Source organism: Miniopterus natalensis, chromosome 9, assembly GCF_054644295.1.
Source record: "Miniopterus natalensis isolate mMinNat1 chromosome 9, mMinNat1.hap1, whole genome shotgun sequence".
In the NCBI taxonomy this organism is placed as follows: Eukaryota; Metazoa; Chordata; class Mammalia; order Chiroptera; family Miniopteridae; genus Miniopterus; species Miniopterus natalensis.
The window spans coordinates 45,317,846-45,389,934 of NC_142089.1; positions in this window are offsets into that span (position 1 = coordinate 45,317,846).

Here is a 72,089-nt window from a genome sequence, read left to right on the forward strand (position 1 = left end):
AAGTATTTTCTAAATGTACCACTTAGCTTTAATATTGAATCTACTAAGTAAATTGAAGTAGGTCAATGAAGTGAATTGTGCAAGTTACTGGCAGCCTGATTACCAGTTTATCATTTGAATGCTCATCATGCTGTATAGCTTTTCAACTGACCTGGTGACGCAGGGGAATGCATTAGTTAGGCTAAAGATGCTTTTCATAATTTCAATTTTATTTTCTATAAATTGGGTTAACAAAGAAACAGAATTTTCCCCCCACTAAACTTAATCATATACCAAAGAACCAATAAGAATAAATACATTCTCTTTACCTTATATTTGAAAGGTTAGCTATCTATCATAGATCCTTCTCTGTCCTTGAAGGCAGCACAAGATTCCATAATTTTATTTTGCTGGGCTTACCCCTGTTTTATCACTTCTGTAGCAATCAATGGGATGCAGTTTATAGCATGCTGTTCACACAAGCTGTGATATATATCTACCAGGAAAATATCCAACTTCTCTTAAGATTTCTCTCTCTCTTCTTAATAAGAGAAGTTCTTCCTTTCCTCATTTGCTTATTGCAGAAGACATCTCTTGACAACTCACTTGTTATACATGTCTAATTGTGAAATTTGACTTTGGTTCATGGTATAACAAAATGCAACATGCACTGTCACTTGTTTAGCATAATTTTAATTAATAATTATTACATGGAGAGCTCTGTGGTAAATATAAAAGAATGTGTGTATCCTATTTATTATAAATAATAATAAAATTTTCCAAAGATGAAATTGTTCCACCTTAGAGGTAGGTAGTTGTCCCTCACCAGAAGTGTCACACATTGGTTAGATGAATAATTTTCATAATCGTAGACAACTAAATTTTCTAGGTTATAACATGGAAGAAAAGAATCAATCACAGTGTGAGGCAGGATATTATACAGTTTAGAATTTAACCGTGGCTTCTGGGAGATAATCCCTAAGCCCTGGGAATGTCATGTCTGACAGGAGTGTTTTTTATATGCCCAGAAGCCTCAAATCATGCCAGATAGTCTAACAATGATATTTAAAGTAAAGAATGGTCAATATCTTGGTTTCTGGTGAATTTCCCATAAGTACAATACTCCATTGGCTACTTGGACTAATTTGATCAACAGAAGTTGGAACCAAATTTGTTAAATTTCCATTATAGATCATTTAATTAAGGTTACTAACCACAGTGCTCCAAGCTTCAGGATGAGGCTAACCTGTAGTACTTGAACATGCTTCCTAAGCTCCCAGACCCCAGCCCTCTTACCAGATTCAATCAACCATCAGGCTCTAACTTAGAAATTGAAGTGGGTTTTTCCTTAAGTGTGTGTCTTGACATTTCTAAGGTTTGTGTATTATCTTTTTTACTTGGCCTAAGGTATCAATTCAGGTACAGCAGAATGTATTAGCAACTGCACAAACTGCATTGGCCAGCAAGGAAGATTATCTAGGGCAAAGTCACCATCCAAAATAGCTCTAGCCAGTGATTCGACGCTGACTTAAATGTAGGACTGGGTGATTAAATTGATCACCTCAACTAAATCAGGGCTAAATTTCATAACACTTTTTCTAACTGGATGACCCCCATTGTATGGATAACTGAGTCTATGGTGTACATAAGTAATGAGTTACTTATCCCTATAGGAAGCTCCCCTAACTAATCAAGGACATACCTCTTAGTAAGTTTAAGGGGAGTGGCAACCACATTGTGGTTAAGAGTAAAATGGTAGAGAATCATCAACCCATAAGTCAGTTAAATTTAAGGTGCTTGCAAAAGTTTAGGAAAGCAAGGATGATTATTGCTAGATCTGAATATGGTATGCTGATATCTTCCACCCCATTCATCTTTTTTTAAACATATCTTTATTGATTTTAGAGAAAAGAAAGGAGGGGGAGAGAGAGAGATAGAAACATCAATGATGAGAGAGTCATTGATCGGCTGCCTAGCCCACAACCCGGGCATGTGCCCTGACCGGGAATCGAACCCTGATCTCCTGGATCCTAGGTCGATGCTCAACCTCTGAGCCTCGCCCAGCCGGGCCATCCCATTCATCTTTAAAGTAAATGGATTGTGATGTATGTCATAATTTTATGTTAATTGCCACTTTGCATGTTTCTGGAACTGGAATCAAATGGACAAAATGAAGAAAGTTTTTATATCTTCCATATAAATAATTAGAAAGAGCTCCTCTGAGTTTCTCTTCCACCAGGGAAGATGCAATGTTTATATTTTAAGTATTTATTATAATAGTGTGAAAACTCATCTTGTTTACTCCCACAGTGCCTGGGTTTGTGTTAGACACACATAAGTTTCATAAAAGTTTATTGAACATCAAAATGATTGAATAACTATAAAACTCAAATCAATTAAAAAGAAAAGGGAAGTTTAACTCCCCAAGGGAGGATTTTTTTTCTGAAACAAAATTGTACAGCCCAAGGGAAATATCCATTTTGGAGTTGAACTCAATGGCTGGAACTGCATGGGGTGTCGTGATAAATATGTTTCCTTAAGGTTGACTTTGTCTAACTGTTAGCAACTCACCAGGTGGCTGCAACTGTGGAAAAATATTTAGTTCTTTAAACATTTCAGTCAATGCAGTAGTTATTTAAACAGTGACAAATAGCAAACATTTCTCCATAGTTTATAGTCTTTTTTCTTAATAGGTTTTCCAGTGGGAGTGAGAGTTTCTATTTAGACATTTAGTCAATGTTATTTTTCTAATTATCCAATATGACTAATTTAAAATGTCTTAACTTTTAATCAAATTATATTTTCACCACAGCATGACTACTTGTTTAAATGCATAGTTTCATATTTCATAGTGTACTCAATTGTTCAAAAACAGCTTTCCTTTAGATTGTGAATTTAGCTTACATTATTGATCGCCTACCATATTCTGATCTAAACCTATACTGAAACATTATCTTCTAAAGTTATCCAATTATATACTATCAATACTTGCATAACATTAAAATGTTTGTGTTTAACAACCCTTTGGGACCTTAGCTTTCATCACCCTCCATCCAAAAATAAATAAATAAATAAATACATAAATAAATAAATCTTAGTCTACTTGTTAAAATTTACCCCATCTATAACATCCAATCAAATACCACTTCTCTATGGAGCTTAGTTGTTTCTTCTTATCAAAAAATTATTTTTCCTTTCTTGGAAAACTCATAATACTGTTGTTCATCTACATTTGAATATTTTACATTTTTCAACCTATTTTCATTTACTGATTTTTTTTATTCTTCTATCATTTATTTGATATTTATTTATTTAAAAAGTATTGAGTGCCTTCTATATGGCAAGTCCCATTTCTGAGCCTTGAAGAGGTCAATGTGAACATGAAGGGATCTCTGTCTCTAAGGAGTTTACCATCTGAGTTTTAGATTTAGTGTATTCCAACTATGCTAAAATAACTCTGGTCTTCCATTACCAGAATAAGACCAGCTTGACGGAAGAGCCTTAGTCATATTTATTCTTGGATAACTCTTTGCTCATCAGAGTGTGATCAACATAATTGCAATATCTATTTGATGAATGGATAATTTCCACAAATTCTTATCCTTTACCAAATACATTGTAATGAATTACCCCTTTTAACCCTCATTTAAACTGTGGAAGATATATGTTGTTAACTCTATGATAATGACCTTACTCAAGATTCAGTGCTCATTCATTTGTACTTCAAAGTATATACAAAATTTCCTGAGATTTCTTACATAGTGAAAACTGTAAAAATCTGTATTTCAGTGGTCAAGAAACTAGAAGCTGTTTAAGCCAAGTATTATGATTATTTTTCTCCCTAAATAGAAAATGTATGAATGCTAAGATAATTAAAATTATTTGGAAATAGGCATCAATGTCAAAAATCTGGGCATGTTCCAAGCATTTCTTTAAAAAAAATAAAGTTATGAAGATGGAAATGGAAGCTGCTGAGATAGATTTCCAATGCAATAAGCACTCAATAAGTGTATAATCACTCTTACAGTTATAAATATTTGACCTTGTAATTACCACACAACATATAAAGTAATAATAGTCTAACTTCTTTAACTATGTTTAAAATCTACAATGACTAAAGAACACATTCAGTGCAAAAAATAAGTAATTTAATCATTGGATTAGTTCACATATAGGAGTGTAATTACTGGCTTTTTAAAATTAAAGAATCTATATCATTCTATTACATAACTCATACCTTTTAAGACACTACACTCCCTTTATTACTTTTCTTGGTCCCTGGCATTTACTTCTCTACCTCCTGAGCCAACCCTTCAGCCTTCACATGACCATCGAACATTGAAGCTCCTCAGAGTTCTGTGCCAAGCCTCATCTTCTGACTTATTTTCCTACAAAGTAATCCTAGTGACTCTCATAACTTTGAACACAAGGTCATGTGTCCATAGGTTTCTGGCTCTAGCATTGGTTTATTTATTTATTTATTTATTTATTGAGCTTCAGTTTGCAGAATGTCTTAGGGATAAGTTAAAAATACAATTTCCAAACACTACTTTCCAAAGAATTCTCTATGGCCCATTCTAATAGATTCTCTAGGTGCATAAAGTCATACAGTGCCATGTAGGCTATTACGTGGCTTTGGTTTTCCCTTCAAGTGAAATGGTTAAAAACAGAGGACTGATATGATAGGGCTTATGTTTTGAACTACTCATTTTGGCTTCTTTGGTGAGAAGGAATATATATGTATGTGTGGGGGCAGGGAGAGGTAGGTTTAAGAAAAATGTAGAGACCAGTTAGTAGTCTAGCTATAATCCAGGAAAGAGCTGATAGTGTCACATAGACCAGGGTGATAGTAGTAAGTGGAGGTAAATAAAAAAAAAGAAAAGTTGAGATTCTATATATATCAGAGGTTGAATTGTTGATGTGAGTATTCCAAAAAGAAAGTGATCAAGGATGAATCTAATGTTCTTGGACTAAGTATCCATAAATTTGGAGTTGTCATTTACTGAGATGGGGAAGTTTGAAGAAGTATCTGTAGGGAGCAAAAATGAGGTTCTACTCTGGACTTTGAAAGTTTTAGGTGCCTATTAGATACTTAAGAAGGAGATATGTAGTAGGCAGTTGGATGCATGACTCTAACGTTAAAGGGAGATAGTCAAATTGGAGATACAGATTTGGGCATCATCAGATGGGTTTTAAAGCCGTGGGATTTAATGAAATACCTTTCAAGTGAGGGTAGACAGGGAATGTGAATCTGACTTCTTTGTGACTCAGCCCTTGACACCTCTCAGAACAAACTTAGATCAAACTACGCAAACACCACATAAGCCAGGGTAATTTTGACTGTCAGTGTTAACTTAACCTCTTTCACCCACTGAAAAATAAAACCTGGAGAAAACCAGATCATAGTTGAATAGTTGAGTGCACATTTGTCTCATTTATTGGACTAAAGACGCCTTGAAGTTGGAAATCATATATTATTTATTAACCTCTGCATCACCTATGACTATTTCTTAAAAATGATAAATGCCCAATAATTGTTGAGATAAACTGAGTTGTGAAATTTTCCTATAGAAAATGCAGTTAATACCCCCAGATCACCTTTGCAGGCCTGGCTCACCCATGCCTCAGCTGTTGCAGTGTTGGCTGCTAATGTTACAAAGCTGCATTCTTCTCTGGAGGTTTGTCCTTGGCTAATGGGAACTACCTTACAGGGCAATGCCTGGGTGATTATGTCCCACTCCCTCCCAAGGGCCACCAGTAGCCAATGACTGACTGATGGAGCCCATAACAGCCCAGCACCTTTTTCTCTCTAGTGTAATGTATGTGCCAGAGGTTTGGATCTGGGTTACATTTCTCCTAAAACCACATATTTGCATAATTTCTTCTCCTGCCCTCTTACTTGGGTTTCTCTTGAAAGCATTCCCTCAATGAATCCCTTGCAAAAGGATTTCTACAACAGGCCCTGTTTCTAAGTAACGAAGTATGATAATAGCCACAGATGGATCCCTGAAACATTTCTCCAATCTAAGCGTGTTTGTCTACATTTTCTAAATTAATTAACCTTTCTCGTTTTGGGAGTGGAATGGAGAAGGGTTTCTTCTGTATATTCTTAGGCTTGCATGTATAAATCAGTCATCATTTTTTCTCCCCACCAAAATTCCATGCTCTTTTCTTTTTTTTTTCAAGATAGGCAGCTACACTTAGTTGAATGTATAAACATGTATACTGTCTAAATTATACCAAGAATACTATATATAGAGTTCAGGAAATCTACATAATGATTTAACACCTCTGGTGGGTAGATAAAGATTTACTGTGCTGATATAATGCATATTTATTTTGATAGACAATATCAATATTCTATGCATCGGCACTATTATTTTATTTTTTTCTCTCAGTAAATCGTAGGTCATTATGCTCTGTCCACTGGTTCATCTGTTCACATTTATGTAAAATGTAGCATGTACCTCACTCTGCTTACATAGTCATAGAAAATATCAAGCCCAAGTATCTCTTTATGAGGAGGGAGTTAAGGAGGAAAAGAAAGTGCAAGAGAGAAAATTATCAAGGAAGGGCAAGGAAAAGGTATGGGGCGGGGGGGGGGGGTGGGGATCGGGAATGAAAGTTTCCTGGAAAGCTAATATCTGAGGAAACTGAGGCATGACCTCTAACTGGTAGAGTATAAGAAACTTCTGTTCTTGACCCAGGGAATCCCTCTTTGGTCAGGACAATGATAAGAACTAGAATATCTACACTGGCAATGCTCATCTACATATCCCAAGATTAAAAAAAACTAAGAGCTGACATTGTGAAAAGGCAGAGTGAAGATGGTGACTTAGTGAGGATGGAATGTAAATGTTTTCATATTGTTAAAGGTTAGATGTAAAGAAAGACCTGACCGGCAAGTCTAACAGTGTTAATAATTTTGCAGAGACAGCTTGTCTGGCTCTGCCCCTTGTGTGGCATTCATTGTGCTGTGTCTGGTTGAAGCAAGCAGAGCTTTTTTATTAGTATTTTTTTAAGTCTCTGTACTGCTAATGTAAAGGTAAACCTATTTTTACCTTCGCAGATGTATCTATTGATATTCAATAACACACAGCTCACCTTTCAGTACAACTAAAGATATTACTCCTCTCAGGATTGTTGGTTTTCTTTTTTGTCCCATCTACACTGAACGACTAAATCATCACAATAATCTTAGGTCATTTTAATGATGGTGTAAATTTATTAACACTTTCCCATTCAGGTGGGAGAACTTTAAGTGAAGTTCTCAAATCTCTGGAAAGAAACACTTCGGTTTGTTCGTGGACCAGCCTGTCACACCCCACAGTCGCCTGCCCGTTATTTATTCTCTCTGTCCAAAGATACAGTCACAAACTTGTCTCTCCATTGCTCTGTATATTGGTGCTCTGAAGATGGCATGCTGAGAGAAACTGCCCTTTCCTAAAGTAAATGTTAGAAGTTTCAGGAAAAGGTCGCAGGTCCTAAGAAATCTCAGCTTCTCTAATAAGGTAGGTAAGACATGTGAAGAGAAGGTCACCAGCGGCCCCCTGGGAATGATGTGTTTCCTCACAAAGAATTAATGGTTTCCACTGGGATTCTTTACCTTCTTTTAACACTTATGCCTCAGTCAGGTTTCCAAAAAATATAACATATGGCATACTCCATGAAAACACCCAGTATTATTTCTGTAAAGACTTCTGTCCTAGAAACTCTTGCAGGAATCTTAGATGACAACTTAGGAGGAAACCTGGAGGTCGTTGCCCTCCCTTATTTCTAGAGCTGACCTAAATTGTGAGATCCCACCAGTTTTTAAGTTTTTCAAAACTACAGGTGCTACTGAATCTTCTCAATTCTGTAAGAGAAACAGATTAAAGGAATGACTGTGGAGCATATATGTACCTGAGGTTAAGTTTTCACCTCCTCAGGTTCTTTTGATTTTCAATTTCACTAAATGAGTATCCATGGAGGCAGAAGACAAGAACATGTGACCAAGGTCATAGGAAGGGGGGTTGCTGCTCAATAGTCTTCACTAATATTTATTGAGCTGCTACAGTGTTTCGGGCACTGTGCCAAACACTGTCCTCACCTGTTCTGATGTAGAGGGCATTATTATCCTCTCTTACATGATGTGAAGGCTAAGACCCAGAGAGAATGAATAACAGGACCACAAGCACACAGTAAGTAGCAGAGCTGACTTTGAATCCAGAAAGCCTGGTTCCAGAGCCTTTGGGCTCAACTGCTAATCTGAGATAAAAGTTGTTACTCCTCTAATACAGGAGACATTTCTTTCAAGTCTTTATATTTTATCTTCAAAATTCATGCATGCAAACTTTGAATGTGACATCTTTTAATGTTTTGATTAAAAAACTTTATTCCATACCCAACTTTTTTTTTTAATAGAGAAGATGCTGTTGCATTTTTTTTATCTTCCAAAATGTTGCTAAATTGAAGAATGTGGATACTGCATATCAATTTTTCTGATTATTGTACATACAAACATATAAATTTGATGGGGAAAATGAAAAAGCCAGCTGGTAAAAGAACAAATGAATAAATGTATATATCTGGTGGTCTTCTCTGCTCCTTTGGTTTAATTTTTGCAAAGGTAGAAAGGGTAGAATGTAAAAGAGACCAGTATCTTTTCTTTCATAATTCTGTGTATCAATCAAGGTCACAGAAGGAGATAGATGGCACACTCAAAAGGAGTAATTTGAGAAGAGCTTAATAAAGGTACCATTTACATGAGTATGTTCATAATCACAAAGTAGGGTTACTGAAGAAGCCTGATGACATAACAGTGGGGCACCAAGTGAGAAAGATTACAGACCTGTAGACAGAGATGAGAGATCCATATGGCATTTTCTAAGGGATTCAAACTACTCATAGTGTATCTGTAAGGAGCAGGTTTACTCAGCCCTCTTCCTTCCTCTCATCTCCAGCCAGTGCTCCTGCGTGGTCAAGTACAATAGAATCCAGAGAGACAACAAGGAAGGTCATTGGGACAGTCCCTCCTGGGCACAGAGCAGGTCAGAAAAAGCTGGAGAGTAGATCGGAAGGCCAAAAAGAAGTTCAGCAACAAAACCTAGTTTCCAGTTGAGTCTCCAATCTACTTCTGTTAAGTAACCTTCAAATTCACAGGAAAAGATCATTATGAGCTCAGGCTAAGTGGTCATTCACCCAGCTCCAGGCCCTTCTACTGAAGTCAATCACTCTGCCTCTGTGTTAGAGGCAGCCACTGTGTATCTTCTAAGCTTGACAGCCCCTATCAGTTTATTTTCAAATGCCCCTTACCACCACCCCACTGCTACTTTCTCCTTACTACACAGCCTTTTAGAGTCAGGGAAGACGTGTGGTTTCACTGCCTTTTCCGATAATCTAGAATTTTTTTTATCATTGTAGCCTTAACTCCTCAGCCTATTTTATCGTCCCATCAGTATGTGGTTTCTCCAAGGAGATGGATTAGCCTCCCAATAGATCCAAACTTTAAACTCTAGTCACTAGACTGAAAGTTCCGTGAGGAAAGGATTCATATCAGAACATATGTTTGCAAGTTTAACCTTTTCTCTCAGTAAGAAGTCACTAAATCTTTTTGAAATAAAAATGAATATGAAATGTCCCTCACTCCATTTCTTTCATCTTTGACAGTGAAAATAATTTACCTTAATGAAATGTCATTGCATTAGTTTAAGTATGGCCCAGCCACGTGTAAATACACTCCCCAGCCAAGGCCTATGTCTTACTACCAATTTCTTATAAAACTGAATTTGAGATAAAGATGTACAATGTAATTTTATTGGTAAGTAAATCCTAGGGAAGTAAGGGTAAGAGAAGGGAGAAGATAAATCAAGTAAAGAGTGTTCATTTCCAAGATTTCCAAAGCTTGGCTGGAAAACAGTCATACTATGGTCATAAGGAACACTTAGGAGAGGTTGTTCAGAGTTATGGGGCCTTTCAACAGTTGCCTAGGGAAAGAAAGGATAATTTATCATCAGTATTCTTAATTTTTTTCCTCTTTCCCAGTACCCAGCAGTGACCGCTGGCATATTAGTTCTCCCAGATTTCTAGGTTGTGTCAACGAGACACTCTGGAAAGCTGATGGTTAAGACAGGTCTCATGTCCTACAGTAGGAACCTTCATGAGCCCAGTGGTGGGAGAAACCAAAGCCTCTTTGGGTCTGTTTATGTTTGGCCTGGGCTCTTTCAGTGCTGTATAACCTTCACACTGGGGACTGCAAAGATAGGTGTCAGTTTTAGGCAACTGGGTAACATGGCTCTTTGTTAAGCAAGTCATTCAATGCCCAGAGATCAGCTGTTTATCAATTAACTGTGGAACAAAGTGAATCTGGGAAACAACATACATTGGGTACTCAGATCCACAGTGTACTCCCATGGTTCCTAGCTCTATAGTAAAGTAAAAGGACTGATAAATATCTTCACATCTTCCTTAAAGGGGGAGGTACAAGTCCAATCCTTTAAAGTTTTGGAAGAAGATACCAACATATTAAAATCATTTGGAACTGCAAGCTTATAACTCTCTCCTCAAAATCCTCTTTCCCAAGGCAAGCTGCCCTCCTAGAATCATTCGTTCTAATATCTATGTGTATTTGTGTCCTGTTTTGGATTGGAAAAAGGAGTAGCCAACTGTTTTTGTGAAGATCTAAAGACAAGGTATAATTTAATTTTTTACTTTATCATATCCTGACAACAGTAAAATAACAAATGACTGCACATCTCTGTGGTAGATTTTCCAATGACAAATACTCTAAATGGAATGGCATTTACTGAAATAATCTTAGCTTCTCTACAGAATTCTTCCAAAGTTATAAGAAAACTTGACACCTGGCCCAATAACAATTACATTAACAGCTGTATTCATGAAATACTTCTTTCTGAATTATAGCAGCATTAAGGAAATAAAAAAGTCTTGACATTCATCTATTTCCTGGTTCTTGACTTTACTTTTTTTTTTCTTTTTTAAAAATACATCTTTATTGATTTCAGAGAGAGGAAGAAAGAGGGAGAGAGAGAGATAGAAACATCAGTGATGAGAGAGAGTCACTGATCGGCTGCCTCCTGCACGCCCCCGACTAGGGATCGAGCCCGCAACCCCGGGCATGTGCCCTCACCGGGAATTGAACCCCGATCACCTGGATCCTAGGTCTATGCTCAACCGCTGAGCCATGCCTGGCCAGGCTTGACTTTACTTTTTAAAAGAATTCCTTCTTATAGGTTCATCAAATGTTTTATTTTTTATTTTTTTTATTTTATGAATTGATTTAGTTGTTCTATTTTTTCAGCATATGTAGTATGCCATTAAAAAACTGTTAGAAAAAGAAGAATCCATTCATTCTCTCTTTTTACGTACTCTTTCTTGAAACAATTTAATTCATTCTAAATGAAATTAATTCCATAACTCCATTAAAACTGCTACTGCAGTGATGACCAGTGTCCTCCACGGTTCTTAATCTGATGCTCTCACCTCATCTCACCTGTAAATATCAGACTCAGGTGATAGAATTTATTGGTTTTTTATTTTTAATTTTTCCCCCATTTTATTTCTAGGACATGACAGACCCTTGGTTTTATTTTTACTTCAAGAGCACTAATTCTCAATATCATTGACAGCTCCAGCTCCTCTGACAACCTTTTAATAGTGTTTCCGTTTTGTCAGCTCTTATCTATCTACACGCATAAACCTACCTAGGTAAACTCATCCAAGTCCATTAAGAAAATACTATTCATAGTCTGATGAATCCTAAGTGTATCTCTCTGATCTAGATCTTTATCTTGAATTGTTTACCTACATATCCAATTACCTTCTCACATTTCCACTTTCTATCTAAAAGGCATCTCACACCTTATCTGCCTCCAAACAGAACTTTTTTCCTCCAGCTAAAGCTTTCCTTCCTCAGTTTTCTACAATTCCACTATTCCCTCAGTCAGGCCAAAAAACTTAGAATCTTCCTTAATTCTTCTTTTTCTTCCAAGCATATTAATCAATAAGCAAATGCTAATGGATTAACCTTTACAGTATATCCCGAATCACCATTTCTTAATACCATCTTGCCATTATGCTGATTCAGGGCACCATCCTATCTTTCCTGGATTACTGCATTGAGTTTGTAGTCTTGTCCAATAAAGTTCCTCCTCTGCACAGCAGACAATGACCCTTTTAAACCCAAATCAGATCGTGTTGTGATTCCTGCTCTCAACCACTTAGGATAAATCCAAAGTCCCTGGCTACTTTTCAACTCTTTCCCCCCCTTTCTTCTCACAATGTTCTGGTCACACTGGCCTCTTTTTACTATTGTAGTTCATGCCAAGAAAACTCCTACTTCGGCCACTTCAGCTTGTCACTCTTGCTATCTGGCTGAAAGTTCTTTCCTTACGTGGCTATTTACTCTCATAATTGAAATGTCAGTTCCTCAGATAGACACTCCCTCAGCACCCTTTCATAAATAACATCCTCAGTCACTGCTTGTTTCCTTTGATTGCTTATTTGTCTTAATAGCTTAATATTCTTAGGAAAAATTATCACTACTTAACATTAAGTATTTTTCAATGCTTTATTTTCTCTCTCCACGATAAGTGGTGAAGCGACAAATTATTCCAGACACATGTGATGCTCATTAAACATTTGTTAGACGGATAAATAATTTTTATTTGCTGAGTTCACTGCTCTAAGAACTTGTCTGTGGACACTTTTCCTGAGTTATGTGTCTTATCAGAACAAAGTCTCACCAAAACTCTTCTAATTGTCATTGTTAGCATGATGATCTCCCTCTAATAATTAAATCTCTTTAAAAAAATGTAGTATGTCATATTTTCTTTAAATCACTATCAGATATCACTATCAGAACAGAATAGAGAAATACGACTCCTGTCACCTGCTCTCTGTAAGACACTAGCAAATAAGTAAATGTTGATTTTTTTTTTTTTTTTTTTTTACTGCTCTGTCTTAGTAAATTTTCTAGGTTGCTTCTCTTTTCTAGGGCCTTTAATTAACATAGAAGTTTAATTGACTAAATTTTGTCTTTTAAAAGTTTGACATAACTATAGGATCAACTCTAAAGCAGCTTCTAACTAGAGAATTTTCTTAAAGGTGTTCAAGTGTTTAATTCCTAACATTTTAAGTACATAAATACGCACATTTTAAACCTAGTGTTTTGTCACACTTGATTCACACCCGTGCAAGTTACAGAAAATTTGCATTTTAGTCAAATATGTGTAAATCAGTTTAAATTCATGCAGTAGAAAGCTTTATTTAAAGAAACTGTAAAGTGAATCCTATTGAAAGACATATTTAATTAAGTGAATTATTACTTCCTAAAATATCTCATTTTAAATTCCAGATTTTCATTTATTGGCTTACTTTTCCCAAGGTCCCCTACTTATTTTAGCTAAACTTGTCTAGCTAGCCTAAAAAGGATTTTTTGGGGCCTGAATCTTTTCTTAGAAATATTTATATATTTTTACACTTTGATTAGTACATTATCTTAAATTGATTTAATAGCTGACACATTTCTATGACTGAGGTCTCCTGAGGGGTAATTCTATTGGTTACATTTGAACATCTCAATTATTATTATCTGACATAATTTACCTCCCTCAAATAACCTCCTTATTTATTTACATTTTATTATATTAAAATTCAAGCATATATAAAAGTACACACAATTTTTTATTTATAACCTGTGGTTCTCAACCTTGGTGACGTTAACATTTAAGACTGAATAATTCTTTATGTGTGTGGGAGAGGGAAGACTATCCTGTGCACTTTAGCATGTTCAGTAGGATCCCTGGTCTCTACTTCTAGATGCCAGTAGTCCCTGCACCAAGTCATGACAAACAAAAATCTTTCCAAACCTTAGCATATGTCCACTGCGGGACAAATTTGACCCCTGGTAACAACTATTGCAAAGCCCATCTACTCCCCATTTACTAGATATCATATTATTTAATCCATAAATTCTTTATTTTATCATCTATCTACCATCTATCTATCGTCTATCTAATCTATCACCTATCATCATCTATCATCATCTATCATCTATCATTTATCATCTATCTATCTATCTATCTATCTATCTATCTATCTATCTATCTGTCTATCTATCTATCTATCATCTATCATCTATCTATCATCTATCTATCTATCATCTATCTATCATCTATCTATCATCTATCATCTATCTATCATCTATCTGTCTATCTATCTACATCTGTCAATCAATAATGACTTTAAACATAAGACATCATTTCCACATCTCTAAATAGCGTTATATAACTGGCCCTGTTTACAAATTCAATTATCTCATAATTGCCACATTTCTCTTTGTGTGTTCTTTCTCTGTATCCTCTCTATCTCCTCTTTCCCTTTCTCAGTCTCTAGATAGATGATTAGATAGATAGATGATAGATAGATGATAGATAGATGATAGATAGAGATAGATAGATAGATGATAGATAGATGATAGATAGATGATAGATAGATAGATAGATAGATGATAGATAGATGATAGATGATATAGATAGATAGATGATAGATAGATAGATAGATAGATAGATAGATAGATAGATAGATGATTGATAGATGATTGATAGATGATAGAAGATAGATACAGATAGATCCTGTACTATACATACACACGCACACATTCATGTAAATGCACATATATATGTATTATACATACTTATGTGTTTGTGGCTATGGGTATGGGTAAGGGTGGGTGGTTATGGATAGTGTGAATGACAGTATAAATAAGGTAAACATTATAATTAATTTTAAGACTTTTAGAATCTTTAAATTTAACCTTCGTTATTCTTGTTTTTCTTAAGTTATATATCGAAAAACTTGCCTTACTTTCTTTATAGAATTTTCCAAAGACAGATTTTCCAATTGTATCTCACAGTGTAGGTGATTTTTATGTCTTCAGTATATTTAGTAGCTGAATCTAGAGATGTGATAAAATTCAAGTTCAAAATTCTTTGATAAGCTGACTTTCACAGAGTTTTCTGTCCCTCCAATATAAGTCACATGATGCCTGCATGTCTCTCTTTACAGATGTTAGGATTCGTTGATGCTACATGCCTAGATCCTTTAATACACTAAGGGTTGAAAAATGGTGATATTCAATTCTGTTATTTTTCCATCAACGTATTACCTGGAAAACTTCTGTAAATAGAAACTTTCCTCATCTGCTGTTAGTCTGCTCTGGGGTGGAGAATATATAGAAAATGCAGGAGAAGTGATCAGTTCTTTCACTTTATTGACTAGTTTGCAAAATAACAACCAAGTTTGCTAGAATCTTCCAATAGTGACAGATTCGTTTCTTTTTTCCATATTTTTATCTTTATGTAATAATGGATTTAAACATATTTTATGTATATTTAATCCATTGTAGTTATTTTTTTAATACTTAAATTTTCCCATATTTTTTTCTAGTGGGATCTCTTCAAATTGACTCCTGAATCCTTTTGACATGACCCAAGAGTCTTTGAAAACTTTTTTTTTAGATAAGCGAGATCTTATGGTACTTGTGTAGTCTCTAATGTCTCAACTACATTTCCAAAGATAAAAGAGCATACATTTTTATTGCAACTAAAATAATGATTTGGTATCCATATCACCATTTTGTCAGGTATATATCTATATCTATTTAATTTCTCCATCTATAAAATCCACATGATATATAACATTTTCAAATCACTGTTCATTTAAAAAACACTCAAAATATGCTGATAAAAATTACAAGCTCTGTGACCTTGTCAATCCAGCTACTAATTAATCTCTTTTAACCTGTTTTCTCATCTCCAAAATGGGCATATAATGTTGATCTGTGTCATGGTGATTAAACTTATCAGTGTATTTTTCCATTCCTTGTGTCAGGGTACTTTTAAATGCATAGAAAAATTTATTAATCTTAGCTAATTTTATTATTCTTTTTTTCTAATTGAACCTCATCTGTTAGGGAAATATATCTCTTTCCTCTCAAAACCTTTAAGGTATAGTTATTTTGATGGTAGATACCACGTTAAGTTGGCAATACTTTTTTTTCTGGAACACAGAAAGCACAGATCTATGAGACTGTTACAGATAGGATAGAAAGCTGCAGTATAAAAGAATAATATCTGATCATTCCTTTCTCTCTCGCTACTAACATCACCTATTATCTCGTTTACTTTCCTTTTCCACTGCTGTGCACTGAACTGATAGTTTCGGTGATTCCTTCGTAATAACTCCCCAAACCCTCGTCCTGGTCAGTGTGCAGAATAATTCTTCCATTCAGCACCCTTGGCTTGATTTCCATCTCCTGCAGAAATGAAGATTCGTCTTGAACTCGAGCAGCCATCTGCCTGTCTGGATTCTAAACCAGATGTCTTGTCACAAGACTCTTCGAAAGAAATGGAGTGGCTGTGATTTTTGAGTGTGACTATTATGCCAGTGTAAATGGGCGAGACCATTCGCCCTGTATTCTTCCTCATGCCGTCAATAAGAGGACTTTAAATTTTCTTGGGCTGAAAAACACTCTCTGGTTGAGTGACACCTTTAGGAAAAGCAATATCTCAGTTCAGAGATTTCATTGCTGAGAAAGAATAATAATAAAACAGCTTTAAAAAACAAAACAAAGCAAAACAAACCTAATGCTTAATGGGGACTCGGCACTGCCTTGTTCTCAGCCATGCACAAACTAAACAGATTTAATTGCCTTTTCATCTGTCAAAACCAGGCTGTCCAGAGGGACGCAATGAGAGAAGCTTGTACAGGAACATTTTACGCTGTATCTGTTCCTGGAGCAATGCTGCTTGTGTTTCCAGGGCTGTCAATTAAGCATATTTTTTCCCCAGCACATATTCATTAAGACACAGTTGCCAACTTCATTGCCACCTCATTTTTTATTATATACATTAATTCTGGGTGAAGGACAATTTAGGAACGCTTTTATGGGGAATAAAGAGGACCTCTGGCTGGATGATTTTTCTGTCATTTATTGCATTATAATAGGAAGACCAAATGGCTTGGCGCCCCTAATGACATGTTCTTATACACTGCATTTAACTTAGTCTGATCTTCTGAATATTCTTTTTGAGTAATGTTCTATCACCACAGAATTTGTTCAAGCGGACATCAGTTTATATTTATTGGCCTTGCATTGTAGATGTATTGCTCAATATTAGACAGCAGAGGTGGAAATATGGAGCAAATGAGCAAAGACATTTTATAACAAAAAGAGATATAGATCCACTATAAAGGCCAAACTCCTTTGTCTAGAGGGTCATAGGGTGGAGACGGGGAGGGTCGAAGAAAGAGAAAAGTGACCAACTGTTTTTACAGGAGAGAAAATGATACCTAAGAACAAAACAGGTTTATGGGGATACCTTTGAATGTAGCTGTAGCCTTCCAGGCCTGTCTCTATGGACTTTGTCATAAGTCCTACAAGAGTAGGAACAAAAAACACTGCTTTCTGAAGAACTGTGATCTAAATTAGGGTGCAGGACAGCATCCAGCCTGAAACTGGTGAGTAATGATGCACAGAAGAGAAGTGAGCACGTATCAAAAATTAGAGAGCATATGCACAGGCTTAAATTCAGAGAGTTAGACCCTGGCGAGGTTGTTCAGTTGATTAGAGCATTGTCCCAATATGCCAAGGTTGTGGGTTCGATCCCCTGTCAGGGCACATACAAGAATCAACTAATGAATGCATAAATAAGTGGAACAACAAATCGATGTTTCTCTCTTTCTCTCTCTCAGATAAATAAATAAAATTAAAAAAAATAAATAAGTTCAGAGAGTTATCATTTCCTGAGTGGTGAATCACATGATGTATTCAGAATTTGTTAGTTACTATATGATAGTGACTAGGAACCCCCTTGGTGTTATCATCAGAAAGGGTAGAATAAAAAAAACAGAACACTGTTAGAATGTTTGGCTTTAAGGATATGTAAGACATCCTGTAGCCTCTGGACTGTTTTCCCTTTTCTCCTCTGAACCATGGCTGTTGCAGAGAAGCTGACTCCAAGACAGCTATAAGCACGAAGGAGGCTTGCGAGGGAGGGCTTCGGCACCAACATGTGTGAAAGGGAAGGGAAGGCGGCAGGACTGGGCAGGCAGAGGATTTAAGCTGTGACATATCAACCCAGCTGACCTTACAGTGGGTTCCAAAAATAGGGTGATGCTTTAGAGTTATATGAAGTTGGGATGAAAGGTATGGGCCTTTATAATCTCAAATTGAAAGTCATTTGATATGAACAGTGAAGGGTTTGTGACCTTGGGTGAGGAAATTCTCATCAGTGGAGGCAGCGCCTCAAGGAGTCTGGAAGCTGTGGGGTTTATTTCTGGACAGCGCTCCAAGGAGATGGTGAGGTCCGGGCTGCATCACATCATCTACAGCAGTGGAAATGATGACCGTTTCCTCAAAGGGCTGTTGTGATCATCACATTTAATCAACCTGTTTCAACGCATAGAGCATAAGCTGAGTGAATAATATTTAAATTGTTCCTCCTTAAAATATGAAGAGTTTCGAAACCCGTTGAAGGGTGTAGAGATTAATGAAAGGTATTTCTGCTATCTTATGTTTCTAGCCAATTAGAGTTAGAACAACATTTTTGTATAATAATATGTGATCTAACCTTTACAACAGCTTTGTAATGAAGGTATAATATGCATTCCATTTTAGAGCAATCTGAGACTAGATTAATTTAGAAATACTTGCACAAAGTTACAATAATCAACCATAAAGAACGAAGATTTTATATGACACTTTTTTTTTTCTATTCTAGAATTAAAATAAGACTTACAGTCAGGAGATCTGTGATCATTTTAAACCTTCTTCTTATGAGCTTTATAATTTGGGCAAACATCACTTTTGGATCTCTGTCCCTTTGTTTATAGAGGCAACTTGCTGCGTGAGCCGTTTGTCAGGGGTTCTTCCCACTGCAAGCGAGGTATAAAGAGATGTTTTAGGAGCAAAGTAAAGAAACATGGGAAGCGTGCTTCAGTGGCGAGAGAACATGATGTATTCAGATATTTGAAATCGTTTACTATGACGATAGTATACAGAGTGAAGGAAGGAGAAGGAGAAGGAAGAATGGCTGGAGAAGAGAAAGAACGTCTCACGACTTAATACACAACTTCAACTTGAGATTTTAGACAACAATCATTCATTGAAGGTTAAGGAGGAGGTAGCTATATGAATATTGTATTTTAGAAATATCACTCTAGAAGTAGATGGGTATCAAAGGGAAGGAGAAAAAGCTGAAGTTAAACCCTAGGATTCTACTGAGAAGTATTGAAAGATTAAACTGGAAAAAAAGATAGTGCATCTAAAGAGAGGAATTTAGATTCGAGAAATAGAGAGATAAATGGATTTAAAAATGTGAAGATAACTGCTTAAAAAGAAAGTTTATTAATTTTAAACAGAAATTCTCATTTTTAAGCATTTTAGGCTTTCGTGTTCCTGAGACTACTTTTTTAAGTTATACAATACTGGTCTCCTTTTAGTAGAACTAAAACGAATATATTCTTTTAGCCCTGCTTTGAACATGTTGAAGATTATATTTTTTGTTTCTTGTTTATTGTTTCAATCTGAGTATCTGAGGTTTAACGCCGTTTTCCAGGACGAGGCCTTCAGAAGGTTCTGCTCTGTAAAAGCAAGGATTCGGGACTAGGAGGAGACTGCGCGCTTTCCTTTCCTCGGCCGCCGCTTTATTCCCGGAGAGCGGGATTAGTTTACTCCCAGGGCTTGGTGCGGCTTGGGGACGGCCTGTCCTTGCCTGCGCCCCATGCTCTTTAAAGACACGCATGAGATGGCCCCTGCAGGTGCGTGATGGGAGCAGCCCGAGCACAAACGCAGCTGGCAGTTCCTCACTCATTCTGCACCGCGGAGCTGATTTTACCCGCGTGCCGAGATTTCTCAGGGCAGGTAGAAAGGGAGTATTTGTAAACCGCTCAGAGAATATTACAGCACGCTCTGGGGCATTGATCTCTTTCTCCTGCTGGGCTGTTGCTAACTTGCCTTTTATGCTATTTTGCTAAATGCTTTGTTCCCCTCAACTCACTCACACTAGAAATATAAACATGATTTTTTTCTTCCTAAAGATACCTGAAAAGTAGAGGAAAAGAAGTCACAATGAATAGAAAAATAAATATAGCCCCAGAGCCATAACCTAGTTAAAATATGTGTGTTCCTTTTGAAAAAAATTAAATATAAAATTCATTTAGTCACTGACCTGGAATAAGAATTGGAAGATAGATAAATAACTCCTCTTCTCCTTAATATAAAAGAAGTATAATTAAATCCATGTAGTGAGATCCAATTGTGGAAATTAGAATTATAATAATGTTATACTGTATAAATCACTCATTTTGTGACAAAAATGGATTACATGCTTTATATCATTTTAAATATACCATTTACACTTGAAATAACACTTCATTATTTTACATATCAGATAATTGAGGTTTTAAGTCTACTTCTTTTGAGATCAAAGATAACAGATTAATGGCACATTAGCTAAAACAGGTATATAAACAGTCCATATTGCTTCCTGTAAAGAATGGTTTTTAATGGCCCATCTGTACATGCAGGGATACTTCAGATACTAGCATTTAGAGATCTCTCCTATTCTCAAGAATTTCCTGTCAAAGTAATCTGATCCATTGCCTAACAATCTTCTATGTCAGTCCAGGGCCCATATGAAAGATTTCTATTGCATAACATAGTGTCCCCTCTCAGATCTCATGGATTGTTTTATCCTTTCTTTTGTGTGTTTGCTAAAATAATAATAATAATAATAATAATAACAACAACTTCATTCTTGCCACTAAGTAAAACAAGATTTCATTTGGTTTATCAGAACAGTCTATAATCAAAACGAGCATATTCAATTATACTTGTAGTCAGGGTTTCTCAACATGTTTCTTGGTATCTCCAAGAATTCCTGTTTCATTCACAGCTATACATATATCTCAAGTCCAGACTGCTCGTTCTCTGCAGTCTGACCAGGTAAGTAATAGAGGTCAGTGCTCTGCTGCTTTGAGAACGCAAAGAATGTAGTACTCTGATTAGATTATTCTAACATAAATTTGTCTAGTTTTTGCAAAACATTGATCTGTCACTCAAAAATAACAAATTCCCCTTATACACTCTTTAGTTTGAGCATATGACAAAATCATCCTTCTAACTGATAACAGGAGAAGAAAGGGAAGTGATGTCAGGTATTGAATAAACTTCATAGTTGTGAAGGATTAGCCTGGGACTGTTTCTGACTGATTAAAAATACAAGAAAGACTTTTACTTTAAGATGATGGATTGAGCACACATGGTTATCACCTGTTTTATCTGAGACTCCAGTGAAATTATGATAAAGGAAAAAGTAGTAACAATAACAAATAAAAGGAGGGTGGTGCTATTTCAAACAGTTATTAGAAACTAGAACACACAGAGTCTTTGAATTAAGAAACTCAAGAAGAACACTATATCTAACAATATATACGAAGGAAACTGCAGCCAAGACATAAATCTGTGTGTCCTGCAGGACTCAGAAGAGGCTCAGAAACCAGACACTTCAAGTATTTTAGAAAAAGAGAAAGAGGTTGGGAGGATTGATGGAAGTAGATGGAAGAGTTATCCCCTCCAAGCCTTGTCAACTTTTTGATTAAACAATACAGAGCATTAAGGCATTTATCCCCTGGGGGGGGAAAAAAAAAGAGTTTTCTTTTCTGAAGAGAACAATGTGCAGAAAACTCTCTGAGAAGAACAAGCATCAGCACACCAGAGCATGGCCTGGCAGATGCTGACTCCTCGGCGCTGCAGCCGGTGGCGGCCAGTGCCCTGTCCACCCACCTAAAGGCAGGGCCAAGCCTTCAGGTGTGCAGCTCTGTTCACAGAACAGAACAGCAGTGATGTTTGACTGAGTTATTTTAAGCTATGGAAGTTTACTGAAACTGGGGCATTTGAAGAAAGCCTGCAACTGAAATTCATTTGTTCAAAAGTAGTAGATATAGCATGGTTTGTTTATTGATGAAATCTATTTTGTTTACTAATTTGGGACTACCAACATTCAGTTCACAAGTCCTTAATGCATGTATTTCTCCTAAGTGAATACTAAGGGTTGAAATTGCTGAGTCATAGGTAGGTGTGTATTTAACTATATTAGAAATTATTTAAAGAGTTATACCATTTTACACGCTCACAAATAATGTATGAAAATTCAAGTTGTTCTACATGCTCACCAATACTCAATATTGCCAATCTTCCCAATTTTAGCCAATTACATGATGCTAATGATGCCCAGCATCTCTTCGTAGAGTTAAATTAATTTTAATTGAGATTTTTAAATTTATTGATTTGTAGGAATTATTTATATATTCTGATATAAATCCCTTTTTAGACCCATGCATTGTAAATATTTTCTCCCAAACTGTGGCTTGTGTTTTTACTTTTTTAATAGGCTCTTTATATTAGTTTTGGTTTTGCTGAGTTTTATTATGGATGGGTCTGAATTTTGTCAAGTAATTTTTCCTTCTATTAAAATAATCAAATATTTGTTGATTTTCCTTTTTTAAAAATTTTTATTTCTAATTTGATTACATTTTGGTGAGATAATATGTTCTGTATGATTATAATATTTTGAAATACAGTGAGACATGTTTTGGCCCAGATTTTTTGAAGTGCAATTGAAAATAATATGAATTATTTAATTATTACATGTAGTATTCTATAAATACAAATCATTTCAAGTAGTTAATATTATTGTTTGAATCTCCTAAAGTCAGTAACAAAGCAAAGAATTCCACTCTCATCACTTCTACTCAATATTGTACTAGACTCTCTAGATAGTGTAATAAAGTTTTAAAAAATAAAACCATATAGATTGAAAAGCAAGAAGTAAAACTCTTTCACCACAAATCACAGGATCATATATATAGAAAACACTAAGAAACTGTAGGGGAAACACAATTATTTTCCCTTCCATCCTCCAAGCTTCTCCAGCTAGAGCTCTATAAATTGGACTGATAGAAGACATTAACAATAGAAAATACACAGAAGTAGGCATGTGCATTGCATTTACACATGAGGACACTCAATGAGTAACTCAAAGGAGTGGTTAGAAGTTAGGTTTATATAACATCTTAACAAAATGATACTTTTTTAGAGAACTGACAAGACATCATAAAGTTTATCACTTTCTAGGGTGGTAAAGTGAAGGAAGGCAAATATATGGGGGAATTAATGGATAAAAAGCACTAGTTAATAAAGCTTAATAAGCAGTTCCCTATGGTGACTTCTCATGGCTAACCGGAGTTTAATGTTGTCTCTGGTGATCAATTTTGTCTTTCCTACCTGGGTATGTAGAGACCTTCCATTAAACAATTCTTTGATGAGAGGCGAAATGTAAACAGAATCTATAGAATATCTGAAAACAGTAATGAGTGAAACACTACATATCATAATTTATCAAATGCATTTAAACAGTGAATAGAAAAAAATTCATAGCCTTAGCACATATATCACAAAAAATTAAAGAATAAAAAGAATGCTTAATTACTAAGTCAAGAAGCTTGAAAATAAACAATATAGTAAACCAAAAGTACCTGAAAGGATATAATAAGCACAAATACAGAAAATATGGTGGGAAAAATTCCAGATTATATTAATAAATAAAAATCCTGGTCCTTAATAAAAATCAACAAAATAGACAAATCACCTGCTATTTTAATTTTTTAAAAATTAGACAACACAAACATTCAAAATAAGAAATTACGGGGGTGGTGACTATCGACTTACAAAATCTAAGAGACTTGGCTAATTTGCAAACCACCATACACATTTTTATTATTATTACTTAGATTGTAAATATATGTTTATACATTTTGTATAAATGTAATGCAATTCACAAGAGCAAGAAATACAATATTTGGTAAAAGTGTTAATTAAGAGAAAAAGCAATACAATAATGATGCAACCTTTTCTGAGACTGGCCTCAGAACAGCCTAATTTTACTGGCATTTGCATTTAGTTGTTCCAGAAGTTTGAAAGATACCAAGAGAACTGTCCCTATTTACTTCTTCAGGAAACCCATTTGACATTGCACTGTGCCCTCCTCTGCCCATCAGATGACAGAAGTTGAACTGTCTGTGCTTGCCCTGGGTGTCAGCTTCTCAAAATGATCTCCCTCTCAGGTCCATTAGAAACACCATGAGACTTCTCTCTTGCTTTGAAAAAATATATATATATTTTAATAACTTCTCTAGCTTTCTCTAAATTTTTGGTTACTCTACATGATTTTCCTACTTTACTCCCATCATACTGCATTTTTAACCACCACTTGAAGTCTCTTTTTTTCCTTGTTCCTTAAATTCAGCTGCCTGCTGGTTTCTTCTGCTGATTCAGTCATCATGTTCCTTCTGGACTTTCAGTCTCATGATCTTTCAGCTTATGCTCACTAACAGCTCTGTTCCCTCTTGATTCCCTATTGGCATTCCTGAGAATGAGAATCTGGCCCAGGTATCCCCTACTCACCACTCACCACATTGTGCCCATATGCCACTTGCTACACTGGGGAGAGGAAATGTAATTTGTTAAAACATTAACATCAGCTCTGATGAAACAGATTTAAGTACACATTTCCACTCTGTAGTTGCTGAGTACCTTCCGTAGGTTATTGAAACTATCTAATCCAAATTTATTTACCTGGAAAGTGGGCATAATAACATTTTGTTATATGAATGTCATGAGGATCAAATGAAATCCTGGACAAAAAAATTGTGTTTTGTGACAATTGTTGTTAAAATAGAACAACTAAGTCGGGGCACTACACAGCCCAGATGTAACAAGAGGGCCCGGAGTTTGGCTAGATGTCATGACCTCGCGGGGTTGTCTGAGTTGAGATGTGGCTCTATACTCAGCATGCTCAGTAGGGTTAGTAATGAACAGTATTAGTGAGGAAGCCTGTTTTATTCGCGTCTATAGCTTTTTACTAATTTATCTTTCTAGATACGCTGACAACTGCACCCCTACTAAAGTTATACATATATGTAAGGATGGACATATTTTAAGCTTCAACTCTACTTCTGCCTTCATATTACCTTTTTTTAAAAAAATATTTTCTTCTGTATGAATAGCACAAAGCACAATAACATATAACTTAAAAAGTAAAGTTTGCCAAAATCATACACGTTATTTTTCTTCTTCAAAATTATAAGAAGGATAACTTAGAAGTTTAGCATGTGAGAAGGATCTTATCCTAAGAATATGATCATTTGTAGAATATAGTGAATACATCTTTTTAAAGGAATGTTTTAAAAACATTTGTTAAATCCTGAAATACTACTTAATAATCTTACCTTTTTAGGAATTAAAAAAATTATCTTTATAAGAAAAAAATAATAGTCTGACTATTGTATAAAGTCCCCAAATAGCAAAAAAAAAAAAAAGAAAGAAAAAAAAGTCTTTTCAATATAGAGAGGGATCTATTACATCATTTGTCTACTTATCTCATTTTCAACATTTTTATAGGAATAAATTGTGTCCCTAACCTGAGTATCAATGTACAATTTATTATATTAAGTCAGTGTGATCCAGAATCAAATTACTTATAAGGCCTTATTTAAATATTAGTGATGGCTTAATTACACAAACTGATTAATGACCATAAAATGGTAGTGTTTCCTAATTATTTCTCCAAGATTCGTAATAATTTTTCAAAGTTTCTGTCAGTATTTTAAGTTGATAAATCATTTGTAGATATCAGCTCTGGTGAATACACTTAGTGTTTAAAAAACTTTTAAAAAGGAAAAATTCCTTCCTAATACAATAAATGCCAGATTATATTTTTTAGGATCATTTTTCCTTATAAAAGTCAGATGATGAAAGAGAAGATAAACCCAAGACAGTTATCAAGTAAGTCTGTATTATAAAACTCCATTTAATTGAAACAAATTCAGAATAATGTTGAAAACTATTTGCTAAATAAAAGTATGCATGCAATATTTTTAATTTTGTTTTATAAAGCCACTTCCAAATTTAAAAATAAATCTATGTAAAAATCTATAGACTCTCCTAAGAGGAAAAGCTAGTATGTTTTTAACTTAGAGGTGAAAAAAGTGGATAGTTGTACCTAACTTCTTTTTCTCTTGTTTATATAATCATTGCCTCAGAAGAGGAAGCAATTGATACCATGTTTACAAATTGTAGCAGATCAGTGATTTTTCAACATGTGTGCTGCAAGAATTTTTAAAACATGCAATATATGACTATTTAGTCAGGGACACTGGCCTCTTTTCCCTGAGATTGTCAAATAAAAAAGTGACAAGAGCCAAAACAACAATAGCCATGCACCGCGAATGCCCTATCTTGAATCATAATATATTGGTCATATAATAGAATTTCATCTGATTGTTCACGGTGCATAGTAAATTGCATCAGATTGGTTAATTCTTGGTAACAAAAGTCATTTTATGCAAGCACAGGCATCTAATTTTTTAAAAGTCACTTTGGAACAAAAAGAGTAGGTAATTACTATTCTTTTTTGGTAAATTAATCAAAATTATACCTATTTTTGGTCAGACTGTTAGGAAATTTATATTTTTGGTGTGCACGGGATTTCTGTAGTGTGAGTGTGCCATGCGACGGGAAGGATGAAAACCGCTGCAGCAGGTTACGATGCTTTCAATCAAGAGAGTAAAGAAAGTGGGAGCAATCATTAATAAAGAGAAAAATGTGTAGAACTTTTAATTAAGCCAAAGAAAGAAAACAAAACGAGTAGCAATGTGATCAGACCGCCGAAAAGGGGGAGTCACAATAAAAGGGGTCAGCAATGTAAAATGAGCGCAGTTCATGAATACCGACTCCAAACTGGATGAAAAGCTCAAGCACTAAAAACACCATTTACAGGAAAAACCCTTAAAAAAAGTGATAAATTAAGATTTAATGACAGACTACTTCAAAAATGACCGCAATTCTTTAGCGTGTTACGTCCGCACCCTTGGCCATGTAACTCTGCAGCTTCTCACCAAGAGGTGGAGCCTGTCATCTCGCCCTTGAGCCAGTGCCCCTGAGATGTCCTTGGGCCAAGCGAACGTGATGGGTGACGGGGTGCCACCCTCGCATGTGTCTGAGACGTCTCTTGGACCGCTGCCACCACCAGGAAAAAGCCTGGGCTAGCCTGCTGGTGGAGGGGAACGGATCGCAGGGCAAAAAGCCCACCTGCCCCATCCAAGGCCACTCTAGACAAAACTAGAAACAGCCCAGAGAGCCACCCACTCGGCCGCAGCTGCCAGCAGGCTCGGGCGGCTCGGCCAGAGCAGGGGAGCTGCCCGGCTGTCTCCTCAACAAGAAAATGCCATTGCTATTGCAAGCCAGTAGGTTGTGGCTGTTGGGCACAGTGTCCTGGTGGCTGTATCAGTAGCTAACTGATACATACAGAAAATAAAGAAACGCAAGGAGAATAACATAAGATAAGCAGAGTTAGCAGTATTAATATTGGACAAGGTGAAATTTAACTTTAAAATAGTAAAGAGTAAAGAGTAATGTGATGATAAAAGGCACAATTTAAGATATAGTGTTAGTAAAATGTAGAAATTTCAAAAACCACTTTCTCTAATGCGAAGCTAATATAAGTAGAAATACTCTTTAATTAGAAAAACAGCCAACTAGTTGAAAATTAATAAACAATGCCTAGGTAATATTTATATCAAAGAGGAAATTAAAATAAAATTTCTAAACCATCTACTAAGAAATAAAAAGAATATTTTGCCACAAATCTAAAGCCTAAGCTAAAGCAGTATTTAAAAGATGAAATTATATCTTAATTGCCATAATTACTAAAGAAGAACAAAAAAAATGAATTTAAGGAGTTAGGAGAAACACTACATGAGCCAAAAGAAATCAGAAAGAATTAAAAACATACTAAAATTAATAAAATAGAAAAAGATTAAGATATCTGTATATGAGAATGTAATATTGAGGTAATTAATTCGATATATTGTGGAAAGCATAAAACAGTAAATGGTGCTGCCACAATAAACTTTTTATCTGAAAGAAGAAATAGAGAATATTCTTATCCAATATAGAAACAATCCAGCTGAATTAAAGCAAATGAGAAACAAAATTAATATCTTCCAAAAACAAAACTAAAAAGCCTCTAGATACCTGCATGTATAGAAGATATGATATGTTTGTTTAATCAATACTAAAAACAAAAAATCTATAAAATACAGACATCATATAATATAAAAATTGACATGATAATAAATATCAGGAGCTTCAATAGAAATAAAATGGGTATAGAAAAAGTATCTGCAATTCAGATAATAAAGGAGCTAATATCTTTATGGCTCTGAATGCTCAGAAATAAAGAAAAATAATCCAAGAGATAACAATGAGCAAAAGATATAAATAGACATTTCATGTCACAGGAAGTCACAATGGTTAACAGAAATATGAAGAAATATTCAAGCTCACTAGTAGTCATGGAAATGAAAATTAAATTAACAATAAGAAATGATTTTACTCTTCTTAGGCTGGCAAAAAAATTGAAAATTGTTAAGATTAATTGCTGGCAGGAATATGGGAAAGGAATCCTCTCCAACATCGAGGGTGGAAAAATGAAATATCTAGCTTTTGAGGGGAGCAGTCTTTCAATTTTCATAACATTAAAATTAGACATACCATTCAACCTAGCAATTTCATTTCTGGGAATATATCTCAAAGAATAAAAACCATGTAAGGATATATGTATTAAAATATTGATTGTAGAAGTAAAAACTAGAAACCAAATAAGTAACTATAAACTGCTAAATAAAATATGACCCAGTCACATTGTGTACTTTTATGGACCTATTTAAACAGAATGGATGAAAGCTATACAAGAAGACTAAGTATATTTTTTCTTTATTTTTAATTTTTATGAATTTATCAGACAGACATTGGCTAATAAAATTATATAGGTTTCAAGTGCACAATTCCATAATGCATCATCTCTATATTGTATTGTGTATTCACCACCTAAAGTCAAGTCTCCTCCTGTCACCATTTACCCCCCTTACCCTCTTCTACCTGCCACCAATTCCCTTTTGCAGACAGTCACCATTGGTTTTTAGTTGAAATTTAGAAAATACCTCAAAGAAAGTATACATTATTCATAGGTCTTAAAAGATTAATACATTTGAAAAAAAATGCATGAATTAAGACATTGTAGAAAAGATTGTATAAAAAAAGGTACACAGAATAGTAGTGCAAGCTTCACTTTGGGGAAAGAGATGTATAGTTCTTTTTAAAACAATTAAATTTATTGGGGTGACATTGATTAATAAAATGATATGTTTCAAGTCTACAGTTCTATCATACATCATCTGTATAATGCCTTTGTGCCCCCGCTCAAAACCACATCTCCTCTTACCATATATCTGACCCCCTCTGCCCTTTACCCCTCCACCCCCTGCCCTCTGGTGACCACCATACTGTTGCCTGTGTCTACGAGTCTGTTTGTTTGTCTTGTCTGTTCCTTTGTTGCTTTCAGTTTTATATCACACGTATGAGTGAAATCATACAGTTCTTGACTTTTCTGACATATGGCTTTGCATGATATTCTCAAGACCCATTCATGTTCTTGCAAATGGCAGTATTCCGTCTTTTACTATGGTTGAGTAGTATTGCATCACATGTATGTAGCACGTCTTTACCCAGTCACCTGTCACAAGACTCTTCAGCTGTTTCCACGTCCATTAATGAACATAAGGGTGCAATTTTTGGTAGATATCCAGAAGAGGGGTTGCTAGGTCATATAGTAACTTGATTTTTAATTTTTTTAGGAACCTCCATACTGTTTTCCACAATGGCTGTACCAGTCTACATTCCCACCAGCAGTGAACGAGGGTTCCCTTGTCTTGCTGATAACAACTATTCTAACAGGTAGGAAGTAGTATTTCGTTGTAGTTTCGATTTGCATTTACCTAATAGCTAATGAAGTTGAGCATTTTTTCATATATCTGTTGACCATATGTATGTCTCCTTGGGAGAAGTGTGTGTTCATATTCTCTCCCTGTTTTTTAATTGAATTATTTTTTTGGTTTTTTTTTTTTTTTTTTTAATGTTCAGTTGCATGAGTTCTTTATATATTTTTATATTAACCCTTTGTCTGAGCTATTGTTTGCAAATATCTCCTCCTATCCCATTGGTTGTGGTTGTTTTTTTTTGTTTTGGTGGTTTCCTTTGCTGTGCAGAAGATTTTTGGTTTGATATAGTCTCGTTCATTTATTTTTACTTCCCTTGCTTTGGGACTCAAAGTTACAAAATCCTCTCTAAGATCAAGGTCAATAACTTTAGTACCTATGCTTTTTTCTACATAAAAAGATGCATAGTTCTGATTGAACTTAAGCCTAGGAAGATGGATGAAAGTGACCAAAAATGAAGCTGTAATGCTCACTGTGAAAGGCCTTTTTCTTAGTATGTGTTCTCCAAAAGCAGGGCCTCAGACAAGGGTATGAATGCAGGTAGTTTACTTGGAAGGGGCACCAATAGGAGAGTGGGGAGTGACTTAGGAAAGAAAATGCAGTCAATGAATTTTCATTATTAAGCTAGATATCACAGGGAGTAACTGGATGGCTAGAGCTTTATTTCATGGGGAAACTGTGGGAAATGACACGAGCCACTCACCTCAGAATTATCCCACAAAAAGTGTGAGTGAAATTTGCAGTATTAATTCTCCAGCCGCCAAGTGGCATGATTCGAGAGCTGCTCCCGGAGAATTTTATTTCTTCAACTATACTAACCTGCTGTATGCACCAGCAAAGCAGCCTTCCATGGTACAAGGAGAAACAATTGTCAGTCACAGAGAAACTGGTGTTGGCAGACAGTGTACCCTGACACAGTTAAGGTCCAGTGGACACCGCACAGGTCTTACAGGATCTGATTCCATCAGATGAATTCTGTGGTAAAGAGTTGGAACTCTATTAGAATAGGTTATAAGGAATAAGCAATAGAGGAAATTTGATGATCACAGGTGTCTTTTGTAAAATAATTCTGACAACAGCATGGAGGTTAAAGTGCATCTTATGGTGAGCAGAGCATGATTGTGAAAGTTCAGATGAGAGATGATAGGGCTTGAACAACAGCAACAGGAAAAGGGACAGGGAGGGACGGATACCAGTGACATCCCTTGAGTTGTACCTGAGAACTTGGAAAGTCATTAAATGTGTGAACCCAGGGACATGGAATACTCCAAAGGATTAGTAAGATGTGTTATTTGAGTAACTGGTTAAATGGTGATAACACTGAACCGACTAGGGATTTTGAGAGGAAAGATTGGTTAGGAGTGAAGATTTCAAGTGTGGTTTGAGATGCATTTAGTGGCTGGGAAGTTCCTGAGCAATATTCTGGTAGAGATGTCCAGTAGCTAATTAAGGAGTTGGAACTAGAGCTCAGACAATAAGTAGGAGCTCGAAAAAGAAAAGAAATATAAAGTACTAGAGTTATATGAGTAAGCATATGTCTACCTCTCCAACTTGAGGTATTTTGAATCAATGGCCTTAATTCTGGTTTCCAACAAATTAAAACTGATTTATTAGAGTGAAAATAAGACCTGAAGTAAAAAGATATGGATTTGAACCTATAAGCTCTGGCCATAGATTGGGGAACTTCAAATGGATTAGAGAAACTAGGCTTTTGTTATAATAAAGGCCTGTGTTAACAAGTTTCCTGGAGGGTGGGGTGGATATATATATATTGCTATGTTTGTGTCACATTTTGGTAAAGTAGGTCATATGGTTCAACAAACAAATAAATAAAGTTTCACCTTGGTCAATTTATATGAGCAGGGTAAACAAATTCTAATTGTAAAGTGTGATGTCATGACTTTGCCCAAATTGTTTAAATCTCCAAATGTAAATTGCAAAAATTAATAATATGCCAAAAACCTATAAATTGTAACTCCAAAATTTTGCAAATGTAGGTGCTATAAAGCCATATTCTGCCCTATGGTGTAGTGTAAATGTATTTTTGAGTGATATGGATTAGGTTTGTATGTTTTACTTCTCAAAAGGAAATTATCCCTGAGATATGTAGAGAGCGTTTGCAGGAATTTGACATAGATGGAGAGCCCTGCACACTACAAATGAAAGAGTTCAGAGCTTTTAAATTGCACTATGTAAACCGAAGAGGCTGGTTAAATAACAGATCCATCCTTCTTCCTCTTTTCAAATAAATTGAATACAAATAAAATGCTGACCTAGTAAAAATGTTGAAAAAGCATGTTTCCTGAAGAAACATGAAATTTAATTATTACTATGTGAAACTTACAGAGAAAATGTGACTATTAATGTTTTACATGAGTGAACAGGATGGTAATTTTGTGAGATAGTAATAAATATTCAGAAATAAAAAAATTGGCAGCAATGCCATGATGGGTGACTTCCCATTGGGACAATTTGTCTGTGCCTGTTTGATATGTAATAAGATAGAAACAGAAGAAGCACAAACGCATTTACAAGAGGTTGTCTTACACCCACAGACAAAGAATTTACTGGGGAAATGTATGCATTAGAATAGTAAGTTCAAAGATCCCTTTTTATATTGACTGGTATTCATCTCCTCTAAGATTCAATCTGCTCAACAGACTTCAACCACATTTTTACATGGCAACAACAAAGGACTGCAATTAAAAACATTTTAAATTTGACTTTGCAAACTGTTTAAAGCTTTTCCAGAGGAAATAATGTGTGTCTTTTACTACAGTCCATTCTTCATTCTCTCCTAAATTAGCTGCATAATATGTGAGCAAATTTCCATGCCTAGTTAGAGCTCATTATTCAGTGAAGTCTCAGGGAATTAAGATTTTTTTAATCAATTTTTTTCTTTGCCCTTTAAGCACTTTTCTAATTTAAACAGTCCCAAAGAACACTGATATCATTGTACCCATTAATTCCTACTTGTTTTGGTTGAAATGGCAAAGAAGCATGGATTTTTCACATTGACCATTTATATGTGCATACATTTTAAAATGTATTCTTATTGTAAAATGATGCAGAGCTTGGCAATTGTACACTTGCAAATATGGTATGTGAAGATTATGACTCAAAGAGGATTAAACGTGGAATAAATGGCCAACAAGATAGAAAACAAAAGGACTGGATAAAATGAAGTCCAAAATGGCCAATCTGTTACTTACATATTTTAGGCTTCTTTCTCTGGGGTAATTATTTTCTAGATTTGACTTAAAGATGTTTTAAGCATTGTTTGCAGCTGCTGCTTCAGTGCTGTTTGCAACCGCAATCTGTGTCCATGTCAAACCATAATGTGAAACTATCAAATTCATAAATAGAAGACTTTCTCTTGCTCATTTTTGTGGCCTGAATATCCAGATGCAACCCTGGCAATTTAGGAATTCATATGGAGCATATCTGTTTGATCTAAATCTTATTATCTCCATAAGATTTCATGTTTCCTACTAGTTTGCAAAGTGATTTGTACCAGGTCAACAGCCCAAATTAAAATAATTGTGTTTTGTTTTGTTTTTTTCAAATAGCAATGGCTCTTTTAACCAGATTCAACTTGGATAATGATATCTTTTTCCTCTCAGGAAAACAATGTAGAGGAACATGTAAAAAGCTGAAGAATATAGAGCTTAGCAAAGTAACATAGAGCCGGTCCTAAAGGCATAAGACCAAATTGTTCCAAATACATACGTCTATGAGTAACCATTAGTATTAAGCACAATAAGAAAAAAAAAATCTAAGTTTAAGATTATGATGGGTTTAGAATAAAATCTGAGCTTTGGTATTTATCAATTTGCAGGACTGAATCTCTAGACACTTTCGTCATATCATTAGAAAAGTGGCAATATCATCTCACTCCAGGTTGATGAAGGATTCAGTGTAATTACATGTAGAACATGTTAGTGTATTTCATACCTTTCTCTTACTAAGGGCTTCAATTAAGCATTCAAATTAATTCATCATTTGTTATATTGATAAAATGCACAAGGCAGTAAACTTAGTAAGCCCTTGAGGGTGCCATATCTTGTAAACATGTGTCATTTGCTATCATCGGTACCAGTTCAGATTTTCAAATTCAACCTCAAAGATATTCATTGATTTAAAAGAAATAAACTGCCCGGCTGCATTGCTCAGTGGTTGAACGTTAGCCCATGAACCAGGAGATTGTAGTTCAATTCCCTTCAGGACACATGTCTGAGTTGAAGCTCGATCCCCAGCAGGAGTCGTGCATGAGGGAGCAGATCAGTGACTCTCATCATTGATGTTCTTATCTCTCTCTCCCTCCCTCTCCCTTCCTCTCTCTGAAATAAATAAAAACATATTAAAAAAGAAGAAGAAAGAAGCTGATCATTGAGGTATACTGATCATTGAGGCAACCATATGACAACAGGTACTTTAATATCATTATCAAACTGCCAGAATCTAGCTTTACGATTATTGTGATGTGGTTGTAACTCTAGCACTTTTAAAATCATAAGAAGCTCACAGTGTAAAATCAAGGCTACGGGATTGAAGAGAGGGTTAAAGTATGTTCTGGTCTCTATGGCACTCCATCTTGCTGAATACTATCTAATCTCTCCCTCTGTGAACTCAAGAAACAAACTGTCCATGGCCAGTCGTTTTTTTTTTTTTATTTCAATTGGGAGTTTGTTCAACTATATTTCTCCTCTGAATTTTGAGAATCATTGTTCCTCGAATTACCTTTTCTTTTCTATCACTGCATTATTAATAAGCAATGGTTGCCTTAGCAACTCTTTAATAGGCTGCAATTCTTAAAACGTATCTTTTCTGGTGAGACTGTTCAGACAGGCTTCCTAATGGAACCAATAGCTCTTCCTAATAAATATGCAGAAACATTTTTGATTAGGAAATGAATCATGTAGCTTGAATATTTAAAATATTTTATTACATGTAAGAGTTAGCTACATACATTTATCAAAAGTTAAAATATTGTTTTACAAAATAATAACTGATCATGATAACATGATACCATGTACTAAGTATTATATATTTCCAATTAGTTTTTCAATAACTTTAAGAGGTATGCAGCATTGCTTTTGAAATTGATCATATGAGAGATTAAAGTGAAAGGGGTTAGTTTAGTAGCATGCTGGTAAATATTTAACAGCCAACATCCAGCTCTCTGGGGGGAAAAATTGTGAATATATATGTGTAATTATATATATAATTTTATTATAAGTATTACTGAAACAAAGTGTGTGTAGCACATAATTTTAAAAGTAATGGTTACTTTCTTAAAAACATGATGTACTTGACTTTAAGTTTATGTCATTTAAATTTTAATAATGGCTACATTTAACAATTGGCTTACAAATTTCCTGAAACTTAAACAATCAGCTCTTGCAATCTAGTACTAGTCTCCAGCTTACTACTAGGTTAGTTACTTGCTCAAGGTCATACTGCTACTAAGGACTTTAATATTTAGATGCAATAGAGATTTTTAAGAAGGAAATTCAAGAAATATGAGAAAAGGCTACCTCAGAAGTCCAAAGAAAATTGCTTGTTAAGGAACTACCTACTTTAGTTTCACTCAGATTCTTGGGCATGTTTCTGTCTGCCTCTGATGCGCCTGGGAATTTATTGCTCAGAACCGAGCATGTATTTTTATTACAGTCTTCTGGCATGAAAATATATTTAATTTGTTCAATATCCATTTATGACCTAGTGCTCACTCTGTAGTTGGCCTGACATTTGCCTCTTGAGCTTTGACCCTGTCAAACACCTTGCTATTGACTGGATCTCTGCTGAGTTGGACGTGTCCTCTGGCTTTGTTTATACTCTTTCCATCACATTTCTTTCTCTTTGTTGCTAGTCTTCACAGACAGACACCTTAACTGAAAATGGGTGCCTTTGCCTGGTTGATGTGGCTCAATGGTTGAGCATCGACCGAGGAATCAGGAGGTCATGGTTTGATTCCCAGTCAGGGCACATGCCTGGGTAGCAGCTCGATCCCCAGTAGGGGGCGTGCAGGAGGCCGCCGATTGATGATGTTTCTCTCTCATCAATGTTTCTCTCTATCCCTCTCCCTTCCTCTCTCTCTGAAAATCAATGAAAACATATTTTAAAAAGAAGAAAGAAAGGGAGAAAGAAGAGAGAGAGAGAGGGAGAGAGACAGAGAGAGAGAGAGAGAGAGAGAGAGAGAGAGAGAGAGAGAGAGAGAGAGAGAAGAAAGAAAGAAAGAAAGAAAGAAAGAAAGAAAGAAAGAAAGAAAGAAAGAAAGAAAGAAAGAAGAAAGGAGGAAGGGAGGAAGGGAGGAAGGGAGGAAGGGAGGAAGGGAGGAAGGGAGGAAGGGAGGAAGGGAGGAAGGGAGGAAGGGAGGAAGGGAGGAAGGGAGGGAAAGAAAGAAAAAGAAAACGGGTGCCCTTTGAGGGCATTGACAAGAGGAACTCCTCAGCCCTGAGGACTGGCCCTGGTGTACTGGCAGCCCCCTGAGGACAACGTTCACCAGCCAGGGCTTGCTGTTGACATGCTGAAGGAAGTGAAACTCATTTTCGACACTTCTTTATTCCCTTTTAATTACTCTCCCTTCCTGTATTCTCAGTTGTGTTGGCCCCTCTCTCCCACTGAATTTCCTGAGCCTGGACTACCTTTCCCTGGCTAGGCACTCAGGCCCAGCTCTCATGAATATATTCCATGGGACATTCTCCTCTGTCCACCATCTCAATTAGCATCAATCGATCATTTCTCTGAATTCCACAGAATATTGCTTGTGCCTGCAGTATAATCAATAGTAATCCCTTTCAAGGGAAATTTATGCAGTGATTTTAAGGTGCCAGAGATTAAGACAGGTGCTAACAAAACAGGGATAAATATAACTGGAAAATACTCCTTGACCAAGATGATACTTTTTGGAAATGCAAAGACTAGGGACATAATTGCAGTAATTTAAGTGTTACAGTAGAGAAAATTGTTTTAAAAGGAATGTGAGTAAAGTTGACTTTTGCTGATCCTCAAATCTCACTGCGTATGTACCCAGTTTGCTTCTACTCAGGAACAATGTTAACATCTATTAACATACAACAGAACCTTAATTAGACCAGCCCTCCCTCCAGAAAAAGTGCTCCTTTTTAAATATTCTATTTCTCTCATGAATGCATCAGTGGTATGACTTCCAAATACTAAAAACAGAGATGGGAGAAGATACCCTTTTCTGGATTAAAAATATCCCAAAAGAAATTATATTTGGATTCAACAAAACATTTATAGAACACTTACTGTGTGACAGGTACATGGATAGTGGTTTCAAAACGTCCTTTAATCCTACACCTTCCTATTTTGTAGGTGAGAGACCAAAGTTATCTTATAAATTAATCCTTTAGCTCCTAAGAGCTTGATCGTGACAACTGGAAAAAGTAACACACATCAGTGTCCTATTTATGTAAGAGACAGCAGGCTATAACATCATTAATTCACTGCTATCTTAGCCAAATGTAGAAAGTCATACATATTCACTATTAATAACACACTGTCCCTGTGGAGTGATTCCATTGTTGAGTCTATACAGACAAGCACGTGTTTGTTGTTAGTGTTGCTTTCTAAGAGAGATAAGTATTTTCCTTTTATTGTTGCTTTTGTTCTTTGGTCTGTTTTGTTTTTATAGCAAGAGAATCACTGTGGGCATGGGCTGATGCCAGTGAAGTCTACATAATTGCCTTGAAACTTCCATGGCATTGCAATTCAACTTTAAACACTCATGAAATTCAAAGCAGGAGAGTCTAGCATGAGGCAGTACTTAGGTGTAGCCCTCTCTCGTTCTGTAATTGTTTGCTTTTCTTTGCTCTATAAATTCTTTATGACTCAGAATATCAAAAATGCAGCAACAGTTGCTGGAGATAAAAGATCCTCCATCATGTGCAATCCATGGGGAGAATGCCATCAGAGACCACGGGAGCAGCCTGACCTTTCCCTGCGCATTCATCCCAGGTAGGAAGTAAGGATTTCATAGGAGTGGCATCAGCCTCAGCACAAAGCTCCCCATCTCTGAAATATCTGACCCTCTCAAGGTAAAACTTTTGATGTAATTATTAAGTATCCATTCATCGAAAATATTTCTGTTTTTACTTTGTATTTGGCTAGGTGTTTTGTTTCTTTATAAATTTATATGAACCTTAAAATCAAAGCAATTATATATTCTTTGACTTTTGCCTTATTACAGAGAAATAGCTTGTAATCTCAGAAAGGTTTTTTATCATCTGTTATGCTCCTGAAGAACCCTAGATATATAGGAGTTTATACTCATGAGTATATATTTATATATGCCAAAATAAATCCAATGTTTATTAAGTATCTAGTCTTATGATATGCTCCAGATATTTTAAAGTAATCTTAAAACCAATGAACCTATAAAATAAATCTCTACCATATAGCTAGAACATCAAATCAAAAAGTATCTCTATAATTACACTTACCCAGAATAGTCTTAAAGAGATTTTACATTTTTCAATTGTATGTGGAATTGTGAATTTTAACTTATTTTGGATTTGCAACAAGAAATGAATATGTAAATGTGTAACACATAGAAAAATAAGTTATTTTCCTGGTATCTTTCTTTAGTCATCAGAAAAAGACAGGGCAGATTTTTAAAGAATCCTTCATATCTTGTTTCCTTTGATTTGATAGTGTTCTTTTACAGAGATTGAAAAAGACTTGAATTCATTACAAGTCCTTAATTGCCAGTTTCTCCACAAAATAGATGTTTATGTGCAGGCTTCAGAATAGCTACCATTCATTTGAGGGAGATCTTGTACAGCCGAAGTTTAAATAAATAGCAATGTTTTACTAAGTTTGCAAAAGCATAATTAGTCCTAGAGGCACAATATTTTTAAGCGTGAGACGCTTGCTCTCCAGCTGTACTCTTTGGATCTGTGCTCTTTGGTTTCAGAAGTGGCTTACAGCCATCTCGTTGGAGTCCAAGGCTTTCATGACTGACAAGCCCTTCGCTCTGTGCGTGCTCACAGAAAAGGAACAATACGTCATCCTAGATAGACAGGAGTTTATACTCACGATTATAAACTGCTTCTTTGATAGAGGCAGTGATATGTCCCAGATATTTTAAAGAGTTTAAAATATGCTACCTCTTTTTTATTTTATTTTATTTATTTTATTTATTTTATTTAGTTTAGTAGTGTATATAAACACTTCAAAGTGGATTCCACTGGGGCCCAGTAGCATTAATTTGTGTTTGTTCTGTCATGCAATTATATTAGAGAAATGAAATCACTGATCGGGAAATTAGCAGGTGGGCAAAAATGATAGTTTGGACAAACATGCCTTTCCTAGAATACTGTCAGAGTCTACAAGAGATCACAGCATTCATTTCTCTTTCCTCAAACAATACCCTAGCTGAAATCATTTTGAAGTATTTAAAGGTTTTTGTTTTTAAGTAACAGATGTTTTATTTTTATTTCTTTCATGTATATGGAAATATCAAAGACAGCATTTATAAATTATGTTTACTTTAAGAACTTTATAGGTAATGTAACCTTCTTGTTACAGCTGGCTCAGTTGGTATCTTAATGGGGTAATGGGGTCACTGGCAATGGCACTGGGCATTGACCCCATCAAAACCAGTAGACTATGTTCTATACCTTGGAATGTGTGTATACTTATAGCTATATTCACTTAAAACCATACAGATTGTGATTGTTTCCACAAAGGATTAAAATGTATACCATATCACTTGGTCCAAATCCATCACTGCTGCTGAAAGAAAACAAAACAAAACAGACAAAAGATGGAGAGATACATACATAAACGGATAGATAATTACATCTCTTTGTGTATGGCAACAACGGTTCCTTGTTTTCCATTCTTTTTGTGGTTGCTGACACTGCTTCAGCTTAGACTTCCCCCTCTCCGATTTCCAACATGGAAATCTTATCCATATTTAAAAATAAACCAAATGCTAACCCCTCCATTGGTTTTCCCTTTTACTTAAATGAAGGTAACTTCCTCTCTTGACAGTGAACTTTTAAGAACAAGGACCATGTCTTTTTGCATTGAAATCGCTTGTCGCGTGGTAGGTGCTCAAAGACTCTGAGAATGATAAATGATTTTATCTCTATCACATGCTAAAAAAAAAAAAGAGATGTTATGAGCTCTCACATAGTCTGAGTCACAGTTCCCTTTATCATATCTCTATTAAAACACTTTTCAAAATATATTATAGGCTTCTGACTCGAAGAACAGAATGATCTCCTCTTTGATTTATGACAATTTTTAAGATGATAGTAAAGGAATAATAAAAATATAAATCCACAGCAACAGAGAATGGCAAAGAAGACAAAGTGGGCAGAAATCCAGCGGAGGAACAGTGACGGATTAGGCGGTCAGAGACGCTACAGCTGGAACTGCTGGAGCCGAGAATACGTGCAGGGGAACTAGGCCAAGAGGATGGTCATGGTGTAAGAGTTGGGTCTGTGTGCCTAGCGTGGTTAGAAGCTATTGAAAATTTTATGTTTGGAGGGGTGGTATAATCATATTTACATTTTGTAAAGATAACTGAGGCCTAGGGCTATATTTAGAATATATGTTAAAGGCACAGGTTTAGTAAACACAGTATATAAAAAGTTCTTAGAAATTCACTAAAAAAGGAAAACACCCATTCAAAAATGAGCAAAGGATATAAAGACCCATTGACAAATAATAATTTTGAATGTCCAGTAAATGTAAAAATAAAATGTTGACTATTAATGAAACATTTTTTATCTATAAGACTTCATAATTTAAAATTGTTCATGTCCATGCTCTAATACTCTACAGCCATTAAAAATTATATAGTTTAACTATATATATTGGTGTAGAACGATATCAAGGATTCATTATCAATAAAAACATGGGTTTCAACAGACTATGTATTGCATAGTTCTGTACATTGTAACAGCTATGCATGCATGCATTCACACACACATACATGTATAAAGGGCTGGAAGAAATCATGATGGCAAGTTATCACTAAGTGGGAAAGCTACTTTTGAAATAAGAAAATTATAAAGTTATTCTCTTTTTAAAATAAAAAGAGAATGTGTATTATCATTCAAAATGTTGAATATGCTGAGCTGCATCCTGTACTTAGCACTGTGCCAACTGGTGTGGGTGTAAGAAAAGTTTGACATGTTTTCTGTCTTTAAGAGTAGACACTCTAGCTAAGAGAGAAGATTAAATGTATTTAAAATTACTAAACCAAAGCAAACCATGGTTAATAACAAAATAAGCAACATCAATTATACGTGCTGCTTGAATTCACAGGAAAGATGACTGTTGATTTTCAGCTAGAATTCTCAACATTAATTCATTTCGCTAAAAAATATGCTGAGTTTCCCATCTCTATCAGCTATTGGTAAATCCTAGAAATATGAAATGTAAAATAGAGTCTCTGACCTCAAGGATCTCAAAAGGAAAAGACAGATGGATATACAAAGAATGGGAATGCATCAAAATACAACATAAACTCGAGGTTACCTTATCTGATTGGCTGGAGTATAACTAAGAATGCTCAGCTCAGCCCTCCCCTTTTAACTTCCTGAGAGCAAGACTGTTCACAGTCTCACCACTGTCCCTACACACACACACAAAAAAACACCACCAGCACCAACACCGCACCACAGGCCTCTAACTGCTGCGATTCATTAATTTCCCACAGTATCCAATGTTCCCCAATTTCCTCTACATGAGCAATAAGCATGATGATTTGTCCTACATCAGCCTCATGCTTTGTTTTAATTCTCAGTTGGTTCAATACTCTGGAAGGGGACATAGAGACTGTGGTTCCCATTTAAACATTGTTGAGAAAGAGATAAAACAATCTTTGAGGGTAACATGAAGTAGAATTGAGCAAAACATATTTGGACAAAAGAAGCTTTTATCTATAAACCAATGTCATATTTTTACAATAATAAATAATAGCGACTTTGCTACAGTAGGAAATGAGCTACGATCTTTCCAAGTATTATTTAACATATTCTTTACAAACCTCCTAAGAGAGTGCACCTTTACTTTACAGATAAGTAAATTAGAGAACAGAGAGTGTAAATAAGACACCCAAGACACAGTAAACTGTCAGATTAAGGTTTAAACAAAGTTCTGTCTAGCATCAAAATGCATATTCTTTCTACTAAACCACATTGTTTTCTAGTAACATTTTCCCAAAATGTCTTCTTTACCAGCATAAATATTATAAAGCACTTATATGCTAGACTCTTAACTAGGTGTTGTGGAGAGAATGACAAGGCAAAGTCTCTTTACTGAATAATCTCACTTTCTAACCAGTTACTCACAATACGCCCTGTTATTTCCCTTCCCCATTACTAGGATAATATCACCAAATAAATGAAACAGAACGATCTGTACAGAAATGAATGAATAGATGTAGGCCCTCGGAGTTCTCCAGACAAAAGCATTCTATGAGTTTAAGGTATTGTGTTTATTATGAACTGCTGCCAAAAAGCTCCAGTCCTCATTTTGTCACGTACTTTGATGTTACGTTTCAAATGTAACCTTCCATAAGCCCATTTTGCTCACCTTTAAAATTTGTTCATATTTTAAAGAGAAATTTAATACATAGATGGCCAGTTCACCTACTTTTAAATTAGCCTGAGATCATGCTCACAGGGTAGTGAGGTTTATGAACAGGGGGAAACAAAGGCCGTTCTACAAAACTTGTAACACAGAGGCAGAGCAGTTCACCTCAGAGCCGCTCAGCTGCAATTCTACACATTTTCATCTTAGCAGAGGGCACATGCCCTCTCAAGCACACAATGCTGAGGAGCGAGGAATCCATATGAATCCACTGTGATTTATTATGTTGCAATTTAATCTATACATTTTTGCACTCTGGGAAAGTTTGTGAAAACCTCAGATGGTAACAATGCACTTGAAGATAAAATCAATGACAAACCAATTTTTCTAAAATAATGTTTGCATTTACTCTTTATTAGCTCTTATCTGGAGAGATAAAAGTATAGTAATTATTCTTTTTATACAAAAGAAATCTCCAAGTCTTTGCTGGTTTCCCTGTTTTTCTCCATTCCATTGATGTCTAGGCATGCGCTCTAAGCTTTCTTTACATATTTTAATTCATATTTTAAATGTGAATGTTACATTGACATGATAAAATTTTTGTTCTGTTGTAGTATAAAATTCTGATAAGGAAGAACCACTAAACCTTTTCCAAGATCACTGGATTTGGAATTTAAAAACTGGAATCAAATTAAAACTTTGATACTTTTAGAATGTGCTTAAACAGACAGGGGTAGTGAAAGGCAAAGCTTTTAGGTCAAATGGTCCCCCCCTCCCCAGAAAGAACTTTAAGCAAATGCAAATAAAATCACTTGAGACCTCTGGATATAAAGAAAGCCCTAAAAGAATATACAATAAAAGTATCCACTAAGAAACTGAAGATTCTGCACTGGGAAAATAAGCCCTGTGAGAATAGCAAGATGCCAGTGAAATAAACCCAATTGCAATAAAAACAACAGCAAAGAGAAGGGAAGCAGAAAAGCGCTGGGTTTTGATTGAAAAATAGAGAGATGGGACAGTGTGAGATATTTAAACAAATGAGGTTTTGTTTAACTTTGGTTTAACCAAGGATGTGTTGACATGTTGAGATTGTCATGAATGTGGTACATAGCACTCAAGATAGGCCTGGCATATTCAGTACACTCAGAACATGGGAGACTTCAAAAAGCCTTGTGCTTGGGAAACCGTCTGAGTTCCCTTTGTCCCAGCATTTTCCCCAAACTTAGATATACACGATTCTTTGCCATTTATCACTCAAATAGGTAAAACAACATCAACTACTATAAATGACTTGCAGAAATACAGGCACATCCAGGTGAAACACACCAGGACTTAGTTACAGTAAAACTACCCCAAAGGGAGTTGTCAGGTCCTTTTTGGTCACTAATATATGTTAGTATCACACACATGTTTGACACATAAAAAGTATTCAGTTAATTTTTATTAAATGAATGAGTAAAGGATGTACTAAATAAATGAAGGAATGAACACATATTATTACTTTGAAATAACTATCAGTAAGGACTGGGTCACCAGAGGTGTTTTTTTCCGTAGGATTAAATGAGTTACATATGTAAAGTGTTTTGGACAGTATGTAGAAATTAGTAAGTGCTCCAAGTGTTAGGTATAATTATTATATTCATTCATAAAGAAGGTGGAAATTAGGACCAATGAGGGTAGAAAGCAGGCCTTTAAGCATTATTGAGTAAGGTTTAGAAAATAATTTCTAAAGAGGGTTGGAAAACTCTCATGGATCCCAGAAGGCATGAGTGTCCTCAAAAGAATCCACTAAAACTGCATGCCTGATCAGGAGGCAGGTGCCTCACACATCTGCCCGAGTGTTAGTATCCACGATGCTAGGCGGTTAAGTCCATTTTCAATAAGGACTTGACCCAGTGGCTGGGAACATTCAGAGTACATCAAGTTCGTAAAGACCAGCACTCACAAGAGCGCGCGGTTGTCTTTACAGGCTTTAGTTGAAACCGTCTTCCCTGCAAAACCAGCAGACATCACAGTAAAACACAGCTCTGCACGGTGCCACCCGGACCAGCCCTCACTCCCCGCTTTTGCCCTGCTGTCTACTCTCGTCCACCTTAACGAGGCAGCCCCTGGCATCAGCCACCTAAGGGTAGCAGAGAACGCTCGTGTTTCTGTCCTATTTCTGTGTGCATCTGTTGAACACTTGTTTCGCATCCAGGTCTGACGAGTTTTTGGAAGAAGGGGAGTATTTTTACCGGCAAAAGTGCAGTCTTTTCAGCATTGGTTTGTACTTATTTGGAAGCCAGCTTGCAGTTTCAGTGATGGGGTCTCACGGTTTTGGGGTTTTGTTTCATGCAAAGGTCCTGCATTTTTATTTTTCTTTCCAGCTGCTTTTGTTTGCCATTCACTTTTGGCCAATGAATTTTTGCCAAAGCGGAGATTATTCCTGCCTTTGCCACCTCTCTGTTGGCTTAAGAAAACAATAGCATTGCTAAGCATCTCTTTCAGCACTAGTCATAGGAGTGCTAGTTTTCAGCAGGGGAGGGAAAGGACATTGTTTTGAAGAGTGTTCACCATCTTTCAGCTGTTCTATTCTTGTTGGCTCCCAGCTCTCCCATGTAGGGGAAATAATCATGAACTGATTTGTGAAGTCCTGTTCTACTCTTTCCCACCACATTTATTGTCCTCTCCATAAAGAGAGATATGTGTTTATTCTTGACATTATCATTTAAAACATCCTTTAAAATCATATTTATTGCCCAATTTTATGCAACATTGAGAAATTATATTTTACACATTTTTGTAAACATATATTTTGGTCAGCTTATGAGAAATTTTCAGGGTGACTATGTTTATATGAATTGCATGAGATGGTGAGCAATACACTATTTCTATTGCTTCTTTTGCTCACTAAATAGCAATAACAGGCATGTTGACTTACACAGATAGCAGAGACCAGTTTTATTCTTACAAATATTACGGGGAAGTGGTTTGTGATAAAGGTCACATAAACAAAATAATTTGTCGATATGTGAACTATATACTAAAAATGACAAGCTTGAACAGGGGGTGACCACATGGAAGGCCTTACAAGCCCAGTGACCAAAAGTAATTGCACAGGACAGTGTGATCGTAAATTGGCAGGTCATGGTGGGTCGTCATGTCCCAGGCCTTCAGCTTCCCTAGCAAAGGTCAATCTTTATCTCAAGTTGAGTCCTCATTGTTCTCAAGCAAAATCATGCTTCTAAGCTTGTCCTCAAAATTTTGGCTCAAATAAACTCTTATAAAATGTCTCCTATCATAAACAAATGACTCCAAATATAGAAAACACAACAGAATTAAAAGGAGAAAATGTAATAGCACAAGTCAAGTATAAAAGGTCTATTGCAAACTCAGAGAGCTTAGTATGTTTCATTGGAACAGCTTTAATTTTTAAAGGCACTCTATTAATACTTGTTCATAAAAATATAAGCCAAAGATTGGGAAGAGATATTTATAACCTGTAAAACTTGATCAAGTATTAGCACTTATTACAAATAAATGACATAAGAAAATTGTAAATACAATTAGAGAAAATATCAATATAGGTATCTGATATAAAAGGAAACATTAACAGACAATACAAATCTTAAAAAAAACACTCAACTTTGTGAGAAACATAAAAATGAAAGTTAGGATTGCAATGAGACACCTTGTATACGTACTAGAGTAGTAAACTATTTTGACAAATCAAGTATCTATAAGATTGGAAGAAGGGGAACACTGCTGGTAAGAGTATGATTTGTTTAAACAACTTCTGAAAACATTTGGCATAATTTGTTACTATGACATATGCTATATGCAGTGATTTCTCCTCTATACATATACTCTAGAGAAATGTTTGAATTCATAGACAATCACTAGAATGTTTTCAATGGTATTATTCAAAGTAACAAAATTCTATAATCAATTCAAATATCCATCAAAAGAACATTGGATGAATAAGTTGGGACAGGTCCATACAATAAAATGATCCATGTGGATGACAAAGTAATGAACTATGGCTTTAACAACACAGATGAATTTTGAAGGGTGATAGTTCAGTTCATGAAAAGAAAGTCACAAAAGGCTTTACTTACTGTGATATTACCTAGATGGCGTTCAAATCCTGCAATGCTGCAAATTTAGTGTTTACTGATAGTATACACATAAAATTAAAATCTATACATAAGCACATGATAAACTAAAAATTCAGAATAAGAGTTATTTCTGTGAAGAAGGAAGATGCATCGAAGGGGGGAATATGTGTGGAGGAGATTCTTATGTATTCTTTCAAACATAAGTCTTATCTGAACATATATGCATATGTTTTCTCTCCTTCTTTGGCAAATGATATAATGTTCTATATACTGTGCTACACCTTTTTGCACTTATTTATTAGGAGACCATTCCATGTTGCTTATTCCAGTTCCAGCTTTTGCTATTTGTCATATGTATACCACATGCACACCTCTTTGCTCACTTGTTCAAATACACATGACACTTTACTGTGCTCCCCCCGGGGGTGTAGGGCTAAGTGTGGTGGGGGAGGGCAGGGGAATTTTCACTGATCATGAACTGAGTCTCTCACAAAACTGCTTATCAACATGTGTCTAAGAGTGAACAAAGACATGCCAATCTGACTAACTCAGAATGATCTCTGTGGTAGGAATGCCAAGGAATCCATCGACCACGCTTCATTTCTGTTGTTTTCAATTCATATCTTCCTCCAGCCTTCCTCCTCACTCTGGTATCACCACCAATTTCGTCCTTGACACCTTCCTTACTATGGTCCCATTAACTTTCTCTGAACAACGTGTGACGAATTATTCATTTGAATCACATAAAATTACTGTTTAGCACCTAAAAAAGATTAAATATTGGCAATTTCATAGTTCCAATTTACATGTTTTACTCCTTTAATGCTAGGAGTGGAAAAGCTCTTCAGTGGCCATCACCATACCCTATATCTTTATATATATTTGCAGTTGCACGGTCAACAATAATATTAATATAATTTCCTTCCTTCAGCCCCCTGCCCTCACCATAGCTGTCACTCATCAGTCTACTAAATAGCTGAAATTCACTGTTCTGAACTCTTCAGAGTTATTGCACCACTGTTATGCTGTTAGGTTTACCTCACTTGAAGCATTGAACAAAACTGAAAGAACTGCTCATACTCAACTGTTAAATCCTAAGTGTAAAATTAGAGCACCCCAACCTCGCCCCCTCCATTCCACTTCAGTGGGCTCCATGTGCCCTTGCACCTTATAGAGAGCTATTTTAGTTTCTCATTAATAGTAAACATTGCTATATGAGGCATGCTTTTTACTCTTTGCATAATTACTGGAGAAAACATTATGTATTCCATGTCTCATCTAATAGGCCCAGGAGAAAAATCTGTTTTAGAGTTTCTACCATAAGAAAATATTTTTACTTCCTAATTAAATGTTTTTCACTATGCAGCAGAAAAGGTATGCTTCTTTTCCTCAAATAAGAATTTTTTGTGTTTAACACTTTGGATGGCAGGCAAGTCAGAGCTAAAATCAGAATATACAGAAACCACAATAACCTAAAAATTCCTGACTCAGTTCTAACATTAACCCTAAACCTAACTCAACTTTGTCCTATTCCACAACTAGACTTAAAATTGAAACTTCTACATTGACATTTTTACTGTAATTTATATTATTTAAGTAATTTCATATGTTTTCTAAGGAATCAACTAAAAAATAAAATATTGAAAACCTAGTATAGTATAATTTAGAGTAAATCTACACAAAAAACTTAAGGATTCACAAAATTTAATAAAGTTATTGAAATTGAATATGGATCATAACTATATCATAATTTGTTTTAAAAATAATTCAATGTTATGAATTTCAGATACATAGAATGGCTGAAATTATACCAACATAAAATACTTGATACTATGATGATAGACACATTTTTTCTGACCTATAGAATGTACAACAAGCATGACCCTAAGGTAAATGATGAAGTTGGGATGGTAATGTGTCAGTGTAGCTTCCTCTGGTGAAGGATGGTGGTGATAAAGAAGGCTATGCGTATGTAGGGACAGGGGTGTATGAGATACTTCTGTACCTTCTCAATGTTGCTGTGGAGCTAGACTTACTCTAAAAAAATCTTTCAAAATATAAGTTGAAGAGAATTAGATAAGAATAACTTTTACTTTTTATTTTGTATATCCAGAACTTGAATGCTTCCCTTATAATTACATGGAAATTTTAAAGCTTAAAAAATACTATGTTACCTTCCATATCTCTCGTAACATCATCTTTTGTTTAACACATTGGATTTTGCCTTACAAAGGTAAATATCTGCTCCAAACCTGAGCAAATGTGAACAGTTTCAAAAATAAAAATGGTCAACCAATATAAGTAATGCTTTTGAGAAAAGCCAAACTAATTCCAATTCCTTCATGAACACTTATGATTGAAATGGAGGAAGGTGGCTTAAATCTAAAATATTATCCAAGGTAACAGTGGTAGCATTTACAGCTATCAACAGTGAACTGAAAGTTGATTCAACTTTTGGTAGCAGGAGGTCTGAGTTCAGTATTGAACTGTACCTGTATTGTTTGTGTCTCATTTATCAATAAAACTATAGATAGGTGATAGATAGATATAGGTAGATATACAGTTGCCCTTTCCCTTATGTTTTATAAAGAAAATCACCACTGATCCCCTCAGTGACAGCCTCATCCCCAGCTTAGTAGGTAGTGTGGTTTACAGTGTGCCAGGTAATAAACAGGATGATACAGCCTTGTCACTAAAAGCTTCAGAGTTGAATAAGAAACCTCATTAGGTATACTGGCAGGTAGCCTTGTATTTATGAATCAAAATTCTCAATTTCCCCTAGAAGTAAGGAAAGGCATCTGCTACCACATTCTGTTCAAGTGAAAGCATGTGCTCTGCACAGAATTCCAAAAATCAAGTGTAGTCTGCAGGCCCAGGCGTCGGAAGCCAATCTTTCTCTAAAATTTAAGTGTTAAAGCATGTACATTGCATGTGATATCATCTATGATTTCAAACATAACGTAATTCAGTTTACCTAGATAATTTTGTATGTTGACTATGTGCAACTCAAGGTTTGGGAACTACTCAGTCTCACTGTGTTGTTTATTAAATGGGTAAGTATATTAGGTTTTACATCAGCTTTCTCATTTGTAAAACGAGAAAAAGACCTATTTCATTATATTTGTTGAGTATATGTATTAACTGCTCCCCACTCAAACAGACATCAGGGTTGGTGTTTCATTATCTCATGTAGGTATGTGATATGGAAAATAGGAAAACCAGTAAAAAGTAGTTCTTTAGAATTTTTAAAACTAGGACTTAGAGAACAGAGAGCAGGGAAAATAAGGACTGGAGAAAACTACGTCAGAGGAAAACTTTCCCCAACCAACCAACCAACCAACCAACCAACCAACCAACCAACCAACAAAACAAACAAACAAAGACAGGTTTCCCTGGGCTGCAAAAGAAATTTGTGAGTCCAGCCTGGATAGACCCAGGGGTTGCAATATCCTAGAAAAAAAAGGCTATATGATATTTCTTAGGGGACACATCCTTACACATCATGTGTATTCAGCATGACAAAATTTTTCTCTGTCCCGATTATTGCAGAAAAATGGTAGAGAGAAGCCTGAGTTTGAAAGGAGCACATGGTCAGAGGCAATGGATGCCTCATATGACTGGTGATCAAAGTCTTTCCCATCCAAAATTCTGACAATCTATAAATTCCCAGAACACTGACATAATTCTAGAAGGAGGAAGAGAAAGTATATGAATTACAGTCTTAGAATTCCTGCTAGCTCAATTGGATGGACACTCAGAAGCAAAGTCCAGTTGATTTGTAGAAACTGAAGGCACACCATCCTTCTCGCACACTTGATACTGGGGACAGAGATTTATACTTGCTCTAAGTAGTTAGTACAGTGCTTAGCACTTAGTTAAGTGCACAACTATGAATAATATGCTAATGATTCTAATGGGTAATAATGTAGAAAGCTCACAGACACAGATGACAGTATGGTGGTTACCAGAGGAAAAGGGGAATGGAGGGGCAGTAAAGGGTAGAGGGGATCAAATATATGGTAACAGAAGGAGATTTAACCGTGAGTGGTAAACACACAATACAATATACAGATGGTATATTGATAAAGTGTAAAGGAAGCCAAATATCTGTAAAAGACACATTCAATAAAGGACTGTTATCCAAAATGTACAAAGAACTCTTAAAACTCAACAATAAGAAAGCAAAGGATCTGATTAAAATATGGGCCAAAGACACTTTACCAGAGAAGATATATAGATGGCAAATAAGCATATAAAAATATGCCCCTCATTGTATGTCATTGGGGCATGCAAATTAAAACAACAATCAGGTACCACTACATACCTGTTAGAATGTCAAAACTCAAAACACTGATCACAACAGAGCTGGCAGGATGTGAGGCAACAGAAACTTTCATACATTGCTAGTGGGGATGCAAAATGCTATAGCCACTGTGGAAGACAGTTTAGCAGTTTCTTACAAAACTAAATATACCCTTACCATAGGATCTAACAATCATGTTCTTTTATTTATTCAAACTAGTTAAAACTTATGCTTACATGAAAACCTGCACATGGATGTTTATAGCAACTTTATTTGCAACCACCAAATCTGGAAGCAACCAGTATGCCCTTCAGTAGGTGAATGGATAAGCAAACTCTGGTACCTTCAGACGGCAGAATATTATTCAATGGTGAAAAAGAAATGAGCTATCAAGCTATCATTGTTGGGGTTAGGGTTCTGAGATTGTTGGGGCATGTTAATAGAGCACAGAGGATTTTTAAGGCAGTGACAATACTCTGTATGATACCATAATGACAGATACATGTCATTATACGTTTGTCCAAACTCAAAACGCACAACGCCAAGAGTAAATGCTAATATAATGACGTGTCTTTGCAAGTTCATTGATTTTAACAAACAGACCACTCTGGTGCAGAATGTTGATAATGGGGGAGGTGATGCATGTGTGGAGGCAGGGGCCATATAGAAATCTCTGTACCTTCCCTTCAATTTTACTATACACTTTAAATTGCTTTAAAAAATAAAGTCTTCATTAAAAAACACACAAAATAAAGCCTTTTAAAAATAATGGAAAATATAGAAAGGTTAGGTTCCAGAATTTGCAGAGCACATTACAGATCAGGTTGTTGTGTTTTACTCCATTTATAGAGTTTTGGCCTAGGAAGTAACTTATCAAAGCATTAATTACAAAATACTATATGTGGATTTTTTGGTGTTTTGTTTTTTTTTAAGAAATGGTGTCTTATTTTAATACAGAATAAGAGAAAGGTTTGAATAACTTTTTCACTCAGCAGGATGAATTATAATGCCCTAGGAGGCAGATGCCAGGGAACAGAGCAAGCCAGCAGCTGGGAAAGTTCACTGTGGAAGCGTAACAGTTCATCAAGAGTAAATGTTGACATATAACACATAGTGACATGTGAAAGTAGTTGTTCCAAAGGACAGAAAGTAACAGATTTCCCTGTAGGACAATAGAGTGTGAGGATATGGAAGCCAAGCCAAGAAAAACTGTATAGACAAGCAAATAGTCAGCATAAAGAAAACTGATGTCAGAGACGAAGCTCCTGGGTTCATATTTAGGACAGGACTCCAAATTTGCAAAGAAAGAGAATTGAGAAGACCAATGCTTGGCCTTTGTCTAGAGAGGCTAAAGTAGAAAGTTGATTATTATAACCAGATCCTTAGCCCCTCCCAAATCCATAGACCACTTTATTCCCCTCTTCCCTAAACAAAATTAGGAGCCTCTAATCCACTCCCTGGCTGTAAGAAATCCATGGGATGGCAGGAGACACTTAGACTATTGAAAGGGGCCATTGAAGAATGTGAAATCCTCAACCAAGGACAGAGATCCAATAGGAATTATATACAAAGAACCACAGGGAAGAACCAGAGTCTTGGACTCAGAGATGTTGGATGGTATCAAAAAGTAAGAACAAGACACCAAGAAAGTCCAAAAGTAGATATGTTAAAGCTACTTAAACTAGATCACATAAGGATGCCTAGGTGTGTAAGGAAGTAGAATAAATAGATGGGGGGGAACTAGGTGTTCAGATCTCATTTTTTCTGCTTCTGCAGAAATTGGATGAGTTAAACATTTCCCAAGTTATGTGCAACCTAGGATAAATGTACCTTCTTCCCCTACAAACTGATGGTTCAAATGGAAAGACCATCATAAGTCCTAAAACTCTAACCAGTCATGTGCTGAGTCATATTAAACCCTTGGCCCTAGTGGATGGTCACAGTTGTAAAATTTGTTGCCTCTGGAAGAGTTAACAATTCATGGACAGGGTTATTGAGAATTCTCAGATTCTACTTACCAAAACCAAGTTATCAGTTGGACGCTGAGCCCTTAGAATAATGTAGAACAGAAAATTTCCAAATCGAAGAACATGTTTCCATTTTTTAGACATTTTCAGGTCTAATAATACCTGGAGAGTCTAGCATAGAAAATAAAATATGCTATAGTTTATTTAGTATGACTGACCATATCAATGATATTTCCATACCTTGTAATCTGAGGCAGAATCATTCATATGTGAAAGACTTTATAGGTAATGTCTGCGCTCATACAATTGCACTTTCTGTGTAAAGTTAATGGAGCTCAGAGCTATTGAACCCAAAGGAAAGGAAACTAAGAAATGTTAACGGGAAATGATGTACCAGATAATATGCTTGCTGTTTTACCTAAATTAATTTATGCTGTGAAAACAGTAGCAAAGTTACATCATGTATGTGAATGCTAGCATCTTTTAATTTACATTAATATTAGAGAAATCAAGATGAGTAAATAAGCTTATGGAAAGTTATATTTATTTGCTAATGTAACAAAGTTTTCTAGAACTAAAGCCATATAATTTTTTTTTTTTTAAAGAGGAACTTTGATGATGAAACTGTATGTTAAATGCATATAAGGATATAAAATATACATGTTTTCTAAGCAGGATGTGATTTAATTGCCTCTTTAAAAATCACTTTTGTCTTCCTATAAATTGAATGTTCTCTCCTGACATTTTAATTCACTCATATCCCCAGTCTCCTGGAACATTCTGGTTCCATTTCTAGGTCAGGTGCTTCTATCTTCAAAGCATTCATTCTGTCACCATTGAATATGGAATTAAATAGACTTTGGTTGCTTGTCATCAATAATGTTCAAACTGATCATCTGTAGTGAAATACAGCTTAAAATTTATGAACAAATTAGTAAATTAGAAGAAATGACAAGAATGTTGCGATGATTAACATTTATGCTTTAATTTTCTAAAATCAACAAAATAAATCAATTATTTTGACAAGGACATGAGCAACTTGAACCATTTAGGGTCAATCTAAAATTATAAAAATAATATAAATATGAGTTGTTTTGAAAAAGTCTAATTTACTTTTTTCTGCATGGGCTTTGATAAGAAAATGTTGGTATTTTTAATTTGATATAGCAAAGGACACTTTAACAAGAGTGTACACTTTCTTCAGCAACCTCTTAAATGTCCTGGAAATCTGTGAGGGCCTTTAATGTTATCTTGTTAAAAAAAAAACACAAAAAAACTTTTTTCTGAGAGGTAGCCAGAGAAAAGCTCTTCACTTAGAGAAAACAAATGATTTTGTCATTCATTCTAAATTAATTCAATGTGCAATTTAAAATAAAATATTTAAAAGCTTAAAAATTATTTTAGTTTTGGTTTGTTTTACATGCTAAGGGATATATGCACTTCAAATGCTGGTTTAAATGAATGTTACAACAGATAAAAATGCAATTTCCCCAGAAGCGTAATGTATGTGGGACAGAGACTGTAAGGACTATGAACCAGGAGACTCACATACAACTAGCATTAGGCTCTAATAGGTTTAGTTCAGAAAGCATACATTCTGTTTTCCTATTTCTTTAACATTTTATGGTTAATTTTTTTTCCCTACCGAATAAAAAACATAATCACTGAATTTCAAATTTAATAATTATGGGGCTTGATGCCATGATTTCAAATGTAAGCATAAGGGTACCTGTTCTGAACAGATAACAGACTAACAAAAGAAGCTGAGACTCACAATTAATTTCAAGTCACTATAATTTACATTGAACCACACACAATCCCCAATATACCATTTTACATATATGTATGGCTCAACCTAGGATTATGTTAAAATAGAATGATTACAGTGATACAGAATCATACAAGAAGTAGTTAAAAAAAAAAAAAAGTTCTTGGCCTAAAAAATGATATGGATATTTAGTGTAATAAAATTATAAATTAAGCTATGAGTCTCAATATGGATGGAAAAAATTTAAATGTTGTAGAAGTTTCTTAGAATTTTTTTATTATAAAATTGAGATAGTTTAAAATATAAATCTAGATATACTAGGCTCTTCCTTAAACACACAAACACACGTGTATGTGCTCACTTATTCATCTGACCTTTTTCTCTCTCTTAAAACCTTGTTATGCTATATCCATTTAGAGATGCCAGTTCATTGTTTCTTAATCAAAGTTAAGACCATAACAAACCATTATCCTTAGAATTTGTTAATGACTATTAAATAATAATAATTCTATAAAGATGAATCCTAACTGATTAAGCAAAATCTTTCTTAAAATACACTTCTACCCCTGGAACGAGAAGTAATTATACAATTAAGTAATTTTAACTTAATTATAATGAGTAATATCTATTTAATGATTTATTTTTACTTAATACTCTAAACATTCTTTTCTTTATCTGTCAACTCAAAAAATATAGCTACAATTAACTATTATCCAGGTCCAAAAATATTTATTAATACCTGAAGTATAGTTCTTAATTACTTCTCTCCTCACTTTTCCTTAGTTAAAAACAACTATTTTTCAGATCCTATCATTACCAGTAGCTGTAACTATCCATATACCAATGCTATGCTTCAAATTATGACCATTGACACTTTTTCTCCAGGTCACTCTTTTGTAGTATCATGACTCTAACTATTCTTTATCCCTTTGAATCTATTAATCCTAACGCTTTTTCACTGTGTCCATCTTACGTTCCATGGTCAGTCAGTGTTCATAATTACCCCCCTGGGTCCCTCATTCCTCTCTCCATGATACTATGAACACTGCATCAAGCTCTCTGCCTTCATAGCTACCCTCATCTGAAGTTGAATGTAGAAGGAAAAAGATATTCCCACAACAACCAGCCTCACTTTGAATATGTGACCACAAACCACAGTGCTGCCAGAAAAAACATTCTTTTTCTCATTAGCCCATTTACCCTCCCATCCTCTTAAATAACTATTTACAACCTTCTTTTCTCTTCACCAATATTCCCACTCCCATTTTCACTTTTAGATAAGGACTTTGCTGCCAATTTCACTAAGAAATTTAATCAATAAGAAAAAAAATCCTTCTGATGCCAATCCCTCCATTTTTGCATCGTTTCCCATCATCTTTTACCTCTCTTAACTTTTCTCCTATCTGAGTGAAAAAGAGAAAGGGAACTGCTTAGTAAGATAGAGGCAAAGCCTGACGATCTTTAGAGAATAAAAGATTCCTCACAACTGAAAACAAAATGTATTTTTTGAGGGTTAAAATTTCTGTGTAAAGTTTATAAGCATCATTCCTCAGAGAACTTTGAGAGATCATATAACTTCAGAAAGAAATGTTTGCATAGTAGCTGTACCAAGGCTACAAAATTGCTCAGGAAAGTCCATATCCAAGATTGGCATGTACATTTTAAAGTTTTCTCCTTCAAATGTATTCTACATTCCTAGAAAATTAAGCAACTCAGAAACAACTATGAAATACTAAAAATTAGTGGGTTTTCTCCCATGTTCTGGTCAACTTCTAAGTCTTTTGGATTCATATATAACCCTAGGTAGAAGGAGAGACCGTTCCAAATCCAGTCTGAAATTGTCACTTCCCTAACAAGTGGGATTTCATGGTCAGATTTAATTTTATTTAGGAAAAAAAAATTAAATCAATGTGAAAATTCTTAAGCTCAGATGTAGTGATTGGAAATTTATACCTGGTATGTATATGGGACAATTTCCAGGCTTGTTGAAAACTTTCCTACACCACATAATGACATCTCAGACAGAATGAAAACCTTAGCATTAGAGCTAGCTGATTTAAAACAACAGCCATGAGCTAAAATAAATCCACTGTGTAAAGATGGAGCTGAATTCTCAAAAATCACTGGTGATTTGATGAATATAAGTAGACTGTAATGAGTGTGGGTTTGCGAATATAGGTCAAAAATGTTTTAAAATCCTTGAGAAGCCCAGGATGACAACAGAAAAAAATTACAAAAAGAAAACGAGTGTGAATACTTCCTTGTTAGAGGTTTTTGACAATAGTACTTTCTGTGCAATTCCTTATAAAGCAAGGAGCTCAAAAGTGATCTTTTGCCCTCTTCTTTCAGACTATGGGTCTGAACAATTTGAATCCTCTAGATTTAATAAATGGCATATAATACTTAATCTTGATTCACTCCAGTGAAAAGTTTTCCCTTATTTCTCTAATTATGGAGTTACCATGAAGTCTTGGGCAGGTGATAGGGAAAGTTGCTTTACCTATTAAAAAAATTCACTACCCCAAATAAGAATGCATGTTAGGAATGAAACAGCTGCCACAGAAGTAGAGCAAATTGAATGTTAATACAAAGGCATTGCTGCAACAATGGTCACTCTCTGGGGCTAGGAAATGGTGACAGTTGATAGAACGTCTAATTTTCCAAGACTTTATGGCTCACCTTTTCCAACTCTCCTTAATTTTGATGGCTCACCTTTTCCAACTCTCCTTTATAAGGAGTAGAAACACAAACACATTGATGTCATCCCCTCACCACCAGCCCAGATAATTTGAGATCTGTGTAGATCTATGTGAACCAGGCTACCTGCAAAATCTTTCATGTACCAGTGTACCAGGTACCATTCTCAGGGTTCTTGAATCCTGTTCCCCCAAGCTCTTCTCCCATGGGGAAATAAATTCCTAGGCCAGCCCTTTTTATCAGCAAGGAGACATTGACTAGCCTCACTGGCATTCCCTATCTTTAATCTTTGCTGCCAGCTGCTCAGCAACCTAAAGGTATCCAGGAATAAAGGGAATCTAGGAAGCATTTAAACTACCATTTACTTAGAATTTCTACTCTCCCCACTTTACAAAAGAGAAAACTAAGTTTAAAATATTTTCTATTATTTCCACTAAGTCTATTGGGCAATAAAATGCAAGCAGAGATTAGAACCAAGATTAACTGGCTCCAACTACCATGCAGCCATGTTTAACAGGTTCTGTTGACTCACATCAGCTTCAGTATCAAGGACAGGCAAGTATCACAAGTTAGCTGTTGGATTCACAAAAGCAAGAGAATCTATAGATATGGTTTTCATGGGCTCAGAAATGTGAAATGTGGGAGAGAGGTATGAGAAGGGTAAAGGGAGGTTCTACCACACAAATAACTTGAGACACGGCTGTGGTTTCATCTTTTCTTGGCCCTGTATCCCTGTACCCAACCTTAGGTGGAGGAGCTAGATGGGTAGGGGACAGGCTCCACACTACTGCATTGCTCGAAGTCCTAACTGAAAGTGTCAAAGGGGCCTGCAGGAGGGTCAACCAGGAGACCCAGAAGCCTTGATCTATATTGAAGCCTGAAACATAAACACCTCTACCTCTATCCAGGCCAGGATTATCCCAAAGTTTCCATCTAACCAGAAGAGCAGGATTTCAGCCAATATCAAGAAGAATGTAAGAGGAACTTTGGCCTGGTCAGTACTCTAAACACTCCAGAAAGACTGACCAGGCTGACAATTTTTACAGATAGACTCAGCAAACCCAATCATGCTCTGGGTCCAGACCAAGAGTTTGGCAAAAACACACTGACAATCTCACCTTATTTAAGCCCTAAAAAGATCAATCATTCTGGTCACAATGATGGCCTAGATACTCAGGATGTTCCAGAGCACCAGACAGCTCAACAAAGAATGTATACATGTAGGGCATTTCAGAGTCACTAATTATCCTAATTACCTGGCAATCTAAGATCAGCGACCCAAGATAAACTACATCAAACCACCATCTTGTACCTGCTGACCCCTACTCTCTTCCTCAGTCCTTCCTCTAGCACCCAGGAAACCATCTGCTCATGCTGTCTGGGATGCATTTGTGGGTACGTGGAGCCCAAAGAAGTCTGGGATTCCTCATAAACACATATTTTCAAAACAAAAACAAGCACATTTTGTGACACCAACTATAAATCTTGACAAGCACATGTGACAAGGAAGTTGTAATGAGTTTTGAGGTTTTATATACTATTTAAGTCTGTATATAACTCTGAGTCTGCCACAGCGACAGATATTACACCATATCTTCTTAGACATTCTCTCACCTGTTTGTACCTGTATCAAATACATGCTGCTCTCTCAAGAATGTCATCATTGTATTTATTCAGTGTTATATTTGAAAAATATACAAGTATGTTATATTTTTAAAAATATAGAAAATCAATAAAATGTGCTAATATTTTAGTGATAACTGTTAAATATGCTCAATTTGCATATATTGTACTGAGTAAAGATCATTCAAGCTCCAACCTGAAGGGTGAGAAAGAAAGAGCCTTGGCCAGTGTGGCTCAGCTGGCTGGGCATCATCCCTGCACTGAAAGGTTGCACGTTCAATTCCTGGTCAGGGCACATGCCCGGGTAGTGAGCTCAGTCCCCAGTAGGAGGTGTGCAGAAGGCAACTGATGGATGTTTGGCTTTCATATCCATGTTTCTCTCACTCTGTCTCCCTCTCCCTTCCTCCCTCTCTAAAAATCGATAACAAATCTAAAGAGAGAGAAAGAATAGGAAAGAAATCTTGGAAGTAGCTGAAACAAATAAAAATGCCTTTTCAAGAAATAAATGCCTTTGCAGGAAGCAGTGAGGCAGCGGTTCAGCATTTCATTCATTAATTTCTTCAAACATAAATTTTTTTTTCATCCTATATTAACTACTTATAAATTTCCTTTCTCTCTCCCCGTGCTAAGTCAAACCTTGAGGTGGTAGTGATGAATCCCATAGTAAGATAACTTATTTTGATAAGAAATATGAAATGGGGTGAACCAGGAAAGATATAGCTGCGCTGCAGATCTTGGTGAATGCTAGATTGGCTGAAGGGTTTATCTGCTGTTTTAAGCACTTAATTAGTGTTTAATAGATAATTTTCATTTTATTATTTATCTAGATGACAGTGGAGAATTATAGGAAGACATTGATAAAGAAAGATATGAGGAGGGTAAAATAAGAAAGTAAAATGTGGGTCCATTTTGTCAGTGTTTAGTGTTTGTCAGCACAGGATATTACAAAAATGAGCAAAATAAAATTCTCAGCATGGGAAAATATGATGAACTCTTAATACTGATTTGAAACAAAATTATATTCCCAAAGTTACATCTTTCTAGAGCTGTTATAAGCAGGCAACTAAATAAATCATCTCATGTTTAAAAAATAAGTATTTCAAAATACAGATTTTATTTTTAACTTGGCAAAGCAGTTTTACAGCTGTCAATGAATAACTCAGGAAAATCTCACCAACAAAGGAGCCATTACTTGGAAAAGAGAAATTCCAGAGGAATAATAAAAGACTTATTTAGGGAAAAAAGTAATAATTTCACTGCATTTAAATACATATTTATCTTTATCAGCTGCATTTTTGTCTGCATAGGTGAAATGACTGGTTTGAAGATTCCCACAAAGAAATTATATAGACTGCTAATAGTAAGTCAATTAATAAATAAAACACCTTTGCTCTGTTCTCAGTGAGCAAAATAAGCCAAGAAAGTCAATTGAAAAATCTTTTCTAGTCATTTAAAATTTATAGGAGCTGACATTTTCCAAGATTATGCTCACATCTGATTATTATAATTTGGTAAACTGCAAGAGCTTTGGGAGGAGCTATCACGCTTCTTTCCCTTATTCTGTGAAAGACTCCACTGCACAATTGTTAATGTCAAAGGCTCTGCTGTCAGCTTGCCTGGGTTCAAATTCTGGCACTGCCACATACTAGTTCTCTTTGCCTCAGTTTCCCATCTGTAAAATGGGGATGCTAATCATAGCACCCATATCCTATGGTTATTGGAAAGAAAACAATGTAAATATACTTAGCATAGTGCCTGGCAGTGTTAGGCCTCACTACAAATGACCAACTCCTTCCTGGTCCTATTCTGGAGAGAGTATTTATAATCGCTCAGGTAATAATAGCTGAAGAAATGGAAATTCAAATGTGAACAAGACAAAGAGAAAGGGAGCAGATGGTGGAAAGAGAGAAAATTCAAAAAGGGGAAGGAAAAATAAAGAAGGTGGACTCTGTTTAAGTGGATGGAACAAAGAAAAAAGGAGACAAGAGAGATATTGTCCTTTCCAGGAAAGAAAAATGATGGCAATCCTTTTTATTAGAATTTATATAGGCAGATCATGACTACCTAGCACTTTAGATACAAAGCTCTAATTAAGCTAAAATTCAATACAGTCATTGAACTCAGCACGTAATACAATTAATTGTATTGTGTAACTGACCACTAATATTCAAAGTATAAGATAAATCATTCCTTCCCCCAGCAGTCAGGTGGACTATTTAATGGTGATTACTAAACAACATTTTCCAACAATCAATATAAAGGGAAGTGATTTTTTTTTCTGAGCCATGTCACACATTTTGAAGGATTGCTCACTTATTTTCTTCTTTCATTCTACTAAAGCAGTGGTTAGAAATCAATCCAGGCCATCCATACAGGTCCACAGGGGAAATAGCTGGATCATGAGGCCCTATTGCCAAAGCTCATCAGTGACGTCCGAGGCACCCAAAGGAAAGTCATAAAGAAGAGATACCACTAGAAGTTGAAAGCAGAATTAGGAAAGATTCGTTATTTCATTTTTAGGTTCTACAGTGAGATACGTCTGCTGTAGATATTTGCGCTTTTACTATCAACGATGGCAAAGAATGACTAGCAACTTCAGTTCGTGATCTACTAATTCTTTCTAGCATCAATCAATAATTCAAGCTACTTCTGAATTAAGACCTGCATGCTTTTTCAAAGGTGCTAAGAGGAGTATTGTCAATGTATCACTCAGGATCTACGGTTTCTAGTTCCTTTGGGAAGGAAAAGCATTCAGGCATCCATCCTTCATAATAGTAGCAAAAATCTTGCTCTTTGGAATAACATTATCTCTTGGTATTGTAAAAAAAAACAAACCCAAAAATACTTTAAACACAAAACAAATATATGCAAAATTTCAAATATTGCCTAGAGAGCAACATTTTATAATACTGGCATAAGTGATGGTGGAGCAAGTGCTGGCATCACAGGCAAAGTTGCTGACATGTGAAGCTCAGGCTGATTTAAACCAGTAAACAACAGAAGAGAAAATCAACAAGGTGCTTCAAATGATAATGCTTTGAATTTTAAAGCATAAAAAGTGGTTCTTGGGAAAAAATGATGACACTCTAGTACAGTTTGTAAAATTGATCCTTCTTGTAATGTTGCTGCAAAAGTCAAAGCTGAATTTAAGCCGTCATGTGGTGCAAAACAGCATACCGCTGTTTTGTCTAAATGTAAAAATAATAATAATAATGCTAAAGCAATTCTATATTTATGAACTAACTATTAATTTTACCTGAAGCCCATATTTTGCTAAATACAGCATAAAATTACTTACACTATTAATTTTATTTTTCAGGATAAAGCCCCAATCACACACTCCAACATTGTTATTAAGTTTTGACCTCTTTTAGGAGATTCACTTTTGTCAAATATTTTAGGCTAACTTTTCTTGTGTAACAATAACCTCATATGTATGTGTATTATGCTAAGAATTCTGATTATAGTCCTAACTTTACCTCCCTCATAACTTGTTACATTTAATTCTGAACACAGAGGGTTTTCTTCTGCAAGATTCTAGAGGGATTCAGAAATGCAGCCAACAAGAGATTATCTAGTATTCACCTTTACAGAGAATACAGTGATGATTTAAAATAGAAAAACAGAAAGCAAGTCCATGCATCTTATATCAGAACAAAGCACTATTCCATATTAATAAAATGTGTTCCTAAAACATGATTTTTTTGTCCTAAGCCTCCTAATGTGTAGCTGCCAAGAAACCAGTAAAAGAAAGTAGTATCATTACCTTTATTGCCCAATATTTCAATGATAAGGTGAATTTTGGAGTTAGTGGAAAAAATATGGCAATTGCTGTGGTTTAGACTATAAATACTAGATTAAATAATGACTGTTCAAGCATGGAAATAATTGCATATATATGGGTGCTTAAATCCATGCTATCCATGCTTAAGCATGAGTCTAAGACTCCTGAAGCTTTTTGGGTGAGTGACTATGGCTAAAAGGAAAGTGTTTTGATAATATTCATTTCTATATGCTTTCCACTTATGTTCTAGCATTCTGTTTGCAACTGGATGCTCTCTCTTTAGATCTCTGATGTAATGATATACTGATTTTTTAAAAAATATATCTTTATTGATTTCAGAGAGAGGAAAGGAGAGAGAAAGAGAGAGATAGAAACATCAACGATGAGAGTCAATGATCGGCTGCCTCCTGCATGTCACCAACTGGGGATCGAGCCCACAACCCGGGCATGTGCCCCGACCGGGAATTGAAACCTGATCGTCTGGATCCTAAGTCAATGCTCAACCACTGAGCTACGCCTGGCCAGGCCTGATTTTTTTTAAAAAGATCTGTTATTATTCAAATGACTTAAAGTTGCTACTCAGTGTATCAAAATCTCTCTTTTTTTTCTGCCTAGAATCTCATTTCAGTACAACATTTTTGGACAGTCTATGTAAAGCCCTGCTGTTTCCATCCAATACTACGGCCCAATAGCAATAAAGGTAAAATGGCCTCAAAGGTGTCAAAGCATCTGACAGGTTAAGGTCACACAGTCAACTCTGCCACCTTTTCAGAGAACTCCTTGTTGTCTCTAGGTTTGGATTAAACACCTTAATAATTCATCAGAATTCTCAAAATGATTGAGATTTAATGAACATTTAAATGGCTCGACTAGTGCTATGCTAAGCACTTAGCAGTGGACACAGCTATAGGAGAGAAGCAAATTGACAGTCAGCTTGAATGAGCTGTAAGGCAAGATGATTCATAGAAAATAAATTGTATCTCTTCTTTCTGTCCAGTGTAAGAATTAGTTTCAACTTAGACCCGCCAACAATTTGATATACTTTACTTTCTATAAATAGCAGTAGAGTCAGACGAATTAGAACAAGGCTGAACCCAAAGACAGGCACAGATAGACACAAAAATGGAAAGAAAACTCTCTTAGGTACATCTGTGGCCTGCACAGTTGTAGGTAAAAGGTGGATGAACAATTAAATTGTATTCTTCTATCAGTTAGAATCTTTGGCAAGCAAAGGAAAAGTGCTGCCTAAGGCACTGAGAGAATTAATATGCAATAGAACATCAAATTAAAATAAATGATTTGTTTTAAAAAAGAGCTCGAATAGTTCAGGAATAGCAGCTATAGGTATCTGGAATTAAGAACTAATAAAATATCTCTTTGGGGTACCACCAACAGGATAAATCATCTCCAACCATTTTATTCTTTTTGGTTCTTTGCTTTAGGAATCAAATTCTAAGAAGAGAGAATCTAGTTGGCCTCGATGGTGGCCCCTGTGCCTGGAGAGGAGCAGACCCCTTGATTAATAATCACAGAGCGTCTTATCCAATGGCTAAGTACCCCAAAGGCAAAATCACAGACCTCTTATCAGGAGAAAGAGATAGATGTTACAAATGCAGACCAACAAATGTTCACAACCTATTTCTGTGCAAATTGAGACAGGCCGAAAAAAAAAGAAGCAATATCTGGATAATTTAAGATATCTGGTCTGAACTAGAGCAGGATAATTATTTTGGCCAAGATAGAGAGATGAGGGGAAATAAATTCATTCATTTCTTAGAGTGGAACAAATTAGAAATTCATTGTCAAATAATTCTCATTAACTTCATAAAGTCAGATGGTAAAGTATCTCCTCCAGGCATATTTCTATTTCTAGACTTGGTTTATACCACCAATTATTGCAGTAAAAATTCTGATGCCCAGTGCTGATAAACCAGATAAACAAGATCACTATAGCATTTTTCCATGTCTCAGCTTCCTTCTGCCTGGCTGGGCTATCTGTGGTTCGTTCAGCTGTGATCATAGCAGCTCTGTGACTTCAAGAGAGACGAAAGAGCTCTCCCATTACTCATCCACTATAGGCAAAACTAGAGCATGGACCCTTATGTTTTGTGTCTAAGTTCAACTGTTCCACTGAAAGAAAAGGCCTGCTCTTTTACTCAGCTGGAATAAAGTTACATGACCATAGAATAAGTTCCAATGAAGGAATTCCATCGGCAATTTCCGCTTGACAAACAGAACAAGAAACCCAGAGTCCCCACACAGCTGCTCTGTTTCTTGCTATTTGAATCCTAGCAACAACATTCTGCTCACTGCATGTTAATTGTACAGTTTGTGAGACATTACGTCTTAGAGAATATTGTTGGGTGGGTAGGTTGATAATATTGAACTACTTTCAAGTATAAAGCTAATTTCAGTTTTCTAAATACATGCTATTTTTCTGCTGTATCTAAAATTTTAAGGTTCTTTTTTTCTCTTTTTATTTTATTTTATTTATTTTTCCAGCATCAATAAGATTTTTTTAATATCTAAGCAACATTATACTTATTACTGACAATTACTCCGAGTAGAGTACTCTTACTGCTGAACCATATTTCCATCTTCACACTAACAAGAGAGCATTGGCCAGGAGCAAAGGGCGCCCAAGGAAATAGCACAGGGTTCCCAACTGAACACATAGCTCTAAGTGTTAGAACTCAAAAGAGACTTGTATTACTGTTAAAAGAAATGTCAAGGTTCTTTTCACCAAGCATTTTTTTAAGATTTTTATTTTTAACAAGACTGTGCTTTAAAATTAATATAAGGCATAGATTCACCAAAAGTATTAGTTTGAGTCCCAGGGGACTGGCTTACTGACCATCAGGAAACACAATATCCAGGAGAGCACGGTCTCTGGGCTCAGAGGAATGGCCATGCATCCCAGCTCTGCCATTCGTACTCACTGTCACTCTGGGCATATGCTACTTAACTTCCCTAAGCCTCAGTTTCTTCATTTATGGAACATAGTGAGATGTGTGTGATGCTCGGTGCTGATAAACCTTTTTTTCCATGTCTTACTAAAGCACAGCAAACAGCTAAAATTTCCAAGTTCAGAACACTCATAATCTTGAGTCCCTCTTTCCTTTCATTTCAATGTCCTTGCACGATTTTGTGCTGGAATACCATTTGGTCTTCAATATTTTACATAAACAACCATACACAAATATACCTGAATGACTTGCTCTTTAGACACAAATCATTCGAACACTGAAGTAAAGGCAAGAACACTGACGCTTCTCTTATTTTTCTTAAATATCTTGTACAGGCAGCAAGGTCTTTAAAAATATTCAGATAAAATGGGAATAATAAATTGACCAAAAAATCATTGAAAAAAGAGCAAAAAATGAAAGTATGGGAAAATATCCTAACAGATAAGATTTACTCTTTCGGGTACACGTGGCAGACCAGACAGCCCTCGGGTGACCCCTGACGGCCCGTGTCTTTATGTAATAATCCCCTCCCGTTGAGTGCAGGTGCGACTGTGACTCACTACTAACCAATAAAATATGCCAAAGGTGATGAGATGTCACTTCCATTATTATGTGTGTGTGTATAATGTATAAATATAACATTATAAAATAAATACAATATAGGTTATATATAAATTATTATAAATAATAAATATCAGTTATACCACAGAAACTGTAAAATAGTAATACTGTCCTGTTTTAAGCTAGTAATGTTGTAGTATATTGTTACACAGCAACAGAAAAGAAATACATCTTTATTCTATCACAGTTTAGCCCAGTAACTCTCATAAATTTTCTCTGCAGTTATAGGATAAAACCAGATACTCCCAAAATAAAAGCCTAGGTCCATCAGTATAAACTATGCAATCTGGGGCAAGTTACTTAATTTTGTAAGCTGCAAATGTGTCATATATAAAAATGGCAATGATAACAACTACTTTTCAGGTTTAGCTTGAAGATTAGAAAAAATAAATATAAAAATGAATGGTACATAATAGGCATTCAAAAACTAGCAGCCCAAGAAAGAGTTAAACCCCAGCCTGCTGGTTGGGCCGTGAGAGCCAAGATTTACCTTACACCACAGATTTGCTTTCAAAGAGGATGTGGCTGCCCTAGACCGGGTGGTGAACACTGAGGCCCATCGCCCGCATTCTCTCACGCAAGCCAGTGGCTTTACCGATGTGGGCGGCAAAAGGCTGCTTGAGTTGGGAAGTGAGATTTGGGCCATAGAGCAGAGCAAGTTGTGGTAGGCTGCAAAGTTTCAAGCATATATTCTGGGCTTAATCACATCTTCTCCTAACCCGCAAAATAACTGGTCACATATTGAAAAAGGAAATTTTGCAGACCATAAATATCTTTTAGACAAGAAAAAAAATTACAATCACTTAAAGGCCAAAAAATTACAATCACTTAAAGGCTTAAAGTTCTTAGCTTAGTCAAGTAAAATCACTTAGCAGATCTCAGCACTAATTATAGTAATTTAATCTCTCCCATATAAGTAAGTTTCTGGGAGAACTTTAATTAAAGGAGAGTAAAGCTGCACAAATACTTTGATTTTACTCTTTGTATCTTTTTTCATTTCTTCATATCTGTTCCCATTTTGTTTAGTTCAAGATTAACTGGGTTTTAACCACTAAAGTGGGCGCTGATTATGGCTAAAAATCAAAAGAAGATTACTCTACAACAGTAAGTGTCAGACCTGGGGCAGGAGGGGGGGCATGGGGGTGATAAAAGGCGTCAATGAGGAAAAAGAGGATATCTGTAATACTTTCAACAATAAATATAAATTAAAAAAAAAAAAAGAACAGGCGTAGCCTGGAGAAAAATCTCTCCATGAGGGACTAATAAAACCACAATTCTTCATCAGCTCAAATTGCACATTTGGTGCAAATATCAGCATTCTGACTCTGGGGACAAGGGGATCATTTTTTAATCACCACATAAGAGATGGAAGTAGGACTTCAAGATATTGTAATTTCAGCCTATGATTTTATGTGTGTATATTTACACACATAAAATCATAGGTTGAAATTATATATATATATAATATATAATATATATAATATATATAATATAATATAATATAATACATATAAAATTATATATATATATAAAATCAACTATTCAACTATATATACACATATATGTATATATATACACATATATATCCCCTTTGTGCACTCAGTGATTCTGAAAGCTACACTGCAGCTAGGATAACCGGGAAGAACCGATACCCAGATATTTAGTTTTACATCACAGACTGAAAATATTATTGGGCTACGAAGAACTATTCATGAACTAACATTGGTGTAAATGTTAACATTCCAAATCTTTAAGGCCTCAGTCCAACTATAAAACAATAAAAATATTCTTGGTTGCTCTTCTTACTGAGATTTTCTGAAGGTCAAATGCTTTATATATTTTCAATGAAAAATCGTTTCATAACCGTTCTGAATACAAGATTAGTGAGTATAAGGAATTCAAAATATGTATCAATATATTAATGTTATATTAATTTTATTAAATAAAACTGAACTTCACCTTTCTCACTCTGTTCTCATACTTGTAAATGACAGAGCCACACACTTGATGTATTTCATAATTAAAACCAATAGTCCACCAAACAGAAAATTATAAAAATAGATTTTATAAGCACAATAAATATCACTGTACGCATGATCTTTAGAATAAAATCAAGAATTATGTTTATCTTTTATAGGCAGAAGTATTAACATGTTGAACTATTGGGTACTTTTGACAGATGCTAAAGATTTCTGAAATTAATATATAGACATATGTAAAGAACTAAGTCTATATTTTCATGTTTACAAAAAGAAAAGATTCAAAGCCTAGTTTACTTCATCATAGCAAATTCATAAGGACTTCAGAAAACATTGGAAAAAAACTGATAATGCTTTCTTAAAGTCATCTGTGTTTTAGTAGTCATCTTGGATTTCCCTCAAATATGTCTCACAACATTCTCTAAAATTATCAATCAAGATTAAGACGTAGTGAGAGCTTTATATGGAAAAAAGACATCCTGCTACTAAGTTACACATATATTTATGTCAAAACAAGGATTCCTAATGTCAGAGACTCAAAATGCCCAGAGTCATGTTCATTAAGAAAAGAATATTATCTCATTCCTTGAATGGTGCAAAAAAAGCTTATCTTTTTCCACTCAGCCATATCTCTCCTCTTCCAGCAATGTACATATTAAGCCATAATCTATGTCTCAGGCACTGCTTTATAATTTCACTCCTCTTCCCGAGATAACTATGGTCCAACCACAGTATCCTATTTGCAAGTCCCTGAATGTACCCTGTACTTGTTTGCCTTTGGCTTTCATCCCTGCCTTTCCTCAGCCTAGAATATTTTTCAAATACCCTCTTTTCTCACATTCCTATCTGGCCTTTAAAAATGCTGTTCATTCTTCAAAATATAGCAAAAAATATAGTTCCCCTCTGAAATCCTCAGTCACCACAGTGGGAATTAATCACAACTACCTTGGGGCTCCCCAGCGTTGTGTTTATACTTAACTTTTGACACCTGTCACTTCATGCATTTTGTTATGGTAATTTTGGAACACATTTTTCAACCCCACTGGATTGTAAAATTATTTAGGTCAAGGATAACACCTTAGTAAACATTGGCTGAGTTTAATTTAATCCATAATGTTCTGCATAAAATGCACAGAAAAAAATTAATATGCTCATTTGCCTCTTATTATTAAAATATATTCCTGCCCAACTTCACAATAATTCCCACAATAATAAATGAACTGTGAGGCACTGTTCATGAACATGGGTATTTAATAAATATTTTCTGATGAGCTTTCCCCTAACCTGAGATTATCTACAAAAGATGCAAAAGCTCTGAAATATTTTGTGTATGGAATGAGATATAAATTCACAGAAAATTGTTTCCTTTGCTGCCCCTCAATTAAACTGTTAGGTAAATTAAAAATTTTATAGCCCTGTCTAGACCAGTGGTTATCAACTTTTTGGTAAATGGAAGTCTCCTTTCAATACCATCATTGTTTTATCTGCTGCTGTTTCCCAACACTTAAAACAAGGCCCACTTCACCGATGTTCTTCTAGCTGATTCCCTCTAGTCCTTTATTCCAATATTTCTTAGACCCCAGTAAAATCTTCAATGAATTGACACTACCATGGTCACTGGCCTTCCCGCGCACATCCTCCATGCTCTCTTTTCTCGCTTCGCTCAGCTTGGATCCTATGGTTCATTTCATACTTCTCCCTTCCATACATCTTCAGCTCACTCCATCGCACAAACCAGGCTAAATCCCAACTCTGACTACACCCAACTCTCCTGTAGCCTACCCAGACCCCCGAGCAGGTGAAAGTGGTTTCAGAAAGACACTCCTTTGTGCTAAGCACCTAACATTTAATCATTTGTTAGAATAGTGAAGCCAGAGAGCCATCTGCTCTTATTCTTGACAGACACATTGGCATAATATTTCACTGAGATTTTGTACTTGCTTCCCCCAAATGTAACAAATAACCTTCATTTTCAATCTTACCTTCCACATGTCCCACTTTGTGCTGGATGAACTATCTGTAGCCCTGCCTAGGACCTATAACATGAGAAAAAATAATAGACTCATGTGAAGATGTTAAGCATTTGAACTTGGGCATTCTGGTGCTCATCAATTCCCAAAATAAGCATTTATTTGCTTGGATGGCATAACGATACATAGCATTGGAAGAAAAATTAGTTAGACAAGCTCGGGTTGAAATGATGATAACACAATTTATTAGTTCCCTGACTTTTGTCATATCGTCTAAGTTCTCAAACCCTTCGTTTTCTCATCTGTAAAATGGGTGTATTAATACCAATGTTACAAATAGCATTAGGACATTATCGAGAATTTAGTAGGTATCCCACAAATGTTAATGTCTTCCTCTTCTGTTTATACAGAAGCTGAGCCTTAGTCTCATACTGAGTAAAGCATATGGCAGAAAACTGTACATCAGAAAACAAAAAATAGAGACACATTGACTAAAGCATGTGTATTTGTGTTCATTTCCTTGCATTTTGAAATTTTTCATTTTATTTAGAATTACTATCTAAACCCATCTGAGAGATGAGCATAAACTGTAAAACAGTTAATTTTACAGGACGACACAACGGGAAGAATAGTGCTCAAAGCACCCCATTATGGGAACCTGGAAGGTCCTCCCATCATCGCCTGTCACTGCTCCGAATGCCAACACCAGCGTACAGCGCGCCTCGCGTTTATTTCACTGTTGTCCCTTAACTGTATAGTCATACCGTTTGCAGAGCAGCCCGTTCCTACCTTCCCACTCGGTAACTCCATAAATGGCTTCTCCACATCAAGGCAAAGATAAAAAGATAGGAGCAAAGGCCCCCCACAGTGACACTTGAAAAGTTGGCCACTTAAAAATGTTGTCAAATGAGGAAATTTGAAAACCATCTTTCAAATCCTGATCCCTAGTGTTACCATATTGTGACAGGCAACTTTAGAAGGGAGAATAAATCTTCCAAGTTACTATCTTTTCCGCAAGTTGGAGACTTATTTCCTCCTCAAATTACAGCCTTCACTCTTGCCTGATTTTCATTGTCCTAATCATTCCTCACAGGAGGCTTCATGTCAGTGTGACAGCGAAAAGGGAACCTTTGCTAGTGCTCAACGAATCCTTATTTGATGGAAGAATTTACTCATAATAAATAGCAATAAAATGCAAGCCCAGATTACCAGATAATGTTAAAGTACAGCTATATGTAGATAATCCAAGAAGGCTGCTTCAGATAAAATCCTATATTATCTATTATCAGTATGTAATTTTTCAATCCCAGGTAACTTACCATTACTAAAATGGCTATGATTGAACTTGACCTCAGTATCGCTCTTATTTCACTAAGACCACAAATTAATATATATATATATAATTAAAAATATCAAATACTTATCCTATTGATGTAAGTCCTCCAAAACTACTGAATACCCCAGCCCAGCTCATTTTGGATAAAGACAGTAAGTACACCACACAGGAGGGCATTCAAGTATTAAAACTTGCTTAGGCAGAACACAGTGCTTCATCCTGCTTTAACATTTCTAGCAGCAAGTAAAATTCATGACTTTCGTCAATTTAAAGTGATCTCTCAGCATAATGTCAACAGACATACTTCCAAATTCTTTTCCAAAATGTTGAAATCTGCCTAACCTGTGCATTGATTTGTGTGCGTTTCCTTACTGAGCTTGTTCATCAACTACCAAACAGCTGGGAAGAAGGCTGTAGACCTTGGCACAGCAAGTTATATTCTCATAACTGATCAGATAAAGTTAA